Source organism: Triticum aestivum, chromosome 3A, assembly GCF_018294505.1.
Source record: "Triticum aestivum cultivar Chinese Spring chromosome 3A, IWGSC CS RefSeq v2.1, whole genome shotgun sequence".
NCBI lineage: Eukaryota > Viridiplantae > Streptophyta > Magnoliopsida > Poales > Poaceae > Triticum > Triticum aestivum.
Window position 1 is genome coordinate 624,091,260 of NC_057800.1, and position 71,775 is coordinate 624,163,034.

The following is a 71,775-nucleotide window of genomic DNA, read 5'->3' on the forward strand; positions in this document are numbered from 1 at the left end:
TTTGTACCGTCGGTAATTCAAATTGCAAATAAACATCTATTAAACCAGAGTGGGAGAAAAAAAACATCGAGAACCATGCATACACAACTATGAAAAACTTTGCGAGAAAAAAACAACATACATTTTATCTTATTCCAAGCGAGTGTGCGCACGTGCGCGCGCGCAAAAGAGAGAGACATTAAGACTAACTACATTCAAACGTGTTTTCATTGTGTGAGCATAGAGGTCACTGTCGGCAACACAAATGTGATGCCATGTAAAACTAAAAGACGTGGGCCTATTAATGTTTTGAGTCATGGTTATTGGGTTAAGAGTGTGTGTTATTTTCTTTCCCGTTGCAATGCACGGGCTATTTTTTTCAAGCGAGTGTGTGAGTATAGAGGAAATATAAATGTGATGCCATGTGAAACTAAAAGACGCGGACCTATTAAGGTCTTGAGTCATGGTTATTAGGTTAAGAACGTGTATTATTTTCTTTCCCGTTGCAACGCACGGTTTTTTTGCTAGTACTTAAATCAATTTTCAACACATAGTTATCCATAGGGGTGAAACCGGATCGGATTCAGATGAATAATTCTTATACCATATCATATCCCATATTTATTTTCAGATTCGGAAAGTGGAATGGATGTGGATTTGAATATTGGATTGTGTGGATTCGGACATGGTACGGTAACAGAATATGGGATTGTGTGCATTCGGACATGGTACGGTAACATAATACTACCTCCGTCCCGGTGTATAAGTCATTCGCGTAGTTCTAGGTCGATAATTTAACTATCTAAATATGTATTATATGTGACAAAAAATATATATTTACAAACTACATCCGTGTGGAAATCTAGTGGTATACTTTTCATGACATATAACACATATTTAATTCCTCAAATCGATGACCTAGAACTACGCGAATGACTTATACACCCGGACGGAGGGAGTATCAGCTTGTGCGGGTTCAGGCATGGTACGGTGACATAATATCAGATTGTGCGGGTTCAGACATGGTACGGTAACGGAACGACGTCGGGTAAAAAACGGTCATTTACCATATTCATATATGAGGAATATATAAATAATTTAAACACTGAGCAAATGTTAACACTTATGCACTTTAAGAACACACAAAATCGCAAAGCAATAGATGTTATTAAAATTAGAAAATACCCCGCGTGTTGCTAAGGGAATTGATTGCAATATATTTCAATTATTTGATTATATGAAGCATCCATTGTTGAGTTAATAATATACTCCCTTCGTCCAAAATAAGTACCTCAACTTTGTACCAACTTTAGTACAGTACAAAATTGTACTAAGGTTAAGACACTTATTTTATATTCTATTTGATTATTGTGTAGTCGGAAAATATTTTAAATATAAGTGGCATAACATAATGAAATTTTTTTCATGCATGTTGAGTGGATTTTTGATGAGGTGGAAGGTGTGCTTGAGATCAACTAATAATAAAAAACTTTTTAACACGCATATAATGATGGGCCTTTAATGAAATGGCATGTGTGCATGTTGAGATAAATAAAATAAAAAGGATCAACTTCTTATGTGTGTATAGGATAAGGCAAATAAATCATAAGCATATGTCTTGTCTCATAAGCAAAGATAGCATTCACGTGTTGCTAGTTAAATACTTAAAACTTCACCCATAAATCAGTTTCGGAATTGGAAAGGTCGGCCTATCCGGCTAGAGAAAACGGATTATCCAAATGCAACGGTCGTGGTATTAGTTCAAATTAGTAATACCATATACTATACCGCATCGTATCAATCAGTCTCGGATTCGAAACGGATTGTTGTCGGATGTCAAAATTTTCTTATTGTATTCTATTAAAATGGATTTGGAAACGGACAGACCGACTGCACGCCTGCTAGAGCCAGGGCTCCGCCTCCTCATCCTCCTCCAAAAAAGAAAGTTAGGGTTCGTGCCTCTCGCCGGCGCCGGCGCAGGTCCGCCTCGTCTCCGGTGGATCCTGGCAAGGGCCGGCGGGAGTGCTCCATTTTTAGTCTTTTTTTTTTCAATCTTGTTAGGGTTTGTGTCCTTAGCACGACGACTTACCGACTATCTACTACTAGTAGAATGCCCGTGCGTTGCCACGGGCTTCTAAAATAGTTTAATGAAATTATATAAAATGGTTTGATAAAGTTATATAAAGATAATGCATGCTAAATTTCACAGGTAAAGACAATATAACATGGTCATAGTTGCATAATAATTGAAGTTTAATTTGACATCTTTTTTGTTTTTTATGAGATATCACCGCTTTCATATCATTATATTGTAAAAAAAAACGGTGGTCCCTTTCAGCGACGTCGCTTCAGAACCATTGTCAATAGGTTCTTTTTGTGCATCTCCAAAATCCATATCCTTGTCTCATATATTCTGAAAAACAATAATATAAAATAATGCACCTTTTACGTTAACATGTGTAGCACCTCTTCTCGTGGTGTTTCGGTCCGGGCCGTCATCGTTACATCGGTGCATATGTCAGTTGATATATTTAAAACATCATTCGAGTCCATCCCTGTTTATCTCTGATGGACAAAGGTGAAACATACAAAATATAATGATATTTTATACTGTATTATATAAACATCTATAATATATAATAAAAACAAAAGTGAGACTAACACATATATTTTCAATTGCATTTTTTTCACCCTACAATCTTATACTTATGCGGACCTCCCCTGACTCCTGTCCTCCTCATAGCCAGACCTGGCCAAATGGGCCGGCCCGCAACGGCACGGTCCGGCCTGAGTTAAACGGGCCACCTCTCCCCACCCGATGCTCAGAAAAAAAAACCTCTCCCCACCCACTCTCTCCCCCTCCCAGCCACTCACTCTATCCCCCTCCTCTCCCCCGCGATGGCGTTGGCCGATGTCCCTCTCAGTCTCTCCCCCTCCTCTCCCCACCGCGCCGGCCACCACGTGCGTCTCCCAACTACGCCGCCGCCGCCGCTGCCGCCGCCCTCCTGCGCTGTTGCGAAGGAGGCAACCACCGCCGCCCACCTGCGCAGCTCAACAACCGCCGACCCACTTCGCCCACCGCGGTCCACAGCTGGACCACCTCCTCCCCGAGGAGACCAGGAACTCCGCCTCGCCGAGAGCTACGCCATCCTCGAGCCGTGCTTGCTGGGGAGCCGTGGATCGACGGAATCGCTCCCATCTCCTCCCACTCGCGCCTCCCCTATCTTCCCCGATCCATTCAAAAGAATTAGGGTGCCCCGCCGGTGTAGTGGTCCGCCGCTCGTCGCCGCTGGAGGTCCGCTGCTCGCCACCTCCCCCCCTCTCGATCGCTTGCTATGCAGCCTGGGCGTCGTGGTCCACCGCTCGCCGCAGCTGGATGGCTGGAGGTCGTCGGCACCCAAGTACCGCCCATGCTCTGGCGCTTGCACACCGCCGGCCCTGCCCCATCCCACCCTCCGCCACCACCTTCCCCACCCCGAGCTCGGATTTACGACGCCCACTGCCTTCCAGTTTGAGCTCCGCCTCGACCTCATCCCTGCTGCCGTCGTCTTCCCTGAACCAAGGAAGCCCTCATCTGATACGCTCTCGTCCGCGACGTGCTTCTCCAACCATTGGTACGCGACGGTGGTTCGGTCCGGGAGGTGGCTCCTGCAATCCTGGCGTCGCCGCAGCAGTGGTTCCATTCCGGCGGCATCAGGGGAGCACACAACGTCCACGAGCAGCAAGCAGAGCCGGCCAATCGGCCAATGATGCAGCAGCGCTGGCCATGAGGAGACGCCTGCCGTGGCGGACGCGGAGACAACAACCATGGGCGTGGAAGACGGTTTTGGATCCTGTGAGCCGCCGCCGCTGCCTCGTCGTCAAGCAACGTGGGCCTTCTGCTGCTCCATGTCCAACAAGTCGCCCACGAGGCGTCAGTGTGGCATTGCTAGATCCAGCTTCCCCCTGCAATCGTCTCTGCCGCCAGCACTTGCACGAAATCGTGCTGGTGAGGCTCTTCATGTTTACTTTGTTCTGCTTGTAACATGGCCTATACGCACAAATATTTTGCATCATCTGAACAAATGATGGTAAGTTGATTCATATGTAATGTGACATCCTGATTACAAGTTCTGTTAGATTAGTTTTTCTGTTGGAATAATTGTTCTATTGGAATAATTGTTCTGTTGGAGCAGAGCAATGACATCCCTGTGATTCAGTTTTTAGGGGAGGGACAGAATGGGAGTATAAAACATTTGACTACTGTATTTTTAATACTTATAAACAGGGAGGTAGTACAGGGATATCCAACATAATCAGAGACCTTATGGTCGGATCGATCTTCATATATAGTAGAATGTTTTATTTGTTTGCGAGTTAGGTAATTGTTTTTTTTTTTTGAGCCGTGGTGTTTTCCATAGTACTAAATTAGTATTAGTTATTCCTACAAGTGTTAGTTGTTCATAAGCATATAATATAATCTGCTACTGTCAATATTTACCTCTGAAACTCTGGTATTCTACTCCTTTATTTTCCTGATACCTTGTCAGTCAGTATGTACTGAGTATATCCACACTACAGGTTTCTGTAGTTCAAGATCAAAGGCAAGAATCAGCCAAATATGATGATGAGAACAAGGCTAATGATGGAGAACTTTCATCTATCGAAGCTGAGCAGTCTATTGGGATACTAAGTTTCAATGCGCATCCTAAGTTTCAGTTACCTGAAATCAAGGCCAGTTTCAGTCGATGCCGAAGTAAACTACCACATGTAAGTTTAGGGACACACATTAGTTTCCTGCTAGGGATTTAATGGTTGCCGAACTTTATGCACATATGGCGTAGTAGAGATGCATGCTTCGTTATCCTGCAGTTATCTGAATTTTTTCTGACCTGCACTCTTCTTGCCTTTAGTTCTGTTCTTAACAGAATTATTACTTACTGACAGACGAATACTTGTTTTCCTTCATCATCTGCATTTCAAATGACTCATTATGCATCAGGCTAGCTAGGCAATATGAAATTTTACTTCTTGGCTATAGTCACCGAGCACTGCAATTTGAAATTACAGCCACGAATTTTGGATTAGTCGAAAGGGCATTCTTAATCTGATACAGTCAACCGAGCACTGCAATTTTCAAAACAAGAAGCGGCTGCTACCATATTATTTATGTTTACAATCAACAAACTACATCCTGACATTCCTTCTTATTTTTGTTTGCATTCAAACGTGATGAACTTGAGAAAATCCATGCACTTCAATTGGACAGGAGTTTTCTGCCACGTAATCGATGATGCACTTCACATGACAGAATTGTAAGATCAGTACTTCTATCTACTCTATTCATCACATCTACACTTCTGTTTATTCATTCTATGAGCTCTCTATTTAAGAGAAACAACAGAGACTACTATTTAAGAATAGTAGCCTTTTCAATTAAATGCTGAAGTATGTGTTTTCTGCATGCACCCACAAGTTATTCAAGAAAAACTAATTAATGCCTTAAACTTAAAAAGTATCTCGTGGCCAAAACAAACAGTTCACTCAAAATTAAAACAGGAACTACTTTTACTGGTAAGTGGTAACTGTGCATCACCATATTGTGCTGCAAACAAAAGCATAACAGGGTTTAGGAACCACAGTTTTAATTTTGAAAACCTTTACGAGTTTAGCAACAAACCGGCATGGTAGCAAAGTTTTCAGAAATACAGGGTAATAAAAAATGTAGTACTTCAATGTGTGGGCATGCAATAGTACGTTTTTTTATAACAACTATTACGATGTGATTCGAGTCTGACATGACATTTTCAATGGTAGTCACATTAGTAACGGCTGAAATGTATGCAACTTCTTTATGGTGTCGTAGTGTCATTTGAAGAGAGAAGTACTGCTGCTTAAGTTAAACAAATATTGACTGAAAAAATGTACCATGTCAAAACTGCCCAACTGAAATATCATGATCTGCACCTAAAGTGTGTTCCCGGTGATGAAGACAACTATATGTTGTTTCCTTAAGGAAAACATGCACACACATTATTGATAGACAAAAATGCCACAATAATTAAATCTGTCTAGTGTATACTAACCAAACTGAAACATATAGACTTAAAACAGGGGGCGGTCGTCTCATGTTATTATCTAACATGTCATATTGGCTATACCTACATCTTGAGGCGTTCAAATCATAGGTGTACTGGATGCCAAAACTGTATAGATGCATACTCTAAATCCTCAGAGTCTGAGCAAAACGTGATAAAATTGAAGATGACGTGCACTGGCCCGTAGCAACGCTACTGAAGCTGGGCATTCTTAATTTGATAGTGGTCGCACACGTTTAAATAAAGATTGCAGTCAAATAAAAAACAAAGATAAACATTTGTACAAAAGCGCTCCAGAGCAACAAATTATCTGTAGAATAAGAGTAAATGCTATTGTCATATTCAAAACCCGCCGGTTTCGTAAGTGCGGACTTCAGCCTGTCAGGACTTCCTTATAGACGATGTTCTTCATCGAGGTTTGTAAGGACAAGGAAGGTCTTTTTCGCTTCTTTGATTTACCACTTTGCTTCTTGCCATTATCCTTCTCCTTCTCCTTCTCAATGAGGATCTTTATGTTTCTCTTCGCGGTGGCTCGAGACAACGCGACGTAGAGTTGACCATGAGAGAACACCGGATTAGGTAGGTACACGCCAACAATCGGAATCGTCTGTCCTTGAGCCTTGTTAATCGTCATAGCAAAGCTAAGCCTTACAGGAAATTGCTTCCTCTTGAACTTGAATGGAAACATGTCATTGTCAGACGGGCATAGGGGTATTCGAGGAAGGAATACCCTCCTACCTGCGTGTTGTCCGATCACGATTTCTGCGTCGATGGCGTTCCTCTCGAAACCTCGGACCACAAGCCTCGTCCCGTTACACAGACCATTAGCCGGATCAATGTTCCTCAGAAGTATGACAGGGCAGTTGAGCTTCAGTTTGAGTGCATGCGGAGGCAGACCGTTGGGAGTCAACCCATTCAGGAACTCGGGAGCGTAGTAGCCATATGGGTCGTCTTCTGCACTGTCAAAGCTATGGTAGATTACTTCTTCTCCCCGAAAACGCTCTACCATGCGTATGTTTATCTTGTCGACGTTGTCGTTTGTGGTGGAGAGGATTGCGCGTGAAGTCATGTAATTCAGATCGGACATGTTGTCATCTAGTCTCGGAAACACATGGTCAATCAGCTTCTCTAGGTCGTCACCCTCGCCTGTAGATGGCACACAAATATCTTCAGGGAGTCGTATGTTTCCTTGATCGTCAACTTCCTCAGTGCCATTGCCTACCCTTAGCAAGTAATCCGCAAACCAGGTGTCATTATGAGCCCTCATGTTGGTGACGAGCCTTAGCTGGCGCATACCCTTCCATAGATGTGAACTTCGGACGGTTGCATCGATTATCTGACCCCGGGACCCCCTCCTGATGACCGGAAGCACCTGCCTGAAGTCCCCGCCAAACACAACAGTTTTTCCTCCAAAGGGTCGGTCCCGTCTTCCCATGATGTCGCGCATGCTGTTGTCCAGTGCCTCGACCGCCTGTCGCTTAGTCATGGTGGCCTCGTCCCATAGTATCAATGAGGCCATCCTCAGTAGCTTGGCGGTACCACTCTGCTTTGTGAAGGTGCAGGAGGCCCCATCATCGCAACTCAATGGGATCTTGAACCTCGAGTGGGCAGTCCTGCCTCCAGGCATGATAGAAGCCGCGACGCCTGACGTCGCGGTAGCGATAGCGATGTTTCCCTCGCTTCGAACCTTGGCGAGCAGCGCCCTGTACAGGAAGGTCTTCCCTGTACCTCCCGGGCCATCAACAAAGAACACACCCCCATCACCGCCATCAACAACAGCTAGTATCTCGTCGTATGCAACCCTCTGCTCGAAGTTTAGCGACGATGCCAATTTAGTGTCATTGATGTCAAAATCGATGTTGGATTCCTCGATCACTTCTCTGGCCTCGCCCTCGGTTGGGTCGAACGCATCGTCAATGCATGGAAGAGCGAAATCAGCTATGTCTTTGCCCATGGATTGCAACATACCCCTAATGTCAAGCAACACCATCTGTTCCACCTCAATCGGGCACGTGTGTGATCGCCGATAGTCATCAGACATAGGCTCGAGGTGCCTATCCCATAAACCACGCACGTCGCCTGGCTCACAGTGCACCAAAATTGTTGCGAAGAGCCTCCTGAGCGAACATGGCATCGCCCATTGCTCTGCCTCGGTAAGACAGTCGTCGAGCGTGTTATCTGCCTCGATGAGTCCCAACCTTTCGGCAGCCTCTCTAAAGCTCCCGCATAGCCTACTGTCCACGGTAAGCAGGTCCTCATAGGATGTCTTGCCAGCAACATGGTTTAGCATCACACGTAGATAGTATCGCTCCCCCTCGGCAGGATTGGCAGACACAATTCGACCTATCTGATAACGCTCCACCCGCTCTTTCCAATACTTCTTACCCTTTTGCCATGTGAACCTTCCAGGAAAATCCTTGTACAATATATTCCTAGCCCATGGGTGGTTTTGGTTAGCTTTGAAATACTCTGTTAACATGGATTTGGAAGCATTCTCAGAGGCGACTACGTCGGTCAAGTGAGCTTGCTCATTGAAGGCCACCCTGTGCATATTCGGGAGATGAAGAGGCAACTGTAGGACAGGCGGGTCATTGGCACACAAGGGGAAGCCAAATATCCTCCACATCGCCTCTGGAGGAGTAACCCACCTTGCGTCTACGTATCTTTTGATCTCATCAATGTTACCATTGGCGTCGGGCTGGTCGATGCTGAAAGAAGCCCTATCATGGCCCTTGTATATGTACTTGTAAAGGTATTTAACGGCCTTTATGCTAGAGCAAACCTCAACGTTGATGTGGCAATTGAACATCCGCAGAAGGTAAGGGTTATACGGCACAACCCATCTGTTGTCCAGCATTTTACCACGGACCTTAGCCTGCCGACCATCATCTCGACGACGATAAACTGGGTATGAGTCCTTGCCCTGTGCCGTGTTTTCATTGAACGGCCGTGGGTATCTGCACTTGCACTCGTTCTGTTGCATGCACACATTTTTGGGGTTGAGAGCACCGCATGGTCCGTGCATCATATGTTTCACCACCAAGGCGTGGAGTTCAGTATACTTCTGCTTGTCTGGGAGCTCGGCAGAAATGAGTCGGTCGTACTGCTCCGGAACGACAAGCTTATATGCAGAATCCATGATCAACAAAAAGTGTGCGTGGGGGAGGCCCCTCTTCTGGAACTCGACTACGTATACATGTGCGACAACAACACCCAGGATATTCTTCTTGAACAAGAGCTCTTTCATAGCCTCTAGCTTTCCATGGAACACACGAGCCACAAGATCAGGTCGATCTTGTGCTGTCTGACCAGGAAACAACTCATTCGTTATCTCTTCCCAGTTAGGGTTGCAGATCATGGTCAAGAAGATGTCAGGCTTCCCGTACGTATGGACAATTGCCATGGCATCCATATGCCTCCGCTTCATGTCGCGGTCGCCACCTGGGTACGTTCCAGGGAGCACTATCCTTACTCCAATAGCGCTTGCCCGGGTCTCCCCGGATGTAATTGCATCAACAACTCCTTTATACAGGTCGGCACGGATCTTTGTCTGGTTCTTCCTGTACCATTTCAACCTACAACTCTCAATCTTGATGTACATGTCCACCCCCCATTGCTGGAGCAATCGTGCTCCACAGAGTATGGGATTGAATATCCCAGGTCGTGTCTGCAGCATGTAACAGTAGTAGTCTCTCACGGAGACGCATAACCTGCTATTCCCCTCTGCACATGGATGAGTAGCGCGGAAGTTAGAATTCATATGAGAACTACACAATACATCAAAACGACAGAATACGCATAAGGCTTACCTGCATCATCATCATCATCATCATCACGTCCACCTCTTGGTTGTTGCACAACCGGCCAAGGGACATTACGTTTAGGTAGTTTCGGGTGCCAACCGAGCTCCCCCCTTGGGTAGAAGAGTGGGTAAGAGAGCGGGTCATACGAGCCAGCCGTCACATGTATACTGTGCCTCTGGTTGTCGTTCCCACAAAGTGTAATCCTACGATCGAACCTCTTCGCTAGGTCAGTGCCCTCAACCCAAATTGCAGCGACCTCAGATGACAGAGGTCTATTATACTTCCGTTGGTCTAGTCTCTGGTCAGTGTTGAGGTCTATCCTGTAATCGTCGAGGTTGTCCCTGTGCGCACCCAAACTCCTAAACTGCTGAGAGTACGGGTTTTCCCTGAGTATGTGCACCAACTTTTTGACGACATCCTGGTCTAATTGCTCGGTGGCAGCCTTGCGATGGGTTAGGCCTGGGTCGTCGTCGTAGAAGTACAACTGTAGATGATCTGGACGGGATGTTGGCCCGAAGGAATGAACATTGTGGTAGATGGTGCCGTGCGCCCGGAACGTGTACACCCCAGACTTCATGTTTGTGTATGTTTCATCGAGGCTGACGCCGAGGGTTGTGAAGGAGAAGTGTCCGTTGAAAAACCGTATGTTCTCCCGAAAATGCCTAGCATCCGCATCAGTGCTAGACCAAAGCCTCATGAGCTCCGGGATGGGCTCCAGTTGCTTCAGCTCGATCTGCCCACTGCGACAGCAGAATCATGGGGCCTCGCTCACAAACTTCTTGGCCTTGCAGTGGTCGCAGTTCGCGGCGTGCTTCAGGATGTGTGTGTTGGCTGGCAGGTTTGAGTACACATAGTCAAATGGATCATGGTCGACATAGTTTTCGTGACTTGAGTCTTCCAATTCGTCGTGCTCCAAGTCATCAGCATCTGAGCCTGCAAACAATGTTTCCAATTAGTGTGATACCCCAACATGTGGATCACGCTCAAGCGGTTGTACATACCTTCACCAGCAAACAGGTAATATTCATCGTCAAAGAGGTCGTCAGGATTGACATCATCATTCATGAGACCATTGAGGTAAGAGTCCATGTCGTCTGCCCAGGTGCCAAACAACACAAATGAGGGTTCAGTCTCAAGGGACGCAAGGAGAGTAAGGATGGGCGTGTTACCTTCACTTCTGATCGTGTACTCCGGCGTGCTAGATGATGTTGAGGCACTGTGTGCTTCAACTATGGTAGGTTGTCCCGTTGAGCTCATTTTCGGTATGGAGATGGACCTGACGGTTGGGGTATTCACCCTACCTACAAACCTTTTATTACGACGATCTAGCATAGCATTCCTCTCACCACGTGGCACCTGCGTACATGTTTTTCGCTTGCCAATTTTCTCCTGACGCTTCATCGCCGCCATACTTCCCTTGCAAGCTCGCTCTCTTGTCCTACGCCGAGCTCTGGACTCATGACTCTGCTCGTCAAATCCATTATCCGCAATTGTTACTGGATCACTGGTTTGCAGGTCGGCACTTTGTAGGTGCTCATTGATTTCGATGAGGTCGCCATCTACAGCACCATCACCTAAGGTTCTGCTTAGGTATGCACCTACAACATTATCGAATTTGGTATAATTAACCGATGAATGATTACAAAATGGAAGATGATCGTTGATGGGATAACTACCATCGGTTTCGGTGTTGCGAATGTATGTGGGGGCCGACTTGATAGTTGTATCACGATCTATCTGTTCACTGCCGGATTGTTGCGTGATGGTTCGAAGTGTGAGAGTCGGACAATTGACGTGAGTGTTGAAAGAGGGAGAGTTGGACAATGCGCTAGTTAGATCTGGACGTGGCATTGCGATCGATTCAGCACACGGGGTGTTTTTCCTTCTAGCATAGTCTGCCTTTCTCTTCGCACTTGACTCCCCCTGCTCATCAGGGGTCCTGTTGTTTCGTTGTTCCTTTCGTCGCTCACGCTGCACTTGATTATTGTTTTGGAGGTTGATCGTACCCTCTTCCTTTTTCTTTCGATAAGATGCCCGTCTCTGTGCGTTTCTTCGATCCCTTGGTTCGTTTGCCATATTACTACTGCGGTCTCTTGCATGTTGCCTCCTAGCCAACTCTTTTTCATGATTGAATTCAGCAATGGCTGATGCGGACCCATCTTCTGGAGCATCATCATGTGACAAGGATGTATAGTTCAAGCTCGATGGGTACAATAAATGAATCTATATTATCATTGTTATGTTAAAACTTTAAACACCCGTACCTGGCATCGAACCGGAAGGCTGATCAATATTAGTGATATCACCAAGAGGGGGTCGGGATGTATAGTTCCGATTTGATGGGTTGGCTGGTTCAACAATAAAGTTAAAACATAATCATCTCATCAATGCTCAACAATCATGAAGATCCCGAACCAAGCCAACACGTCTATTGTTTTCTTCAGCCATTTTTTGTTTCATATATTTCGTTTGTAAATGCCCTAATATTTCTTGTCTAGCCAGCATGTATTTCGTACTACAGTGAGTTGATGTGAAATCCTGCGGTATTTTGTAATGATCATCTAATTTTGAGTGGCATTTACTTGCAGGTTTGTTAAAGGAACTTTTTGGCAAGAAATACACAACCGTGTCATTCAGTGTTGGACCTATGTTATTGGCAAGAAATACACTAATGTGTAGCTCACTGCTGAGGTAACATCAAATTCGTCTAATACTTGTTCTCGCATGTAGAAGTAAAATGCTCTTTCAGAATTCAGTTATCACTGATCAGTATATTCTTCAGTTTAGCAAACTATGATTAATTGCTCTTTATGCTAATCTGAAGAAGTTTAGAACCATATGTATTCTGACATTGGCAAGTCCGCTTACATAAATCCTTCTATTTTGCCATTGCAACGAGAGAAAAAAATATATACATGCAGGGCCAATGGAGAACTTGGCCCAATTGATAATATACCTCTCTTGGGCACTATACATCTATTTCATATCAACGTTTGCTACTGACGTTGTGATAGTTAATGTTTCATACTCCACATTTGTCTCTTTTTCAGACAAACTGAGAACCATCTATCACATTATTCACCTTCTAGCAAATTTCTGTTATTTTTTTTAGAAAAGCTACTTTCTGTCTTTGAGTGCCGGTAAATCTAATTTAATTTTTTAAATCCATTTACGTCTTTCTAACACCGCAGATGTTTTTTTAAGCGTTCCGATATATGACATTTCTTGACCGTTCATATATCAAACTCCAGTTTTTAACTTCATATTGAATCAACTATTGTAAGTCAAAGCTAAAAGTGCGTATTCTAATATTTGATTCCCAAATTTGGTTTGTCACCGCCGTAAGCTCATAACTTTGAACACCCTTACCTGGCATTGAACCGGAAGGCTGATTAATATTAGTGATATCACCAAGAGGGGGTCGGGAAACAGTCTGCTTTTCATTTTGGAGCTTGACCTGATCATCCTTTTTCTTTCGATAAGTTGCTCGCCGTCGTGCGTTTCTCTGCTCCCTTTTGTCGTCTGTTATGCTATAACTCACTTGGTCATTCACAACAGCACACGTTGTCTGGGAATGAGTTGGGTATACATCACATGTTGGGGTAGACGATGTCACAAGCTCTGAACCACCACAACCAAGGGCATTAAGACACACATCATTGTGGGCAGATTCTCTGGCTGCAGGAACAAAAGAAAATATGTCGGTTAGGCTAATACATGAACATGCATCCCTTTAAGCACAAATCTGGCCATATGAAAGGCATATCGGTTCACACCTCTTGAGCCTTCTGTGTGACCTGTGGCATAAAGTGATGCAAGAGTACTCCTATCCGGGAACGAAGGCACATTATTGTCTGCACGATGTATAAACAACAAATCTAGATGAGAATTAGTCAACATGTGCATTAATAGAGACGTTTGATCACTGTCCATGATGCACGTGTCGGATCATACCAAATGAACTTCCTGCAAGGCCGCAGGCACAAATATCTGTGAGAGTACTCGGACCAGGGAACGAAGCAACATCATGGTTACAGAATGATGGGTTGTCTACATAACAAAACCAGTACAGAATGAGGCAGTTTTCTGCTAACCGAATAGGGTAGATAGTGTTTTTAAATATGGAACCCACGTACGTAAACTCGCATGCCCTGGCTGATGAACAATTGTTATCTCAGAAAGAGGGTGTTTGGTTAGGTTTGTAAGCTCGTCCTGCTCTAACCGTGTCATGCCAGTTCCATCTGTTTCCTTGTGTGCTTCCAAGTCTGTTAGGCACGGTTGATCATGTTAAAACCATATCATACAACAGATAGGGGTATTTACACAGTCCAATACCTGGAGTCATTTGATAATTGTCAACATTGTCAGCTACGGGAATGATTGCTGGGTTGTATTCATCAACATTTCCGTCAACATTATGGCCTGGAACACATTAGCGAGATACAATGATTGTTGGGCACCCTTGACATCTGACTCATTTATGTTACTCTAACGTACCTTGGCTCCCTTGTGAATGTAGGTCAGCAAGAGGGGGTACATGCACATCTGACACCTTTTTCTCTTCCGGCGCCTTGCTATTTGCATTTCCCATTCGTACCTATCATTTTTCAACAGCATTAGTATTGATGTGGTATGTATACTGAACAATTGGCTTGCCATGTATTTTTGGTGTTCCAACTTGGAACATGGGGAAGAAATGACTACATTGTATACATCTGATAAACATTTATTGTCTTGGGATGTATTTTTGGTGTTCGAACTGGGAACATGGGGCACATTTATTCGTATGGATCCATCTGGTGGCTCCATCGTATATGGCTCTGTTGCATATGGCTCCATCTGGTGACAATTGTCTTCTGTACCATCGCGTGATCTTTAAGAGAGCATGAGCGTACATACCTTTAAGAAAGCAAGGTTTATAACTGATCAGTGAAGACGCCCTGCACTGCTTGCCGCTGTAGGCGTCGTCGTCGGAGATTGGCGTGTGGCTGCCCGAGGCGGCGGCGGCGGTGTCTTGCTGATCCGCGACGAGATCGTGGTGTGTGGGTACCTGAGGCGCCGGCGGCGGGCTGCTGATCCGCGGCGGTTTTGTTCGTGATCCGTCACGGGCGACGTATGTGAGGCGGCAGCCGCGGCGGCGTTCTCCTGATCCAGATCCAGGACGGACGTGGGAAACAAGGAGCGGATCGGGTCCTCGTTCCGTATAGGAGCGTCGATCTAGTTTTTTGTCGATACGTAGATTAAAATCAGTTGTATGGGGTGGTGGGAGGTGGGAGGAGATAAAACCGGAGTACCAGGCTACCAACTGCTCCATTAGGAGTAGAGATAATAAATTGTGCCCTGCTCTGGCAATGGATGGGTGATGACGGCGGCGCGTCTTCGGCTCGCTTCGGTGCTTGTAGTTGTTGTACTGCTATGATTAAAGATGAATATATTGGAAGTTTTCTTAAAAAAAATTAGATTTGGAAACGGTCTAGCCGGAAAATTCCTAAATACTTTCACCCTCGGTTGTCCGGCCTGAAGCGAAGATATCGTCAAATGGTACCCTTCCTGTCTCGTTGCTCTTTTGTGTGCGTGGGTGTGAAAGGCCGGTCTAAAGCCGGTGTAAGCACTCTGGGGCCAAAGCCCATATGTTCTGGGCTCGCATAACCCAGCTGGCGACAAGAAAGCTCATAGTGTGTACTTTATGTGTTGCTAAAAAAAAGTGTGCACTTTATGTTCCTGCTTTATGTTTAAAATCTGCAGTAGCATTAGCTGTTCTTCAGGTTCCCCTCAAAAGCCTCCTCAAAAACACATAAAAAGGATTCCGGGAAAAACTTTTGTTTGCCAGTACGACTACACGAACGAATCCAACGGCACGAGCTGTTTCGCGGAAGGGTCTCGTCGGTCAAATCAACAGTATTCGGAGTGAAAGGAGCCAGCTGCCTGTAGTGGTAAACGATCTGTTCCAAGGCTGTGGGAAGCAGAGTTCGCTTCCCTCTCTGGCCCTGACGGCCCGCTGGCTGAAGGTGGAAGCCTCTTTCATGTCCGAACTGCAGGGGCTCCGGCCAAGGCACCAAACCAATCGATCAGGCACGCCAAATGTTCAGTGGTCCATACCAATCTTGGGCACCGTCTGCTTCAAAAAAAAATCTACCGTAGCAGTAGCAGCCAGGCGTGAGAAGTGAGAACTGAGAAGCCACCATCCTCAAAGGCGACGCCGCGACGGCGACCCGGCCGCGTCCTGCTCGGCGCCAGCCGCTAGCGGACGGTACAGGTTGGACGCAGACGTCAACGGCGGGGGAAGCAGCGGCGGCAGATACTGCGCATCGCTGTGGTGTGGCGTCTGAGGGGCGGACCGGCGGCCGTGACGCTGCTGGGACCGGGCTTCTTTGATTCACAGGATTTTGAAAATGTAGTAATATAAAAAGTATAGCATTAGAGTGGCATATGCACTTTAATTCTATATAGGATTTGCAAAGAGTGTTTGATGGCATATGAAAAGAAATTAATAGAAGAGGTTGAAATAGATGTTAGATTTTCTATGAGCTGCAGTTTGAAAAGTTTCATAAAAAAACGGGATTGCTAATTTTCATCTGGATGAAAATAATTCGTTTTCATCCGTTTTTCTATCCGTCCGATTCTTGTGTCAAGATTCACGTTTTTCCTTTCCTTTTTCCAGCCTCGGGGGTGTTTTATTCGTTACCGGGCCTGCAACCCCCTGGAGACCCGTTAATCATGGCGGGTCCATGTGCTAACCGGTTTTTATTTTATTTTGAATTTCCTTTTATCTCCTCTGCTGACTTTGTCCGTTTCCCTTCCCCATTGACTTTGTCCGTTTCCCTTCCCCATTTCTAGCAGCGAGATCTTGGAGGCAGAGAGGGGAGAGCCATGGCGATTTTGGCTGGTTAGCTTTGTCGTTGATCTCTGGAGAGCGAGCCGGTGGTTAGGCGTCCGGTCCCCCCCCCCCAACCCCCCTGTTGCTTCTCCTTCAAGCGCGTTGAGGCAGAGGAGAAGTTGACGCATGGTGATTCGGCGGCGGTGTCTTATCTGCTTCCATTGATTTCGTGATGCTCCTCCTTTTGCTGTGGTGTTCTTCGAGCCTTGTGCCTCCCTTCTTCCCACAAGGAGGTTTGCTTGCCAGTATCCTTTCACCATGTCTTCATTTCGCTGCATTTTTGTAGGGTCCTGCTAGATCTGGCTTAAAGGTGTGCTTGTTCCCGTGTGTAGTGGTGGATCCTAGCTCTTTTAGGTTGTTTGTGGTGGTTCCTAGATGTCTGATTTTTGTTGCAGATGGAGCAACATCTAGTAGATGTAGATGCAGCAACACCTGATTCAATATAGTTGTAGGGTTTGGTTCCCTTATGCCTATTTTTTATTTATGCTCCCGAATGTTTCTGTAGTTGTTCATGTGCCCCTATATGTGTACAACCCCTAGATGTGTGGATGTAAATGTTGATCTAGCTCGTAGATGTTTCGACTGTATGTGTGTACGATGCCAGTTGTTTTTGTCAGTGAGTTGGGCTGTAACTTTGGGCGAAATCGGAGTGATTGGGACTGAATTTTACCAGTTAAGCGTCAGTGATTCTGGACTGTAGTTTCAGGTTTTATCAGTCCATCTTACTCTGTAATTTTTTAGTGCTTTTGTGTCTGTCTTTGCAACTTCAGTGATGTGTAAGTTTCAGTGATCTACTCTGTAATATTTGAGTGCTTTTGTCTCTGGCTTTGTAACTTCAGTAATGTGTAAGTTTGAGTGATCTACTCTAAATTTTCCACTTGTTTTCCAGCACCTATTACACTCAATATCAGTGTAACTACAGTCTGAATTGTATTGTGAATTAACTCTGGGCTGCAAGTTTGTATGTCCCTTTTTATCCTTTGCTAGCTTTTGTTGTACATCCCTTCGTTGTCGTAGCTAGTGCGTTCTGCTAGCAAATTTCAGCTCTGTTCTTTGTGTTTCTGTGAAACAGAATGTCCTTTTCATTTTCAGCTATGTAAATGTTTGATTGCTCTATCTGAATTCTCTGTTTTCTTAGTGGATTTATAGTGTGTTTTCTGAGTGTTCTACACTGTAATTCTTAGTGGATTTACAGTGTAATTTCTTAGCGGATTTAAACTGTAATTCCTTAGCGAATTTACACTGTAATTTTAGGTGGATTTTTTTTACTAGATTTACACTGTAATTTTCAGTGAATTTACACTGTATTTTTAGTGGATTTATACTGTAATTTGCAATGGATCTACACTGTAATTCTTAGTGGATTTACTCTGTAGTTTTCAGTTGATCTTTCGTTGTAATCCTATAAGAATTACACTGTATCTCTTGATTTTTACAGTGTAATTCTTAGTGGAGTTACACTGTAATCCTTAGTGTTTTTGTAGTGACTATTAGTTATTCTTGGATTACCTTGTATTTACACTGTAGCTCTTGATTTTACGGTGTAATTTTCAGTGTATTTACACTGTAATTCTTAGTGTATTTTTGGCTAGAGTCTGTTAGCGGGTTTTTACCCTTGTAATCTGCATTTGACTAGGGACTATTATGTGGATTATTTTTGTATTATCTTTAGTAGATCTTATAGTGTAATTCTTATTGGATTTACAGTGTAACTCTCAGTGGGCTTACACTGTAATTTTTCAGTTGATTCTCCCCTTAGTGAATTTGACTAGGACTGTTAGTTGGTTTTTACCCTTGTACTCTGCAGTTGAGTAGGGTCTATTATGTGGATTTTTAGGTCTGAACATTTTTCAGGTAGCCAATCTCTATCTTGTTTGTAATTTACTTTCATGCATTTGGTTGTTTCTTTATTTTATTTTTTTACCGTAATGTCATTTTGGTTTTGCTGTGTAGGTTGCAAGTCTCTTGCTCTTGACTCTACAAAGAAAGCATCAAATGATTCGTCAGTTGGTAAATCTGCCGGTAATATTTAGTCAAACGAGGGTACAAAGGCTGGTCCAAATTTGGTTTCTTGTGTGTGCCATGTAGTATCAGTGCTTAACTTTTTTCTTTAGTTTCAGTGCGATCTTCATAGTAATTACATTTAAAAGATCATAGTAATACTAAGTTCAAGTGACAGTAATTTGCCCTTTTATAAAGTTCCAAAGTTTCAAATATTCAATCATAGTGTCATTTTGGTTTCTGAGCAGGAACATATTGGTTTCTCTATATAATACACTGTATTTTACACTGTAGTTCTAGTGGTCTAGCACTGGAATTACAGTTTGCTTACACTGTAATTCCAGTGGTCTAGAGATGTAATTCAAACTGTAATTACAAAGGATTTTTCACCCTGGTCCACTACTGTAATTTCTATTGCTGTCCACTGAAATTTTAGTGGTCTAGTATTGTAACTACAGTTTGTCTGTCACTGTAAATTCCTTATCTGCCAGTGTAATTTAGTTTCACATGTTATTTTTCTGTTCCTCTGTAACCATAGTGTAAAAACACTTGTTAGATTTTGCTTTTGTGTAGGATCTACTCATCTGTATATGTTCTTATTGCTTTTTCTAGTGATCTATTGATTTTGAGTTTATAACAAGAGTGCTCTGTGGATTCTGATCTGCTCTTTCGCTTTGGTAGCAACATGTTGCTGCTCAAGGTAGAACAATATTTTTTGCATTAGCTAATGAAAGTTTTTGCAGGATTTCTTTCCCTGCTGTTTTATATTTAAATTTCACAATGATAGTACCTTGTACATCATTTGCGCCTGAAGTAGTTGAGTAAAAGAGTATGCCCTGCTCCGTTATTTTGTTAAGAATCAAGTTAGAAAAGCATGGTTGAATATGTTTGTTCATTTTTTTAGTTTAAAAAAAAGCAATACAGAAACAATACAAAAAGAGTAGAGCTTTTGTGTTTCATGATCTACTCTTTCATGATTTGTTACTGGTTTTTTTACTCTCTATCTTTTTAATTTCAGTCGTACTTCCCTATTGGTCTCGATGGTCGCTGGTTTTCGTTTGTCGTGTGTATCGAAGATAGAGCTTTTGTGTTTCTTGACTCAGCGTTTGGAGAGAACTCAATGTATCATAGAGATATCTATGATGAGCTGGTGATTTTTCTTGTAAGCTTTTATGTATATTTCTGTTAGATTTTGTAGTTGTGCCACTTTCATGTACTACAAATATCGTTTTTAATGCTCCCTCTCTGTTCTAGTGCATTTTTTCCATGTATTTTTAGTTTATTTCAGTTGTATTCCCCTATTATCTTAGTGGATTTACAGCGTAACTCTCATTGGATTTATATTGTAATTATTTTTAGAGCATTTTTACAGTGTAACTCATTGGATTTGCACTAAAATTATCTTTAATGCATTTTACAGTGTAACTGCCATTGGATTTACACTGTAATTATCCTTAGTGCATCTACAGTGCAACTCTCATTGGACTTGCACTGTAATTTTCTTTAGTGCATTTTATACTGTAGCTCTTATTGGATTAGTGCATTTTACACTGTAACTTTCATTGAATTTATACTGTAATTATCTTTAGTGCATTTTACAGTGAAACTCAAATTGGATTTACACTGTAACTATCTTAGTGAATTTTTATAGTGTAACTCTCATTGGATTTATACTGTAATTTATCTTAGTGGATTTTACAGGGTAATTCTCATTGGATTTACACCGTAATTCTTAGTTGTTGTACTATGTAAGGCTTAGTGCCATTGTACTGTATTCACCACTTTGTGTCTAGTGCATTTAGTGTTAGTTATTTCAGTGTAACATGCACTTTAATTGTACTGATATCTCCTCTTTATCGTCTACAACGCACTTAATTTTATTTTCTACAGTAAATTAGTTTGGTATGATTTCCTAATTTTTTAGTTTCAAAACAGATTCATAATTTCATTGGGCTTTGGGATGGGTATATCACTCCTATGATGCACAAATGAATTAGTATCGAAGAGTTTGATGTCTTGTATACAGTTGTTCCTAAGCAAGAGAATTGGTATTATGTTTTTTTGCCTTACATGATTTTGATTAATTTTATATAGATTGTTTTGTAGGCTTCTTTTCTTATTTTTTGTGTTCTTTGTAACTTTTCAGGCATGATTGTGGTGTCTTCACTCTGAAGTATATGGAGATCTTCACACCAAGAACTTAGATGGCAAATCTTTTCTCCAATGTAGATATTCGAAATCTTAGGATCAAATATGTGAATGACATGTTTTTCAGCCCCTTGAACAGCTGCGACAAATCTTTTGTCACTGCTTTCTTTGGCAATGTATATTCTTATTTTCCTTGTCCTCTATTTCATTTTCTTTTCTCTTTATTAGCTTTTTTTTTTCTTTGCCTATTCTGGTCTCTTTGATTTTTTTGTGTAGGGAGGCAATGCCAAGTGAGGTTCAGCATGTGCACAGTCCTAGCTCAATTGGTGGATGAGTTCCCCTTTTGAGTAGCATGTAACATAGAACCACTAGTGCAAATCATTTAGATTATTGGTGGATTTACAAGGTCTTTTTTAGTGGATTTAAAGTGGCATCTTTAATGCATCTTGCACTATAATTCTTAGTGGTTAATCTTAGCAGTTTTTTCAGTGCAAACCATTTGGATTGTTGGTAGATTTACAGTGTCATTTTAGTGGATTTTACAGTGTAATTTTAATGCATCTTACACTGTAATTCTTAGTGGGCATGATAGAAAGTATTGTCGATTTTAGTGGATTTTACAGCAAATTTCTTGGTGGTAATATTATTGTAATTATACTTCTTTGTCAATGTAATTTTTAGGTGACATCATCTTGGTCCTTTCCTCATCCCTTTGTTTCTTTAGCTTAGTGTACATGGAAAAGCTTTGGCTGTATCGTTGTATCGTTGTGGTTCTTTGATCTCCATTTTTTAGCTGCTCTTCTGTCCGGGTTGTAGAAGTTGGGGTGTAGACCCGTTAGTCTATTTATAAAAGCGGGACAGAAAAGCAAACAAGAGACACGGGACAGGAGACACTTGTCATTCTTTGGTTGGCTAAAAAATATGGATGAAAGCTAATTAGATTTCATCCGGATGTAGAATAGACAATCCCTAAAAAAATTCATATGGGAACCAATCCTATGAATCAAAAGACCAACACAGAAAAATTCCTAAGAATTTCAATCCTTCATATAAATCCTTTAGAATTCCTTTTGAATAGCCCTAAATCACGTCCGAAACTCATAAAACTCCTAAACCATGGCATATGGCGGCCCATGCGGCTCGAGATTCAACAGTCATTTGTCTGTTCCATGACGCATCACATGGACCTTGGCAAGAAGCAAAAGAGAGAAACACCAACGGGACACCTTGTGTGCACGTTCCTGTTATTATTTCAGGGGTGGTGGTGGTGGTATGTACATGTACATTGCCCATGCATGGATACGACGATACGGCTGGAACACGCAACGAAAAACACAACAAGTTGGGTCCGTCGAGCACCACGATCCCAAGAGCAAAATGCCAAACAGCAAAAGACCACCGAAATTCATTCCAAAACCCGCATTTCTAGGCCAGTCACCGGTCACGACCACCCCCTACCCCCCTACCCCCTACCCCATCATGGGCACGGCTCGAGGCGGCTCGAGCTCACCCATGGCGCCGTCACTGACAGCGGGGACCACCATGCGCTTGTATCGCCACCCATCTTCCCGCCTCTGCCACGGCTAACTCACCGGCAGTCGGGCCCAGTGCTCGGCCTCGTGCCTCTCGTGCTTCTTCTCCTCGTCCCCCGCCGGCTCGCCGGAGAAGGCCTCCGCTGCCGCCGCTGCCAGCGCCTCCTCCCCCCACGTGGCGGCTCTCCTCCCGGACTTGAACTTCCGCATTGCCGCCACGCTCGCCTCCTTCTCCTCCTCGTCGTATTCGCTCCCCTCTAGCGCCATCTTCTTGCCCGCCGCGCCGCCGCCGACTCCCCGGGAGGCGCAGCCGCCGCCGCCACACCGGAACACGGCCGCCACCCCGCGCCACCACCTGCGCTGGCGCCGCCGCCCGCACCTCTCCCGGTCGGACAGCACCTTCCCAATGCAGGACACCTTGGGCGACCGCGGCTCCTCGCCGGTGCCGCCAGAGCGCTTGTCGGGCAAGATCCGGCCCTGCGACGGCTGGCGCCGGGTGAAGGCCGGCCGGATCCTGGCCGGGAGGCCGAAGAAGGTGGCGGTGGCCGCGGCCGGGCCGCCCGCGACGCGCGCGGAGTTGGAGCGCGCCTTGAGCGGGACGGGGTTGCAGGCGCCGCCCGCCGCCGCCGACGACTTGGGGTTGGTGCTGCCCTTGGTGGAGTCGTCCCGCTCGTATATCGGGTTCAGCTCCGAGAAGGCCGCGTCGTCGCCGATGCGGATGGTTATCGACTCCGGCGGGAAGTCGTGGTCCGGCGGCGGCGGCGGCACGCGCCGCGGGGGCGAGGCGTCGCCGCTGTCGCCGCCCGCGATGACCGTCTCGCACGACACCTTCCTGTCCCCGGCGCCCGCGCCCGCGCCGCCGCACACCAGGCTCTCCAGGTCGACCTGCGGCATCGCCCGTTGCCAAACCAGCTACGTAGTACGCACCTCCCGGCCCCGTCAACACGGCGTGGCGGCGGCGAGCGCCCGGCAGGGAGAGGGGCAGGAGGCTGGCTGGTATCTAGGAGCAGGGAGAGTGATAAGCGGACGCCACCACACGCTGCTCCCCTTAAAAATTCGGAGGTGGACGGGGCAGGGGGAGGGGCGAGGCCCAGAGCGGATGCACCAGAGGCTGTCGAATAGTGGCGCCACCCCTGAAACGAAACGAACTCCAATAACGGATCTCGACTATTTGTCTCCCCAAAACAGCGTTATTTACCGAGTAACTAAGTAGTGTACTGATGAGATTTTAAAAAATACTCCATGAGAAGCTTATTAACAGTGCAGTAGACGATCGCTGTAAAATCTCCTACGATTTGGCTAACGAATTAAGTATTGCATTTGTGCAGCGAATAGTTTTATCAGGAGTTCAGGACATGGCATGAGTGAGCACAGCGATTTGGCGCCGATCTGGAGGGGAGAAGACCTCCGACAGAGCCCATTTTCTCCCGTGGCCCTCCCAATTAACAAGCTTATAGTCTTTTCGTTTCCGAGTGGAAAGGCCACTGATCCGCCTCAGACCGATCTGTCTTCTAGTTAAGCCGCGCTGCAGCAGTGCCCACCAACACCGGTGCTTCAAATTTCGAAAATTAAACAACGGTTGGGCCTGCAGATTCAGCCTGTGCACAACTGTTTTTCAGTTCAAAAGTTCAAGCAGGCAGTAGCATACAGTACATGGGATCAGTTACAGCATGAAACCATATACATACTCCTGCACTAGACAGATAGGTTGTGAAATTCTCCAAAAAAAACAACCAACCATTATCTTTCCCTTTTTACCGAGATCAAAAGTACGATTTGAGGGGGTAAAACTGCGGGGAATGAGGTCATGAACAGAAATGAGATGGGGCTGGGCAGACGCTCAGTAAATAAACGGAATCAAGGGCAGTTCTGGGCTTGGCGCAAGGTGCTGCTGACCGGCGATCACATGGCCGTGTCGGTGAAGGCATCGGGCAGGCAGGGCACCTACCCGATCTGTACTATTCTGTTGCCATTGCTGCAGATTGAGCACCCAGATTGAGAGCGTGGCTTGGCTCCTAAACATGCTGATTTCGCCCCTTCAGCTAGCGGCCTAGCCCTAGTAGGTTAGCTCGAAAGGGGCTAATCACAGATGTGACACGTCACCTTGTCAATCCTACCAAAGACGAGACAATGATAGGAAAAAGATATCTGAATGGCCCTAGGCAGCTTAGCAATCAGCTGCTGGTTGCTAATCAGACAAAGATTTTTTCGAAAAAGATGCAGAGATAGTGATTTATATCAGTAGTACGAAGAAAAGAAAATGCAGACAGTGATTTTTCGAGAATGATTTATGTAGAAGAAACCGAGCTGCATGCTCAAACCCGTAGTCAAACATTGGTCAACAGCCCCCACAGGCTCACAAGATCCCAAGGGATCCAAATTATTGCACTCTCAGTCCCATCAAGAGGTACACGTCGGCGAACAGCGACGAATGGGACGAGGAACAAAATTAAGATCAAGTACCAGATATGATAAAGTAAGGGAATGGAAAACCACATGACTGGGGAGAGGCGCAAGAGCATATCTTTGCAACTTGTTCTTGAAAAAGATGCATTGATCTTCATTCCAAACAGCCCCGGCCTTGGGAAACACAGCCCCACAGGCTGCCATGGGGCCTGAATTATTGTACTCGCATCCGCTGATTCGCATGATCAAAACAGCGACGAATGGGACGAGGAACAAAATTAGAACCAAGCGATAGATGTTAGATGTAAATGAATTGAAGAAGAATCCAGGCCAAATGGGACCCCGATGCAATCAATTTGTTGTGCCCACAAGCACTTCCTGGATGCTTGCAGGTTAATACTATGTGCACAACAAAGGTAGTATCACATCAAACATTTGTAAGATGGAACATCAAGGTACACCTTTGTACGGCTGAAGAAAAGGTGCTCCCTCCGTTCCAAAATACTTGTCGTGGTTTTGGTTCAAAGTTTAACTAAAACCACCAGAAGTATTTTGGAACGGGGGGAGTGCACCTTTGTAATATAGTACTCCCTCTGTTCGGATACATATGACGTATTTGATTTGTTAAGACAAGGTTTTGACCAACAGTTACTGCATTAGTAATCCCTATTGCCTTACTTTCTAAATTATCAGGCATATTTCCTTTTTACCCCAGTAGATGCCAGTTCTACCCTCCCCGAATTGGAAAGATTTTAAATTACCCATTGGTAATTACTCCTCTGATCAATGTTGTAACCAGGATCACCAGTCCAAAGTTATCCTCAAATCAGTTCTTGGTCACAGTACACCAAAAAATAGACCTAAAAAGGGAACAATATACAACACAAAATCGATGTCTTTAGACTCATATTCAAAACTACCAATGTACGATTGCGGTTTTGTAACACATAGGTTTCATATTAATGGAGCAAATGTTGGTCAAAGTTTGTCTCAACTAACTAAAAAAGAAAATACTCCCTTTAAATCCATACTGCCAGAGTTGATTATAAAGCATGACAAAGCAAATTACAGGAATAGTGAATTGTTCTACTGTACAAACAAATTAAATCTTTGAAGCATCATTGAAATTTGTGACAGCCAACAATGCATGCGTCAAATCTTTAGTACGTGGCATTTTCAACATTGATAGTCTCCAAATGAAGCTTGGATGAGTAAGTTCATTGGTAAAAATAAAACCTGACAGAGCTAAAACATGGTGGAACTGTTGATCGTGACATAAACACATAATATTTTGATGTTTCCGGTCGAAATATTCACAAAAATCTCAACAGCCAAGGTTCAGATTTAGACAGAACTGCATGCATAGCAAAACACCACTCTTTAGTGGCTAAGAGGGACTTTGGGGGAAACTAGCAATTAATTGGTTTCAGCTATCCAACACAAGATAACTGCATAGATAAGTCAAATAGTTCGCTATAACAGATCAGGAATTTGGGGAGGAATAATGCTACGGAAATACGTAAGGGAAGTTTGATAATGGACTGTTTCCCGAATAAAAATGTCGCTGGAGTAAACTCTTTCATGAGCACATTAAAATTCCTACCACCATCATTTAGGATTAAAAGACAATTTTATGAAAGCTACAGATATCAGAAGATAACAATAATGTTAAGGCCACTGCTAGCATGCTGGTTGAGCCTTCTGTTTCAGAGGACCATGCTATGTTCTCTTCCAAATCCAATTCAGCAGCTATACTACCCCAACAGTGCATAATACATCAGCATGTTCGTTCAGACTTCTCTATCAAATGCTCACAACAGTGCATACCATACTACCCAACAGAGGACTGAGATGAAATATTAGTATTATCAAGAACTATACGATGAGTACATGAACCACGACAATGAAACATTGTATCTATTTAGAGAAGCAGCGAGAAACACAACAAATACGATGCGGAATGGCTAGAAAAAAGGGTAAGCATACATGAATCACAACAATTTAAACCTTCTCCAGAATGATCTCCAGTATGGACACAGAATTGACCTTCCAACTTTTTGGGGGGCGAGATCCCACCGTTTCTTTAGGTCCAGGATCATAGAGTAAACAGAGGCAAGGAATGCCTCGATCTCGAACGATGCAGGGATTGTTCTGTAACATTTCATGTCAAGAAGTTGCCTAAGGGGCCTTACTCTTCACGGCGGGGAGGGGGGCTTGCCCGGCCCAGTCGTCGTCGGCGGCGGGGGCTGCTGCAGGGGAGGAGGTGGGGTAGCAGCGGAAGCGCCCTGCGACTCCTCGGCGGCGGCGAGCTGGCGGAGGCGGGCCTGGAGGGCGCGGACGCGGTCCTCGGTGCGGCGGAGCTTGCACCATCGCCAGGTGATGTACGCGCCGAGCCCGCCGTAGACGAGGATGTAGGAGCCCCACACGTACGGGTACGTCTCCGCGTGCTCTTTCGTGCTCCTCCATTGCTCCCGCAGCTTCGCGATCAAGCTGCCTCCAGCCCCCGCCGCGCTCACCGGCGGCGGCGGCGGCGCGTCCTCGCCATCCCCAGGAGTCGCCATTGGTGTGGTGCGCTACTTTTTCGCCTTGTTCTTAGGGCAAGTGGGAATGGCCGAATTGGTCGGGTAATTTGGCCCAGGCTAGAATGGACCCTGTCTTTTTGTCTCGCTTTGCATATACGTGGGCTGGGCTACATCGTGGGCTTAAACTTCTTGCGTAAAATATTGCGTCCATGATATATTCTCAGAATATATATTAAGAAAAAAAAGACAGGTTTGTCTAAAAAAAGATAGGTTCAGTTCTTTTTAAGGAAAAAAGCCAGGTCCATAGCCAAGCCAGTTGTAAATGCAAAAAAAGGGATGTACAATACTTAGGCTATGTGGCTATGTGCCCAAAATGGAGGCACACCCGATAACGCATGAGGTAGATCAGGCTCATGTCGTGGCGGTAGTATGCGCGGTGTGTCCATTTGACAACACCAAAAAAATACTTAGGCTATGTTTTGAATGACAGAATAGTTGAAATTTGAGATGATGGTGCTTAGATGTAAATCAGCCCCTTTAAATTGTTGTATATCATCATCTTTAAATTCTTCCATATAACTATTATATAATTAAAAAAATCTAACCACTGTTGATCCACATATGCTAAATTATCATCTCGCTGGATTACGCTGGGGATTTAGCACAAAAAAATTATACAATAAACAACTCTAGAGATATGATAAGTAACCAACTACTCAAGTGCCGGCTACAAAGATAATACTTGAACCATTCTGTATACAACACAAAATGGCAAATCATTTCTTACTTATTACATTTTTTCTAAAATGTAAGTCAAACCTTTTAAGTCTGACTAAGACTTTTTTTTTCTAGGAACTTGAATATGTTTATAGAGAAAATATTAACGTATGCAATACCAAAAATTTAGACTACGACAACATGTTTTGCAATTCATGTACTAATAATTCACCCAAAAAAGTATTTTGTGCAAACATCTAGTAGATATGAATACATGTAAAAGATATCCATTTTCTTTTATGAAATACTACTCTATATAGAACCAAGTATTTGACCGATCCATTGGATCGTTCAGGTGCGCATGACGCGCTGTGCTAAGCGCGTGCTAGTTCATAGCTTTTCATCATAAGAATACTACAATTAGCTCTGCATTTTCTCTTCTCGCTAAGTGTAAGCCTCCCCTCTAGCACCTTTCCATCCACTAGGTTTAGACCCTGCTCCGTTGCCGCTACTGAAGGGAGCATGCTCCCATGCTCTAGGAGCTCCTATCGTTGACCCTACTTCTCACATATGAAAGTGCTCACTCGCCATCTCCTCCAGTTGTAACAAAAAAAGGAAGTCCTCCGACGCCAGTGAACTTAGGGAAAGATGGAAATATAGGAGAACGGGTTACGACAGGGATCTGGCAACGCGATATTTGTCGCTAATGGGCACGGGGCGGTGAGGTCGATACTCCAATATGAAGCTTGGTGATTTGCGGTTTTTTTTATGTTGCATATGTTAATTTGACACGCTGCAAGCTCATGAGTGTTCTGCTATAAACACTAGGGCGACATGTTGTGATGACTCTCGGGAGTCTACTGAAAACAAATGGGTGAGATGATGTGATTATCTTGGTTGTCTGCTGCAAATGTTCTTTTCATATTGCAAGTGTTTTTTTGCAGTGTCCCAAGAAATGGTTTCCTTGCTGCATACATGGATTTTTCTCGATGATTTGCTTTAAAAAATAGTTATTTGTTGCATACACACAATAAATTGTGCATGTGTGCATTTCAAATAATGGGATTTTGTTTGCATGTTTTGTCGTACTGCAACGAAGATATTGCGATGATGCTCGAAACGTAAAAATGGAAATATCACAAGCGAGGGTTATCTGTTGCAAGGATTGGACGGCCTGGATCCTGATATTAAGTCAAAACATATAGCGGAAGAGGATTTGTGGCTCTTGGGTGCCACACATCCCTATATGAATATCACATTAAAAACATTAGGAAATCACCAAAAAATCCGAAATTTAGGGGCATGAAACTTGGCTGCCCGTTGTACACCCGTGTCCAGTTTCGTAGGGAATGAGTGCCCGTGGTAATGTCACTAAAAAGATTAAAAAAATAGTATGTATAGAATTTTTTTTTGGATATATCGTATGTCGGAGCGTAATTCCTGAGACGCGGATACCACAGGAACCCATTCACCGCAGATATGAACACAGGTGTACAACGAGCACCCATGTTTCAAATCCCATAATTTTAGACTTTCTTAAAAATTTCTGATATTTTACTAATGCTATTTTCATATAGGGGTGCGTAGCACCTGGGTGTTCCAATCCATTTCCGAACAGATGGCACGCAGCATAGATCAATCCGAAGTTGTTCCGTATATCAAAGCAACTCATGTATGCGAATCAACCTGTGGTTGAGTTGGTTAGGTGGACAGTGGTATCCTTAACCCACCAGGGTTCAAATCCTGGTGCTCGCATTATTCCTGGATTTATTTCAGGATTTCCGGCGATGCGCTTTCAGTGGGAGGAGACGTTCCCGTCGACGACGAGGCGCCTACGGTGACTTCGTAAATCTCAAGATGATATGCCGGCTCAGTCTTTCAGAGGTGCTCATAGGGGTAGGGTGTGCATGTGTGCGTTCATAGAGGTGAGTGTATGCGCGTGTATATGAGCGCTTGTGTCTGTACTGATGCTCAAAAAAAAAGCAACCCATGTATGCACTCGTACCATACATGTAATATATCGTTCTGATAAGGAAACTACATGGCAAGAATTCTCTTCAACGAGCTTAACCTGCCATATCCATGTACACATTCCAAATACCCACACCGTGGAGTCTTGGTCAGACAAACCCCGTTTTCACAAGTAATTACATGTTGATTTGCTCATTCCATAAAACTATCCGCAATGCATGCATATATAAATCAAGCTAGCCACGCCGTGGTCGATCGTGCTCGTATACGCGCTTCCCCTCTCCCCCCGAACTCTTGATCCGCCGGCGCGCTAGCTAGCACGATGACGACCGCTCGCTCCGTGGCGGTGCTCATGGACCGCCGGCCTTCGCCGCCGCCGACGCCCACTGCGACCTCCAGAAGGACCTCGTCATAACGCAGAGCCTCGGCGAGCCTCAAAGCGACGGCTCATCGATGTACTGGGTGACCGTGACGAACCAGTGCGCCGGCGACGAACGCAGGGGCAGGCCCTGCGTCATCTCCAGGATCCGGCTGCAGTGCGGCAACTTCCGCTCCGTTGCCCCCGTCGATCCCAAGGTGCTCCGCGTCGTCGTCCCCGGCGTCTGCCTGACTGCCTCCTCAACTCCGGCCACTCCATCCCGCAGGACCGCAACGTCTCCTTCGTCCACACCAGCTACGTGCGCGAAAACCTCTACGTCCTCTCCGCCACGTGCGACTCGGACGTTGATGCCGCTTTTGTTTTCCTCAACCGGCGCGCGTGTGTCATTTTTAGAGTTTAGACAGCGGTGTGAAATTTTGGTAGGATCTATCAGAGCATGTACAATACATAGTCTTAAGGTCATGCCTCATATGTCATATAGGATTGGATATGACGTAAAGTAGGTTCAGATAGGGAAGCGAGATTCTCTCCAGAAGGCGGGTGCTTGAAGAGAAAAAGTGTGGTCCGGTGACAAAAGCTGAAAAGGTTGAAGTGAAAAATAAAGATGCATGTATACTAGAGTCTTTATTTTCTATTTTTTTAATGAGGCCCACTAGTGGTAGCTTGCATTGGAAAGAAAAAATAAATATAAGTGCCTTAAATTACTTTTTATCATGAGGCATATGAATCCATATGCCACCATTGTACATGCCCTCAGATGATGTTTAGATGTGCCCGAAGAGACGTCGTTCATGTGGACTTAGCACAGGCGTGGTTTACTTTAGTCGTTTCACTTTTTTAGTATATAGTACATACACTCATGCGTATTCAGAAAGAAAAACTTTAGTTGTTTCATCACCGTGTTTACTTTGCAATGGTTTTTGCGTGTTATTTTGAGCAAGAAATTGATATTGTGAGATTTGCATAGTCTTGATCGTTGCGCTTCCTTTTATGCTTGGATATACTTCTTGGTGGAAAAAAGTAGCATGATCTACTCTTGATGTAAACATAAGACACCAAAAGGAAGGCACAAAGTTTCTATAATTTGAATCCATTTATGTTCAAATACAATTCCTGAGAAGGTTTTCATAGGAACTCGACATACGCTAGCTACAACTTTATATAGGAAAGACATTAGGTGGATAATAATACAACTATTTGATATGTGAATTTCACATGAAACAAGATTGAATTTTGGAACCTTTGAATTGAGAAAAGGCAGTTCTATTATGACTATATATGCCTTTGGAATCAAATTTCTCGTAAAGTTAGATTATACTAGTAGAAACAAAATAGTACTATATGTCTCTAGAAACAAAAGGTACAAGTGTACAACGCACAAAGATTCACTCTATTCTTTCGCAAAAGATCACACAATATATGCTGAAGATTCGAGTCGTGAATTTGGACTAGACAAGACAAGAGGACATAGCCTATAGAGGAAATCACATTGTCCTTTTCTCATATTTATCTTGCCTTAATAAAAATTCCACTGATAAGAAAACACTGTTCAACATTGACTGAACTAATTGGTTTGCATCTTAGGATCTGCTTCCGAAAATTTATATCAAGATACTAAGCTCCCTAATTTTGGAGGCTCCTGGTGCGTCTGTGTCGTTGATTGAGGGTTCCTACTTTTACCTTTCTGTTATTTTCAATGTTTTTTATTTGTATATTCTAAATTTATTTATTTATTCACTTTTTATTTATGAACATTTATTTAAATCTGTGAACAATTTTAGAAGTGCCTGTTTTTTTTCTAAAATTCAAGATTTCTTCAAAAAACATTACTGAATATTTTAAAGTTTGCGAACATGTTTTTAGTTTGCAAAGCTAATTTCAGATCTGTGATTAATTTGGAAATCCATGATTTTTTTAATTTGTGAACTTTTTTAAAATTCATGCTTTTAAATTCCAATATTTTTGAATAACCAATATTACATCTTCTCATTTAGCAAACTTCTTCCAAATAATGATAGCTGGATTTTTTATAAGATAGCAATGGAGTGAGCGAAAACATGCTAATCGAGTGAGTTGAAAAGGGAGCCGAACTGAGCGAACAGGAGCTTCGTGGGCCTGACCACGTAAAAATTGTAGTAGCAATTTCACAGTTTCAGTATGCAATAGGAGGGAGCAACTAGTTAACAAGCGCTTCTTCGGGAGCCTCGCAACAATCAGTGCTACTTGGCGCGCTCTCAGTCATTCGCCACGTGTCGTGCTTTGGACGCTCCCACCGAATTATATATTTTTTTATTTTTCCGCACGTGTTTTCGGTTTTTAAATGTTTTTTTTCGGGTTTTTCGACGTTTTAGTTTTCCCCCGGTCTTTCTTAACTTTTTGATCAAAAAAATTTGAAAAAAAACTTTTGCGCAAAAAAAGTGTTTTCTTTGTTTTTCCTTTCGCGAAAGTCACAGTTTTTTTTTCCACGAGAGGCATGGTTGTGCTTTTGCGCGAGTCACGACCGTGCCTTTCGGAAACGGGAAAAAAACGTGTTTTCTATTTATTTTTCTTTTGCGAGAGTTATGGTTTTGCTTCCGCGAGAGTCACGGCCGTGCCTCTCGGAAAGGGAAAACCAAAACGCGTTTTTTGTTTTTTTTTCTTTCGCGAGAGTCATGGTTTTGCTTCCGCGAGAGGCAGGTGGTGCTTTCGCGAGAGTCACGGCCGTGCCTCTCAGAAAGGGAAAAAATGCGTTTTCGGTTTTTTTTTTCTTTCGCGAGAGTCACGGTTTTGCTTCTGTGAGAGGTACGGCTGTGCTTTCGCGAGAGTCACGGCTATGCCTCTCGAAAATGAAAAAAAAGTGTTTTCTGTTTTTCCTTCCACGAGAGTCACGGTTTTGCTTTCACGAGAGGCACGGGTGTGATTTTGCAAGAGGCACTGGCATTCCTCTTTCGGAAAAGGAAAAAAAAAACATGCTCCCGGTTCAGTTTTTTTGTCCGGTTTTTTGGCCGGTTTTTTATTAAAAAAAAGTTCGTCAAAATCTATCAACATGGGATCTAGTTTTAAAGATCTCGACGCGAGGAATCCAATCATGAAAACAGTTCGAGATTTGGACGCACAGTTTAAAAGATAAAATATTTTGAATAAACGGATCTACGAAAAAAGGAAAACTCACAGATTACGACAAGTGATGTACTGCATGTGCGCCACTTGTCGCGACCTAGGAAAGTGAAGTGTTCTTTGCAACGAGTATTTTTTAATTAGTGATTTCGGCAATAGGAGCTCACAAGCCGAGAGCTATATGTCGCCCATACTGATTTCTATTACGTCTCACCTGTAGCGCTGGCTTTTAGGCCAGCCCAATAATATAGTTTCGTGCAAGTGTTTTTTTTGTGTGTGCTTTTGCATTGGTTTCTTCTGTTGTCTTTTGTTTTCTTTAATTTTTATTTTCCAATTTGTTTTTTATTCTTTCTTTATTTCATTTTCACCTGGCTTTTTATATTTATTTTTAATTTTTTTCAACCGATGTCTAATTTGTTCATAAACATTGTACCCTTTTCCTGTACACCATAAATATTTTTATAGTACGTTTAACATTTTCAAAGACATGATTAACATGTTTTAAATATATCTTTTAATGTCTACCTTTATTCATACTCATTGCAAATTTCTCATATAATCCTAAGGAATAAACATTTAACATATCTAAATACATAATTAATGTTTTTAATAATGTTCTGAATATTTTTTCCAATATATATTGAAAAGAATTCAAATATACATGGAAACAATATTTTAATGATACGAACCATTTGTTTAAATTATGTGAAAAAATTACATTGTATAATTTTAAAAAAATCACAAATATTTCTTTAAAATGCAAGAACATATTTTGAAATGTATCGTAAAGCTTTTTGAATGGTATGATATTTTTAGGTTACCAGAACAATTGTTTAAATTGTACAGTATAATATTTTTAGAAATGTGACATTCATTTTTGCATATTCATGAACGTTTTTGAAATGTCACGTTAATTTTTTTGAATGGCACACATTTTTTTAAGTTGAGCTGACTTTTTTTTGCACTGCATAAACATTTTTTAATGTGTGACGGACATTTTAAATTAATTAACTAAATTAATTTTCATAGTATTTCTATTTAGTTTTTTCAAAATTTAAACAAAATTTTAAAACAAAAAATTCATTTGTGACGTGAGCATGCTATTTCGGCCCATTACCGACTTTGTAGGCGACACAATCTTTTGTCTTGTATAAAGCGAGACATAGTCTTGCCCGCCCTTGAGATGCTCACACAACGACCATCGACTTACACCGACGTTGACATGTGTAAGGACACTACAATGACGCATGAAACAACTCAATTCTCCTTCTAGAACAAATATGTCAGACACACGCATCAGGAAATGCCCCCGCGTCGTCCCGCAGGCAACAAGGGCAGTAGTACCACCGCCGTTGTTTCTAGGCCTTACTTCTCCTTCTTTCCTCATCATCGATGCCGGCCATAGCCTCCAGGGCAAAGCCTTCGCGGTGGTCAGCAGCGGTGAGAGCTCTCCCGCACGCGCGTCCGATCTACCTTCTCCTCCTCTTGATTGGATCTTGCACAGTCGTCGCCCTAGTTGTGCCTCCTTCCCATGGCTCTTCCCTGGGCTGGGCGGAATCCGGCCTTAGTGTCCAGCGGCCGGCGGTGGCGTGATTGGGTGTTGCCTCATCGGATCTGGGCGAGCACGGATCTAGACGGTAGTGGTGGCTAGGGATTTATTGGAAAGAATTAAACGCAACTCTGAAGATTGTGAACTCGAGAAGGTAATTAGTTAGGTATAAACCTTAAGTTTGATTGTGTTAAATCTTTCATGGATACTAATGCTTTTCGTGAATTTGGCACTAGTTATGAACTTGACTCTGAGATAGTAGCTTCTTTATGTGAATCATTTGTTACTCATGTTGATTTCCCTAAGGAAAAGTGGTTTAAATATCCTCCTCCCATAAAAGTGAAAGTAGTAGAACCTATTAGAGTTGAAGAAGAAACTGTTACTTATAATGTTGATCATGTTATTCCTACTGCTTACATTGAGAAACTAGACCTGACGTGTGTCTCGCCATAGTCTGGCAGGGGGGTACCAAAGTAATCCAGGAGTGGATCACTAGACAGCGGTCAAGAACATCCTGAAGTACCTGAAAAGGACTAAGGATATGTTTCTCTTTTATGGATGTGACGAAGAGCTCGTTGTAAATGGTTACGTCGATGCTAGCTTCGACATTGATCCGGATGACTCTACGTCACAAACCAGATACATGTTTATATTGAATGGTGGAGCCGTCAGTTGGTGCAGTTCCAAGCAGAGCGTCGTGGCGGGATCTACGTGTGAAGCAGAGTACATAGCTGCTTCCGAAGCAGCTCATGAAGGAGTCTGGATGAAGGAGTTCATATCCGATCTGGATGTAATACCGAGCGCATCGGGTCCAATGTAAATCTTTTATGAAAACATGGAGCAATTGCCTTGGCGAAGGAATCCAGATTTCACAAGAAAACCAAACACATCAAGAGACGCTTCAACTTCATTCATGAAAAAGTCAAGGATGGAGACATAGAAGTTCTGCAAAATACATACGGATCTAAATGTAACAGACCAGTTGACTAAGCCTCTTCAACGAGCAAAACATGATCAACACCAACACTCCATGTGTGTTAAATTCGTTACAATGTAATCTAGACTATTGACTCTAGTGCAAGTGGGAGACTGAAGAAAATATGCCCTAGAGGCAATAGTAAAGTTTTTATTTTATATTTCCTTATTCATGATAAATGTTTATTATTCATACTAGAATTTTATTGATCGAAAACTTAAATACATGTGTGAATACATAAACAAATAACGTGTCCCTAGTAAGCCTCTACTAGACTAGCTTGTTGATCAAAGATGGTTAAGGTTTCCTAACCATGGACATGTGTTGTCATTTGATAACGGGATCACATCATTAGGAGAATGATGTGATGGACAAGACCCATCCGTTAGCTTAGCATATTGATCGTTCAGTTTATTGCTATTGCTTTCTTCATGTCAAATACATATTCCTTCGACTATGAGATTATGAAACTCCCGGATACCGGAGGAATGCCTTGTGTGCTATCAAAAGTCACAACGTAACATGTGATCATAAAGGTGCTCTACAGGTATCTCCGAAGGTGTTTGTTGAGTTGGCATAGATCGAGATTAGGATTTGTCACTCCGAGTATCGGAGAGGTATCTCTAGGCCCTCTCGGTAATACACATCATAAGCTTGCAAGCAAATGACTAAGGAGTTAGTCACGAGGTGATGTATTACTGAATGAGTAAAGAGACTTACCGGTAACGAGATTGAACTAGGTGTGAAGATATCGACGATCAAATCTCGGGCAAGTAACATGCCGATGGACAAAGGGAATTACGTGTGTTATCATAACAGTTTGACCGATAAAGATCTTTGTAGAATATGTAGGAGCCAATATGGGCATCCACGTTCCCCTATTGGTTATTGACCGGAGAGGTGTCTCGGTCATGTCTACATAGTTGTCGAACCTGTAGGGTCCGCACGCTTAACGTTCATTGACGATATACTGTTATATGTGTTATATGATTTGGTGACCGAATGTTGTCGGAGTTCCAAATGTGATCACGGACATGATGAGGAGTCTCAAAATAGTTGAGAAGTAAATATTGATATATAGGACGATGGTATTCGTACACCGAAAGTGTTTGGGGTGTACCGGGTGATCATCGGAGTACCGGAAGGGGTAACGGACACCCCTGGGAGGTTAGTGGGCCTTGATACGTCTCCAATGTATCTATAATTTTTGATTGCTCCATGCTATATTATCTACTGTTTTGTACATTATTGCACTTTATTATCCACTTTTATATTATTTTTGGGACTAACCTATTAACCGGAGGCCCAGCCTAGAATTGCTGTTTTTTGCCTGTTTTAGGGTTTCGAAGAAAAGGAATATCAAACGGAGTCCAAACGGAATGAAACCTTCGGGAACGTGATTTTCTCAACAAACAAGACCCGGGAGACTTGGACCCTATTGATAACCCATAAGTATAGGGGATCGCAACAGCTTTCGAGGGTAGAGTATTCAACCCAAATTTATTGATTCGACACAAGGGGAGCCAAATAATATTCTCAAGTATTAGCAGCTGAGTTGTCAATTCAACCACACCTAGAAACTTAGTATCTGCAGCAAAGTGTTTAGTAGCAAAGTAATATGATAGTGATGGTAACGGTAACAAAGAGTAATGAAAGCAAAGTAATGTTTTTGGTATTTTGTAGTGATTGTAACAATAGCAACGGGGAAGTAAATAAGCGTAAACCAGTATATGGAAAGCTCGTAGGCATTGGATCAATGATGGATAATTATGCCGGATGCGGTTCATCATGTAACAGTCATAACATAGGGTGACATAGAACTAGCTCCAATTCGTCAATGTAATGTAGGCATGTATTCTGAATATAGTCATACGGGGGAAGACTACAATAGAAACTGGCCATAGGATAGAAGAATAGAAAAATGAAGTTGGAGCCGTTGGATCCTTAATGGATGCTTCAAATTTGAAATGTTAGGGCTGGTGAATTCTTTGTACTTTTGCAGAAAGCTCCCTGAGTAATTGCTATATACAATAAAGACCCTCCCACCAGCTCCCACATGCCTGATCTGAAGCGCCCATTGGACATCCGATGCTCCAGATTCGTTTTTCTATTCTTCTATCCTATGGCCAGCTTCTATTGTAGTCTTCCCCAGTCATACGTGCTTATGGAAAAGAACTTGTATGACATCTTTTGTCCTACCCTCCCGTGGTAGCGGGGTCCTAATGGAAACTAAGGGATATTAAGGCCTCCTTTTAATAGAGAACCGGAACAAAGCATTAGCACATAGTGAATACATGAACTCCTCAAACTACGGTCATCACCGGTAAGTATCCCGATTATTGTCACTTCGGGGTTAACGGATCATAACACATAATAGGTGACTATAGACTTGCAAGATAGGATCAAGAACACTCATATATTGATGAAAACATAATAGGTTCAGATATGAAAGCATGGCACTCGGGCCCTAGTGACAAGCATTAAGCATAGCAAAGTCATAGCAACATCAATCTCAGAACATAGTGGATACTAGGGATCAATCCCTAACAAAACTAACTCGATTACATGGTGAATCTCATCCAAACCATCACCGTCCAGCAAGCCTATGATGGAATTACTCACGCACGGCGGTGAGCATCATGAAATTGGTGATGGAGGATGGTTGATGATGACGATGGCGATGAATCCCCCTCTCCGGAGCCCCGAATGGACTCCAGATCAGCCCTCCTAAGAGGTTTTAGGGCTTGGCAGTGGCTCCGTATCGTAAAACGCGATGATTTCTTCTCTCCTATTTTTTTCTCCCCGAAAGCAGTTATATAGAGTTGGAGTTGGAGTCAGGGGATCTCCAGGGGGCCACAAGGTAGGGGGGCGCGCCCTAGGGGGGGGGGCGCCCCTCACCCTCGTGAGAAGGGTGTGGGCCCCCTGGTCTTCATCTTTGGCGAGGATTTATTATTATTTATTTTAAGATATCCCGTGGAGTTTCAGGTCATTCCGAGAACTTTTGCTTTCTGCACATAAAACAACATCATGGCAATTCTGCTGAAAACAGCGTCAGTCCGGGTTAGTTCCATTCAAATCATACAAGTTAGAGTCCAAAACAAGGGCAAAAGTGTTTGGAAAAGTAGATACGTTGGAGATGTATCAACTCCCTCAAGCTTAAACCCTTACTTGTCCTCAAGCAATTCAGTTGAGAAACTGAAAGAAATAAAGAAAAACTTTTACAAACTCTGTTTGCTCTTGTTGTTGTTGGAAATATGTCAAGCTAGCATTCAAGTTTTCAGCAAAGATGATAACTAACCACATTTGCAATAATTCTCAGGTCTCATGATTACTCATATCAATAACATAATCAACTAGCAAGCCATAATAATAAATCTCGGATGACAACACTTTCTCAAAACAATCATAATATGATATAACAAGATGGTATCTCGCTAGCCCTTTTTGAGACCGCAAAACATAAATGCAGAGCACCTTTAAAGATCAAGGACTGACTAGACATTGTAATTCATGGTAAAAGAGATCCAATCATAGTCACACCCGATATAAATTAACAGTAATGAATGCAAATGATAGCTGCGCTCTCCAGCTAGTGCTTTTTAATAAGAGGGTGATGACTCAACATAAAAGTAAATAGATAGGCCCTTCGCAGAGGGAAGCAGGGATTTGTAGAGGTGCCAGAGCTCGGTTTTAAAATAGAGGTGAATAATATTTTGAGTGGTATACTTTCATTGTCAACATAACAACCAAGAGATGGCGATATCTTCCATGCTACACACATTATAGGCGGTTCCCAAACAGAATGATAAAGTTTATACTCCCCCTCCACCAACAAACATCAATCCATGGCTTGCTCGAAACAACGAGTGCCTCCAACATACATCAGGTCCCAGGGGGAGTTTTGTTTGCAATTATTTTGATTTAGTTTGCATAAAGCATGGGACTGGGCATCCCGGTGACCAGCCCTTTATCTCGTGAATGAGGAGCGGAGTCCACTCCTTTTGAGAATAACCTGTCTAACATGGAAGATACAGACAGCCCTAGTTGATACATGAGCTATTCAAGCATACAAAACAGGATGATTATTTGAAAGTTTAGAGTTTGTCACATACAAATTTACTTGGAACGACAGGTAGATACCGCATATAGGAAGGTATAGTGGACTCATGTGGAATAACTTTGGGGTTTTAAGGAGTTTGGATGCACAAGCAGTATTCCCGCTTAGTACAGGTGAAGGCTAGCAAAAGACTGGGAAGCGACCAACTAGAGAGCGACAACAGCCATGTACATGCATTAAAATTAATAAACATTGGATGCAAGCGTGAGTAGGATATAATCCACCATGAACATAAATATCGTGAAGGCTATGTTGATTTGTTTCAACTACATGCGTGAACATGTGCCAAGTCAAGTCACTTAAATCATTCAGAGGTGGATACCACCCTATCATACCACATCATAACCATTTTAATAGCATGTTGGCACGCAAGGTAAACCATTATAACTCATAGCTAATCAAGCATGGCATAAGCAACTATGATCTCTACTTGTCATTGCAAACATGTTTATTCATAACAAGCTGAATCAAGAACGATGAACTCATCATATTTACAAAAACAAAAGAGGTCAAGTTCATACCAGCTTTTCTCATCTCAGTCAGTCCATCATATATCATCATAATTGCCTTTCACTTGCACGACCAAACGATGTGGATAATAATAAGAGTGCACATGCATTGGACTAAGCTGGAATCTGCGAGTATTCAATAAACAGGAGAAGACAAGGCAATATGGGCTCTTTTGTCAGATAAATAATAGTGCATATAAGAGCCACTTCAACAATTTAATCAAGGTCTTCTCCTACTGACCCCCAAAGAAAAGAAAAGAAATAAAACTATTTACACGGGAAAGCTACCAACAAGCAAAAGAAGAACAGAAAATATTTTTGGATTTTCTTTTTAATTACTACTACATGCATGGAAAGTAAATTAATTAAAAGCTGCAACTAATTTTTTTTGGTTTTCTTAAGGTTTATTAAACACACAAGAAGAAAGCATAAAAGGAAATAAACTAGCATGGATGATACAATGAAAAAGTATGAGCACCGACATCTGGCAATGAGTGTGTGTGAACATAAATGTAATGTTGGTGAGAAATATGTGCTCCCCCAAGCTTAGGCTTTTGGCCTAAGTTGGTCTATGGCCATGGCTGGCCTGGCTGATATGCATAATAATAGTTGTTGGGGTCATACTGTGATGAGGAAGAAGAAGGCTTCGATTGCCACCGGTTGGCAATCATCTCCGGATCCCACTGATAGTTAGACTGTCGTGAAGGATCAAATTGTGGTTCCGGTTCTGGCTCCTCGGCTGGTGCAGGGTTCCGGTAGGCGTGGATAGCCGTCAATGGAACAAGGTACTTGCCTACAGTCAAATCAAACAAGGCAGGAGTAGGCAAGGTAATAGTCTCAAGATGATGTTTATTAAAGAACAATTGATATTTAAGCTCTCCTGCCCTATTCTTAACAATAAAATCATGTGCCACCATACTTTTATAATCTAAATAAACACGAGGCAACACTTTTTCCTCCTTCTCAACATGCCTAATAGGTATGTTAAAATGTGTAGCTAGGCGTGTGGCGTAGACGCCTCCAAAGATGGGATCCTTAGTACGATTCATACTTAACCGTCTAGCAATAATGCCGCCCATACTAAAAGTGTTATCACTGTATAAACCTTGGAGCAAAATAATAATATCAGGGATACTAAGGTTTCCAGAGTTTCCGCGACCAATTAAGCAACGACCAGCAAATAATGCAAAGTAACGTAAGACAGGAAAATGTATGCTAATGATTCGTGCATCGGAAACCTTCCTAGTTTCCCCTATAGTGATAGTATTAATAAATACCTCCACATCATCATGATGTGGTTCTTCTATCTTGCCCCCAAAAGGGACTAAACAAATCCGACAAAAATCATAAAGTGACATCTCCTTATGCTCATCATATAAATGAAACTCCACCGTAGGTGGCGAATTCCTAGAATGGAAATGAAAGTTTTGCACAAAGGTATTTGTGAGTAAGAGATACTGATCGCATTGGTCGTGGAGGAAAGCGGTGAGGCCTGCATTATGAGCCAACTCATGAAAATCTTCATAAATCCCGGCTGCTCTCAAGAAATCCTCAGAAGGCCATTCACACGCCCGAACCTCCGTGGTGCGCGGCAAATTATACTTAGGCTTCGGTGCCTTTTCCTTCGGGCTTTGGCTCAATGAGCCCCTCAATAATCTCCTCATCATTTTCTGAAAAATTCTGAATTTTTTAGTAACTTCAAAATAAAAATAAACCAAATTCAATAATATTGATAGCAACTACTCCTACAAGTGCCTAGGGCCTATATCATGCATCAAAACTACTTTTGACCATATAAATTTGACATGCAAGCTCAAGAACAGGGTCACCTAAACAACACAAATTTGCAATGAATAAAGCACTAGAACAAAAACTAATTGGACTAATGTAGGAGTCACATACCAAGGAACAATCTCCCCAAGCAGTTTTGTGAGAGGTGCTTTGAGCAAGGAGATCGAAAATGGCAGCAAAACAAGCTTGGACTCGGGTTTGAGTTGGTTTTTCGTATTTGGGGGAGGAAGATGAAGTGTGTGGCTGGAAGAATAAGTGGAGGAGGGCCACCGTGGGCCCATGAGGCAGGGGGCGCGCCCTAGGGGGGTGGGCGCGCCCTCTACCCTCGTGGCAAGGTGGTTGGCCCCCTGGTGTGTTCTTTGTTCCATAAATCCTCAAATATTCTATAAAAATCATATTTAATTTTCAGGGCATTTGGAGAACTTTTATTTTCAAGGTATTTTTATATTGCACGGATAATCAGATAACAGACAGAAAATTATTTGTTTTTACTTTATTTCAACTAAATAACAGAAGGTATAGAAAGGGTACAGAGAGTTGTGCTTCTAGTTTCATCCATCTCATGCTCGTCAAAAGGAATCCACTAACAAGGTTGATCAAGTCTTGTTAACAAACCCATTCCGATTAACATGAAACCGGAGAAATTTCGAATAACACTAGGTTACCTCAACAGGGATATGCACATCCCCAATAATAAGTATATCATATTTCTTCTTGACAGTAGGAAGAGGAAATTCAAAACCTCCAAATATAATCGATGGAATTTTTCCGATAGAATTGAGACTATGAACTTGAGGTTGTTTCCTTGGAAAGTGTACCGTATGCTCATTACCATTAACATGAAAAGTGACATTGCCTTTGTTGCAACCAATAAAAGCCCCTGCAGTATTAAGAAAAGGTCTTCCAAGAATAATAGACATACTATCGTCCTCAGGAATATCAAGAATAATAAAGTCCGTTAAAATAGTAACGTTTGCAACTACAACAGGCACATCCTCACAAATACCGACAGGTATAGCAGTTGATTTATCAGCCATTTGCAAAGATATTTCAGTAGGTGTCAACTTATTCAAATCAAGTCTACGATATAAAGAGAGAGGCATAACACTAACACCAGCTCCAAGATCACATAAAGCAGTTTTAACACAATTTCTTTTAATGGAGCATGGTATAGTAGGTACTCCTGGATCCCCAATTTTCTTTGGTATTCCACCCTTAAAAGTATAATTAGCAAGCATGGTGGAAATTTCAGCTTCAGGTATCTTTCTTTTATTTGTAATAATATCTTTCATGTACTTAGCATAAGGATTTGTTTTGAGTATATCAGTCAATCGCATACGCAAAAATATAGGTCTAATCATTTCAGCAAAGCGCTCAAAATCCTCATCATCCTTTTTCTTGGATGGTTTGGGAGGAAAAGGCATGGGTTTCTGAACCCAAGGTTCTCTTTCTTTACCATGTTTCCTAGCAACAAAGTCTTTCTTATCATAACGTTGATTCTTTGATTGTGGGTTATCAAGATCAACAGCAGGTTCAATTTCTATATCATTATCATTACTAGGTTAAGCATTATTATGAACATCATCATTAACATTTCCATTAGGTTCATGTTCATTACCAGATTGTGTTTCAGCATCAGACATAGAGATATCATTTGGATTATTAGGTGGTTCAGCAATAGGTTCACTAGAAGTTTGCACAGTTCTATCATTTTTCTTTTTCTTCTTTTTAGAAGAACTAGGTGCATCAATTTTATTTCTCTGAGAATCTTGCTCAATTCTCTTAGGGTGGCCTTCAGGATACAAAGGTTCTGAGTCATTCTACCAGTTTTAGTAGCCACTTTAACAGCATAATTATTTTTCTTACTATTCATCTCATTGAGCAATTCTTTTTGAGCTTTAAGTACTTGTTCTACTTGAGTGGTAACCATAGAAGCATGTTTGCTAACAAGTTTAAGTTCACCTCTAATATTAGCCATATAATCACCCAAGTATTTAATCATATCAGCATCTTGTTTTAATTGTCTACCAAAATAAGCATTGAAGTTTTCTTGCTTAAACATAAAATTATCAAACTCATCCAAGCATTGACTAGCAATTTTAGTAGGAGGGATTTCAGCTTTATCATAACTATAGAGAGAATTTACCTTTACTACCTGTGTCGGGTTATCGAGGTCTGGAGGTTCTTCAATAAATAAAGGATTAAGATCATATATTTCTTCATCAGGAGGTAAATTGAGACCATGTATTTCTTCAATAGGAGGTAAATTCTTAACATCTTCAGCTTTAATACCTTTTTCTTTCATAGATTTCTTTGCCTCTTGCATATCTTCAGGACTGAGAAATAGAACACCTCTCTTCTTCGGAGTTGGTTTAGGAATAGGATCATTAATTGGAGAAGGAGCTGGCTCAAGAGGTGGCTCAAGAGGTGCCCAATTATTTTCATTTGTCAACATATTATTCAATAAGATTTCAGCTTCATCCAGTGTTCTTTCCCTGAAAAGAGAACCAGCACAACTATCCAGGTAATCTCTGGAAGCATCGGTTAGTCCATTATAAAAGATATCAAGTATTTCATTTTTCTTAAGAGGATGATCAGGCAAAGCATTAAGTAACTTGAGAAGCCTCCCCCAAGCTTGTGGGAGACTCTCTTCTTTAATTTGCACAAAGTTGTATATTTCCTTTAAAGCAGCTTGTTTCTTATGAGCAGGGAAATATTTAGCAGAGAAGTAGTAAGTCATATCCTGGGGACTACACACACAACCAGGATCAAGAGAATTAAACCATATCTTAGCATCACCCTTTAATGAGAACGGAAATATTTTAAGGATATAAAAGTAGCGAGATCTCTCATCATTAGTGAACAGGGTGGCTATATCATTTAATTTAGTAAGATGTGCTACAACAGTTTCAGATTCATAACCATGAAAAGGATCAGATTCAACCAAAGTAATTATATCAGGATCAACGGAGAATTCATAATCCTTATCAGCAACACATATAGGTGAAGTAGCAAAAGCAGGGTCAGGTCTCATCCTAGCATTTGGAGATTGCTTATTCCATTTAGCTAATAACCTTTTGAGTTCATATATATCTTTGCAGGCTAAAATAGCTAAAGAAGCATCTTGATCAAATAAATAACCCTCAGGAATAACAAGTGATTCTTCATCATCACTTTCATCTTCATAATCAGATTCATTATTTTCAATCTCTCTAGCCCTAGCAAGTCGTTCCTCTAGAAAATCACTAAGTGGCATAGTAATATCAGGCATAGAGGTAGTTTCATCATAAGTATCATGCATAGTAGAAGTAGCATCATCAATAACATGCGACATATCAGAACGAATAGCAGAAGCAGGTGTAGGTGTCGCAACCTTACTCATAACAGAAGGTGAATCAAGTGTAGAGCTAGATGGGAGTTCCTTACCTCCCCTCGTAGTTGAGGGATAGATCTTAGTTTTTGGATCTCTCAAGTTCTTCATAGTGTCCAGCAGATATAAATCCCAAGTGACTCAAAGAATAGAGCTATGCTCCCCGGCAACGGTGCCAGAAATTAGTCTTGATAACCCACAAGTATAGGGGATCGCAACAACTTTCGAGGGTAGAGTATTCAACCCAAATTTATTGATTCGACACAAGGGGAGCCAAAGAATATTCTCAAGTATTAGCAGCTGAGTTGTCAATTCAACCACACCTGGAAACTTAGTATCTGCAGCAAAGTGTTTAGTAGCAAAGTAATATGATAGTGATGGTAACGCTAACAAAGAGTAATGAAAGCAAAGTAATGTTTTTGGTATTTTGTAGTGATTGTAACAATAGCAACGGGAAAGTAAATAAGCGTAAACCAGTATATGGAAAGCTCGTAGGCATTGGATCAATGATGGATAATTATACCGGATGCGGTTCATCATGTAAAAGTCATAACATAGGGTGACATAGAACTAGCTCCAATTTGTCAATGTAATGTAGGCATGTATTCCGAATATAGTCATACGTGCTTATGGAAAAGAACTTGCATAACATCTTTTGTCCTACCCTCCCGTGGTAGCGCGGTCCTAATGGAAAATAAGGGATATTAAGGCCTCCTTTTAATAGAGAACCGGAACAAAGCATTAGCACATAGTGAATACATGAACTCCTCAAACTACGGTCATCACCGGTAAGTATCCCGATTATTGTCACTTCGGAGTTAACGGATCATAACACATAATAGGTGACTATAGACTTGCAAGATAGGATCAAGAACACTAATATATTGATGAAAACATAATAGGTTCAGATATGAAATCATGGCACTCAGGCCCTAGTGACAAGCATTAAGCATAGCAAAGTCATAGCAACATCAATCTCACAACATAGTGGATACTAGGGATCAAACCCTAAGAAAACTAACTCAATTACATGGTGAATCTCATCCAACCCATCACCGTCCAGCAAGCCTACGATGGCGGTGAGCATCATGAAATTAGTGATGGTGCATGGTTGATGATGACGACGACGACGAATCCCCCTCTCCGGAGCCCCGAACGGACTCAAGATCAGCCCTCCCGAGAGGTTTTAGGGCTTGGCGGTGGCTCCGTATCGTAAAACGCGATGATTTCTTCTCTCCTATTTTTTTCTCCCCAAAAGCAGTTATATAGAGTTGGAGTTGGAGTCGGGGAATCTCCAGGGGGCCCACGAGGTAGGGGGGCACCCTAGGGGGGGACCCCCACCCTCGTGAGAAGGGTGTGGGCCTGATACGTCTCCAACGTATCTATAATTTTTGATTGCTCCATGCTATATTATCTACTGTTTTGGACTATATTGGGCTTTATTTTCCACTTTTATATTATTTTTGGGACTAACCTATTAACCGGAGGCCCAGCCCAGAATTGTTGTTGTTTGCCTATTTCAGTGTTTCGGATAAACGGAATATCAAATGTAGTCCAAACGGAATAAAATCTTCGGGAACGTGATTTTCTCACCGAACGTGATCCAGGAGACTTGGACCCTACTGCAAGGGACCAAAGAGGAGGTCACGAGGGTGGGGGGCGCGCCCCCTGCCTCGTGGGCCCCTTAGTGCTCCACCGACGTACTCCTTCCTCCTATATATACACACGTACCCCCAAACGATCAGAACAGGAGCCAAAAACCTAATTCCACCGCCGCAACTTTCTGTATCCACGAGATCCCATCTTGGGGCCTGTTCCGGAGCTCCGCCGGAAGAGGGCCGTCATCACGGAGGGCTTCTACATCATCATAGCCCCTCCGATGAAGTGTGAGTAGTTTACCTCAGACCTTCGGGTCCATAGTTAGTAGCTAGATGGCTTCTTCTCTCTCTTTGAACCTCAATACAAAGTTCTCCCCCTCTCTCGTGGATATCTATTCGATGTAATCTTCTTTTTGCGGTGTGTTTGTTGAGCCCGATGAATTGTGGGTTTATGATCAAGTCTATCTATGAATAATATTTGAATCTTTTCTGAATTCTTTTATGTATGATTGGTTATCTTTGCAAGTCTCTTCGAATTATCTGTTTGGTTTGGCCAACTAGATTGGTAGTTCTTGCCATGGGAGAAGTGCTTAGCTTTGGGTTCGATCTTGCGGTGTCCTTACCCAGTGACAGAAGGGGCAGCAAGACACATATTGTATCATTGCCATCGAGGATAATAAGATGGGGTTTATTTCATATTGCATGAATTTATCTCTCTACATCATGTCATCTTGCTTAAGGCGTTACTCTTTTTTTAACTTAATACTCTAGATGCATGCTAGAAAGCGGTCGATGAGTGGAGTAATAGTAGTAGATGCAGAATCGTTTCGATCTACTTGTCACGGACGTGATGCCTATATACATGATCATGCCTAGATATTCTCATAACTATGCTCAATTCTGTCAATTGCTCAACAATAATTTGTTCACCTACCGTAGAATACTTATGCTCTTGAGAGGAGCCACTAGTGAAACCTATGGCCCCCGGGTCTATTCTCATCATATCAATCTCCATCACTTTAATATTGCTTTGCTTTTTTACTTTGCCCTTACTTTTTACTTTGCATCTTTATACCAAAAATACCAAAAATATTATATCTATCAGATCTCACTCTCGTAATTGACCGTGAAGGGCTTGACAACCCCTAATCGCGTTGGTTGCGAGTAGCTATCGCTTTGTGCAGGTACGAGGGACTTGAGCGTGGGCTCCTACTGGATTGATACCTTGGTTCTCAAAAACTGAGGGAAATACTTACGCTACTCTGCCGCATCATCCCTTCCTCTTCGGCGAAAACCAACGCAAGCTCAAGACGTAGCAAGAAGAATTTCTGGCGCCGTTTGCCGGGGAGTCTACGCAAAAAGTCAATATACCAAGTACCCATCACAATCCCTATCTCTTGCATTACATTATTTGCCATTTGCCTCTCGTTTTCCTCTCCCCCCAATTCACCCTTGCCGTTTTATTCGCCCTCTCTCTATTCTCCCTCTCTATTTGCCTCTTTTTTCCCGTTTGCTTTTTGTTTGCTCGTGTGTTAGTTTGCTTGTTTGTCGCGATGGCTCAAGATACTACTAAATTGTGTGACTTCACCAATACCAATAATAATGATTTCCTTAGCACTCCGATTGCTCGTCTTACCGATGCTGAATCTTGTGAAATTAATACTGCTTTGTTGAATCTTGTTATGAAAGATCAATTCGCCGGCCTTCCTAGCGAAGGTACCGCTACTCATCTGAATAGATTCGTTGATTTATGTGATATACAAAAGAAAAAAGATGTCAATAATGATGTCGTTAAATTGAAACTATTTCCTTTTTCGCTTAGAGATCATGCTAAAACTTGGTTTTCGTCTTTGCCTATGAATAGTATTGATTCATGGAACAAGTGCAAAGATGCTTTTATCTCTAAGTATTTTCCTCCCGCTAAGATCATCTCTCTTAGAAATGATATTATGAACTTTAAACAACTTGATCATGAACATGTTGCACAAGCTTGGGAGGGAATGAAATTAATGATACGTAATTGCCCTACTCATGGTTTGAATTTGTGGATGATTATACAAAAAAATTATGCTGGGTTGAATTTTGCTTCTAGAAATCTTTTAGATTCGGCCGCGGGAGGCACTTTTATGGAAATCACTTTAGGAGATGCTACTAAACTCCTAGATAATATTATGGTTAATTATTCTCAATGGCATACTGAAAGAACTTCTAATAAAAAAGTGCATGCGATAGAAGAAATTAATGTGTTGAGTGGAAAGATGGATGAACTTATGAAATTATTTGCTACTAAGAGTGTTTCTTCTGATCCTAATGATATTCCTTTGTCTACTTTGATTGATAATAACAATGAATCTATGGATGTGAATTTTGTTGGTAGGAATAATTTTGGTAACAACGCTTATAGAGGGAATTTTAATCCTAGGCCATATCCTAGTAATCCTTCTAATAATTATGGGAGTTCCTACAAAAACTCTTATGGAAATTATAATAAGATGCCCTCTGATTTTGAATCTAATATTAAAGAATTTATTTCTTCGCAAAAGAATTTTAATGCTATGACTGAAGAAAAATTGCTTAAGATTGATGATTTGGCTAGGAACGTTGATAGAATTGCTCTTGATGTTGTTGCTTTGAAACTTAGATCTATTCCACCTAAGCATGATATTAATGAGTCTCTAAAAGCCATGAGAATTTCAATTGATGAGTGTAAAGAAAGAACTGCTAGGATGCGTGCTTCCAAAGATGCCTTTATTAAAGCGTGTTCTTCCAATTCCTATGAAAATCAAGATGAAGATCTAAAAGTTATTGATGTGTCTCCAATTAAATCTTTATTTGGCAATATGAATCTTGATGAAACTGAATATGATTTTCCTTTACCTAGAAGTTTTCTAAAAATTCGGAGTGTTTAGATCTTAATGGTGAAATTGATGAAAGTGGGATTGAAAGAAATAAAAATCTAGATGTTGCTAAACCCACTATATTGGATTTCAAGGAATTTAATTATGAAAGTTGCTCTTTAATTGATTGTATTTCCTTGTTGCAATCCGTGCTAAATTCTCCACATGCTTATAGTCAAAATAAAGCCTTCACCGAACATATTGTTGATGCCTTGATGCAATCTTATGAAGAAAAACTTGAGTTGAAAGTTTCTATCCCTAGAAAACTCTATGATGAGTGGGAACCAACTATCAAAATTAAAATTAAAGATCATGAGTTTTATGCTTGTGTGATTTTGGTGCTAGTGTCTCTACTATTCCCAAGACTTTGTGTGATTTACTAGATTTCCGTAATTTTGATGATTGCTCTCTAAACTTGCATCTTGCGGATTCCACTATTAAGAAACCTATGGGAAGAATTAATGATGTTCTTATTGTTGCAAATAGGAATTATGTGCCTGTAGATTTGATTGTTCTTGATATAGATTGCAATCCTTCTTGCCCTATTATTGTTGGTAGACCTTTCCTTAGAACGGTTGGTGCGATAATTGATATGAAGGAAGGGAATATTAGATTTCAATTTCCATTAAAAAAGGGCATGGAACACTTTCCAAGAAATAAAGTAAAATTACCATATGAAACTATCATGAGAGCCACTTATGGATTGCCTACCAAAGATGGCAATACCTAGATCTATCCTTGCTTGTTATGCCTAGCTAGGGGCGTTAAACGATAGCGCTTGTTGGGAGGCAACCCAATTTTATTTTTATTCCTTGCTTTTTGATCCTGCTTAGTAATAAATAAATTATTTAGCCTCTGTTTTGGTTGTGTTTTTTTGTGTTTAATTAGTGTTTGTGACAAGTAGAACCGTTGGGAAGACTTGGGGAAAGTCTTGTTGAACTTGCTGTAAAAAACAGAAACTTTAGCGCTCACGAGAACTGCTTTCATTTTTATTTGAAGAGTGCTATTTAGTTAATTATAGATGATTAATAGATAAATTCCTCACATCCAGCAATTTATTTTAGAATTTTTTGGGTTCCAGATCTTGCGCTAGCTACAGATTACTACAGACTGTTCTGTTTTTGACAGATTCTGTTTTTCGTGTGTTGTTTGCTTATTTGATGAATCTATGGCTAGTAAAATAGTTTATAATCCATAGAGAAGTTGGAATACAGTAGGTTTAACACCAATATAAATAAAGAATGAGTTCATTACAGTACCTTGAAGTGGTCTTTTGTTTTCTTTCGCTAACGGAGCTCACGAGTTTTCTATTTTGAGTTTTCTGTTGTGAAGTTTTCAGGTTTTGGGTGAATTCTTTTGATGGATCATGGAACAAGGAGTGGCAAGAGCCTAAGATTGGGGATGCCCATGGCACCCCCAAGATAATCCAACGACACCAAAAAGTCAAAGCTTGGGGATGCCCCGGAAGGCATCCCCTCTTTCGTCCACTTCCATCGGTAATTTACTTGGAGCTATATTTTTATTCACTAACATGATATGTGTTTTTCTTGGGGCGTCTTGTATTATTTGTGTATTTGTTTGTTAGTATGCCACAATCATCCTTGCTGTACACACCTTTTGAGAGAGCCATACATGAATTAAAATTTGATAGAATACTCTATGTGCTTCACTTATATCTTTTGAGCTAGATAGTTTTGCTCTATGTGCTTCACTTATATCTTTTGAGCGTTATAGTTTTGCTCTATGTGCTTCACTTATATCTTTCGAGCTAGATAATATTGCTCTATGTGCTTCACTTAGATCTTTTAGAGCACGGTGGTGGATTCGTTTTAAAGAAACTATTGATCTCCCATGCTTCACTTAAATTAATTTGAGAGTCTCTTAATAGCATGGTAATTTGCTTAATAATAATATGCTTGGTATTCAAGATTCGTGAAACTTTCTTTTGAGTGTGTTGAATACTAAGAAAAGATTGAAGCATGATAATTGTTTTGAGATATGGAGGTGATAATATTAAAGTCATGCTAGTTGAGTAGTTGTGAATTTAAAGAATACTTGTGTTGAAGTTTGTGATTCCCGTAGCATGCACGTATGGTGAACCGTTATGTGATGAAGTCGGAGCATGATTTATTTATTCTTGTCTTCCTTATGAGTGGCGGTCGGGGACGAGCGATGGTCTTTTCCTACCAATCTATCCCCCTAGGAGCATGCGTGTAATACTTTGCTTTGATAACTTCTAGATTTTTGCAATAAGTATATGAGTTCTTTATGACTAATGTTGAGTCCATGGATCATACGCACTCTCACCCTTCCACCCTTGCTAGCCTCTCTAATACCACGCAAGTTTCGCCGGTATCATACACCTACCATATACCTTCCTCAAAACAGCCACCATACCTACCTATTATGGCATTTCCATAGCCATTCCGAGATATATTGCCATGCAACTTTCCACCATCTAGTTCATCATGACACATCCATCATTGTCATATTGCTTAGCATGATCATGTAGTTGACATAGTATTTGTGGCAAAGCCACCGTTCATAATTCTTTCATACTTGTCATTCTTGATTCATTGCATATCCCGGTACACCGTCGGAGGCATTCATATAGAGTCATACTTTGTTTTAGTATCGAGTTGTAATCATTGAGTTGTAAATAAATAGAAGTGTGATGATCATCATTCAATAGAGCATTGTCCCAAAAAAAGGCCAAAGAAAAAAAAGAAGGCCCAAAAAAAGGGGCAATGCTACTATCCTTTTTTCCACACTTGTGCTTCAAAGTAGCACCATGATATAGCGAGTCTCATATATTGTGCTTCAAAGTAGCACCATGTTCTTCATATAGAGAGTCTCATATGTTATCACTTTCATATACTAGTGGGAATTTTACGTTATAGAACTTGGCTTGTATATTCCAATGATGGGCTTCCTCAAATTGCCCTAGGTCTTCGTGAGCAAGAAAGTTGGATGCACACCCACTAGTTTCTTTTGTTGAGCTTTCATACATTTATAGCTCTAGTGCATCCGTTGCATGGCAGTCCCTACTCACTCACATTGATATCTATTGATGGGCATCTCCATAGCCCGTTGATACGCTAGTTGATGTGAGACTATCTTCTCCTTTTTGTCTTCTCCAGAACCACCATTCTATTCCACCTATAGTGCTATATCCATGGCTCACGCTCATGTATTGCGTGAAGATTGAAAAAGTTTTGAAAAAAGTTAGAGTATGAAACAATTGCTTGGCTTGTCATCGGGGTTGTGCATGATTTAAATACTTTGTGTGGGGAAGATGGAGCATAGCCAGACTATATGATTTTGTAGGGATAACTTTCTTTGGCCATGTTATTTTGAGAAGACATAATTGATTTGTTAGTATGCTTGAAGTATTATTATTTTCTATGTCAATATAAACTTTTGTCTTGAATCTTTCTAATCTGAATATTCATACCACAATTAAGAAGATTTACATTGAAATTATGCCAAGTAGCACTCCGCATCAAAAATTCTCTTTTTATCGTTTACCTACTCGAGGACGAGCAGGAATTAAGCTTGGGGATGCCTGATACGTCTCCAACGTATCTATAATTTTTGATGGCTCCATGCTATATTATCTACTGTTTTGGACTATATTGGGCTTTATTTTCCACTTTTATATTATTTTTGGGACTAACCTATTAACCGGAGGCCCAACCCAGAATTGCTGTTTTTTTTGCCTATTTCAGTGTTTTGGATAAACGAAATATCAAACGGAGTCCAAACGGAATAAAATCTTCGGGAACATGATTTTCTCACCGAACGTGATCCAGGAGACTTGGACCCTACTGCAAGGGACCAAAGAGGAGGTCACGAGGGTGGGGGCACCCCCCTAGGGCGCGCGCCCTGCCTCGTGGGCCCCTCGGTGCTCCACCGACGTACTCCTTCCTCCTATATATACACACATACCCCCAAACGACCAGAATAGGAGCCAAAAACCTAATTCCACCATCGCAACTTTCTGTATCCATGAGATCCCATCTTGGGGCCTGTTCCGGAGCTCCGCCGGAAGAGGGCCATCATCGCGGAGGGCTTCTACATCATCATAGCCCCTCCGATGAAGTGTGAGTAGTTTACCTCAGACCTTCGGGTCCATAGTAGCTAGATGGCTTCTTCTCTCTCTTTGAATCTCAATACAAAGTTCCCCCCTCTCTCATGGAGATCTATTCGATGTAATCTTCTTTTTGCGGTGTGTTTGTTGAGACCGATGAATTGTGGGTTTATGATCAAGTCTATCTATGAATAATATTTGAATCTTTTTTGAATTCTTTTATGTATGATTGGTTATCTTTGCAAGTCTCTTCAAATTATTCGTTTGGTTTGGCCAACTAGATTGGTAGTTCTTGCCATGGGAGAAGTGCTTAGCTTTGGGTTCGATCTTGCGGTGTCCTTACCAAGTGACAGAAGGGGCAGCAAGGCACGTATTGTATCGTTGCCATCGAGGATAACAAGATGGGGTTTATTTCATATTGCATGAATTTATCTCTCTACATCATGTCATCTTGCTTAAGGCGTTACTCTGTTTTTAACTTAATACTCTAGATGCATGCTGGATAGCGGTCGATGAGTGGAGTAATAGTAGTAGATGCAGAATTGTTTCGATCTACTTATCACGGACGTGATGCCTATATACATGATCATGCCTAGATATTCTCATAACTATGCTCAATTCTGTCAATTGCTCAACAGTAATTTGTTCACCCACCATAGAATACTTATGCTCTTGAGAGAAGCCACTAGTGAAACCTATGGCCCCCGGGTCTATTCTCATCATATCAATCTCCATCACTTTAATATTGCTTTGCTTTTTACTTTGCCTTTACTTTTTACTTTGCATCTTTATACCAAAAATACCAAAAATATTATATCTATCAAATCTCACTCTCGTAAATGACCGTGAAGGGCTTGACAACCCCTAATTGCGTTGGTTGCGAGTAGCTATCGCTTTGTGCAGGTACGAGGGACTTGAGCGTGGGCTCCTACTGGATTGATACCTTGGTTCTCAAAAACTGAGGGAAATACTTACGCTACTCTGTTGCATCATCCCTTCCTCTTCGGGGAAAACCAACGCAAGCTCAAGACGTAGCAGGGCCCCCTGGTCTTCATCTTTGGCGAGGATTTTTTATTATTTATTGTAAGATATCCCATGGAGTTTCAGGTCATTCTGAGAAATTTTGTTTTCTGCACATAAAACAACATCATGGCAATTCTGCTGAAAACAGCGTCAGTCTGGGTTAGTTCCATTCAAATCATACAAGTTAGAGTCCAAAACAAGGGCAAAAGTGTTTGGAAAAGTAGATACGTTGGAGACGTATCACCTATGTCAAGACACAAAAGAGGAGGCCACGAAGTAGGGGGGACGCCCACCCCCACCAGGCGCGCTCTCCACCCTCGTGCCCCCCCCCCCTTTGCTCCACCGACGTACTCCTTCCTCCTATATATACCTACGTACCCCCAAACGATCATATACGGAGCCAAAAACCTAATTCCACCGCCGCAACTTTCTGTATCCACGAGATCCCATCTTGGGGCCTATTTCGGAGCTCCGCCGGAGGGGGCATCAATCACGGAGGGCTTCTACATCAACACCATAACCCTTCCGATGAAATGTAGTAGTTTACCTCAGACCTACGGGTCCATAGTTAGTAGCTAGATGGCTTCTTCTCTCTTTTTGGATCTCAATACAATGTTCTCCCCCTCTCTTGTGGAGATCTATTCGATGTAATCTTCTTTTTGCGGTGTGTTTGTTGAGACCGATGAATTGTGGGTTTATGATCAAGTCTATCTATGAATAATATTTGAATCTTTTTTGAATTCTTTTATGTATGATTGGTTATCTTTGCAAGTCTCTTCGAACTATCAGTTTGGTTTGGCCTACTAGATTGATCTTTCTTGCAATGGGAGAAGTGCTTAGCTTTGGGTTCAATCTTGCGGTGTCCTTTCCCAGTGACAGTAGGGACAGCAATGCATGTATTGTATTGTTGCCATCAAGGATAACAAGATGTGGTTTTCTTCTTATTGCATGAGTCTATCCCTCTATATCATGTCATCTTGCTTAAGGCGTTACTCTGTTTTTAACTTAATACTCTAGATGCATGCTGGATAGCAGTCGATGAGTGGAGTAATAGTAGTAGATGCAGGCAGGAGTCAGTCTACTTGTCTCGGACGTGATGCCTATATACATGATCATACCTAGATATTCTCATAACTATGCTCAATTCTTTCAGTTGCTCAACAGTAATTTGTTCACCCACCGTAGAATAATTATGCTTTCGAGAGAAGCCACTAGTGAAACCTATGGCCCCCGAGTCTATCTTTGTCGTATTGATCTCCTACTACTTAGTTATTTCCTTGCTTTTTTACTTTACCTTTATTTTACTTTGCATCTTTATCACAAAAATACCAAAAATATTATCTTATCACATCTATCAGATCTCACTCTCGTAAGTGGCCGTGTAGGGATTGACAACCCCTATTCGTGTTGGTTGCGAGGATTTATTTGTATTGTGCAGGTACAAGGGACTCGCGCATAGCCTCCTACTGGATTGATACCTTGGTTCTCAAAAACTGAGGGAAATACTTACCTACTTTGTTGCATCATCCCTTCCTCTTTGGGGAAAACCTAGGCAGTGCTCAAGAGGTAGCAAGAAGGATTTCTGGCGCCATTGCCGGGGAGGTCTACGCAAAAGTCAACATACCAAGTACCCATCACATACCCTTATCTACTGCATTACATTATTTTCCATTTGCCTCTCGTTTTCCTCTCCCCCACTTCACCCTTGCCGTTTTATTCGCCCTCTCTCTCTCTATCCTCCCTCTCTTTCTCTATTTGCCTCTTTTTGCCCGCTTGTTTTTTGTTTGCTTGTGTGTTAGTTTGCTTGCTTGTCGCGATGGCTCAAGATAATACTAAATTGTGTGACTTCACCAATACCAACAACAATGATTTTATTAGCACTCTGATTGCTCCTCTTACCGATGCTGAATCTTGTGAAATTAATACTACTTTGCTGAATCTTGTCATGAAAGATCCGTTTTCCGGCCTTCCTAGTGAAGATGTCGCTACCCATCTAAATAGCTTCGTTGATTTGTGTGACATGCAAAAGAAGAAAGATGTGGATAATGATATTGTTAAATTGAAGCTATTTCCTTTTTCGCTTAGAGATCGTGCTAAAGCTTGGTTTTTGTCTTTGCCTAAAAATAGTATTGATTCATGGAACAAGTGCAAAGATGCTTTTATCTCTAAGTATTTTCCTCCTGCTAAGATCATCTCTCTTAGAAACGATATTATGAATTTTAAGCAACTTGATCATGAACATGTTGCACAAGCTTGGGAGAGAATGAAACTAATGATACGTAATTGCCCTACTCATGGTTTAAATTTGTGGATGCTTATACAAAAAATTTATGCCGGATTGAATTTTGCTTCTAGAAATCTTTTAGATTCGGCCGTGGGAGGCACTTTTATGGAAATCACTTTAGAGCTACTAAACTTCTAGATAATATTATGGTTAATTATTCTCAATGGCATACTGAAAGATCTACTAATAAAAAGGTGCATGCGATAGAAGAAATTAATGTTTTGAGTGGAAAGATGGATGAACTTATGAAATTATTTGCTAATAAGAGTGTTTCTTCTGATCCTAACGATATGCCCTTGTCTACTTTGATTGAGAATAATAATGAATCTATGGATGTGAATTTTGTTGGTAGGAACAATTTTGGTAACAACGCGTATACAGGAAATTTTAATCCTAGGCCTTATCCTAGTAATCCCTCTAATAATTATGGTAATTCCTACAACAATTCTTATGGAAATTATAATAAGATGCCCTCTGATTTTGAATCTAATATTAAAGAATTTATTACTTCACAAAAGAATTTTAATGCTTTGATTGAAGAAAAATTGCTTAAGATTGATGAGTTGGCTAGGAACGTTGATAGAATTTTTCTTGATGTTGATTCTTTGAAACTTAGATCTATTCCACCTAAGCATGATATCAATGAGTCTCTCAAAGCCATGAGAATTTCCATTGATGAGTGCAAAGAAAGAACCGCTAGGATGCGTGCTAAGAAAGATGCCTTTATAAGAGCGTGTTTGTAAGGGCATATTTATCCCTAAGGTGTTTTGGTGATTGATGACAACGCGTTTGCGGACTAATCATGTGCCTTGAGTATCCCAGACATTTCATAGCTAGGCACAAGACGGTTGGGTGCCCCTCGAAGACTGTTAAAGACGGCGTCTTTTCTACGTTTCTTTTTGGTGGATTTGAGTCGTAGGAAAGCCGTACTATTAAGAGGGGGTCCGTGTCGGAAAGGTTTGGGTGGAATCATCACGTACACGTATCTTTCTAGTCCCCTCCTTTCCCTTGGAGCATCCTCCGCTTTCTCGCCTCCTTGTTTTTGGCTGCTGTGTTGGCTCGCGGTAGTACTGCTCCCAGGTGAGCGGTAGTACCGTAGGCACCAGCGGTAGTACCGTGCTGCGGTGCGGTAGTACCGCAGGTGCCGACGGTAGTACCGCTCCCCTGAAGCTGCACTACCGTTGCCCACCAGGCTAGTACCGCTCCCTTGCGGTAGTAGGGGCGGATGTAATTTTTTACATCCGCGCCTACCACGGTAGTACCGTGCTATGTTGTCAGGCAGTAGTACCGCCCCTCGGCAGTAGTACTGTGTCGGGTTTTTTCTTCTTCCGTTTCTTTGCGGAAGTAGGCACATATATTTCCTTCCCCCTGGCTAGGGGATTCCTGCTTGCGGTAGTACCGCAAGGCAGCACGGTAGTATCGCACTCGCGGAAGTACCGCCCTCAGCTCGGGTGCTTTAGGTCTGACCTTGCTGTTGCTGGTGTTGCGGCAGTACCGCGGGCATGTACGGTTGTATCGCATGACCGTGCGGTAGTACCGCTTGGCAGCAAGCGGTAGTACCGCGCGGCCCTGCGGTAGTACTACTAGCCTGGAGCGGTGGTACCGCTGGCCGCGGGCTGGTTGGTGGATAACGGTTGGATCTTTGTCCCCCACTATATAAGGGGTCCCCTTCTTCCCCGTTGACTTATCTCTTCCAACCCTAAGCTCCATTGTTGCTCTAAGCTCCATTTTCGCCCGATCTCACTCCCTAGCCAATCAAACTTGTTGATTTGCTCGGGAGTGGTTGAGAAGGCCTCAATCCACACTTCCACCAAGAGAAATTTGATTCCCCCCACTAATCCCTTGCGGATCTTGTTACTCTTGGGTGTTTGAGCATCCTAGACGGTTGAGGTCACCGCGGAGCCATAGTCCATTGTGGTGAAGCCTTGTGGTGTCGTTGGGAGCCTCCAATTGAGTTGTGGAGATTGCCCCAACCTTGTTTGTAAAGGTTCGGTCGCCGCCTCCAAGGGCACCAATAGTGGAATCACGGCATCTCACATTGTGTGAGGGCGTGAGGAGAATACGGTGGCCCTAGTGGCTTCTTGGGGAGCATTGTGCCTCCACACCGCTCCAACGGAGACGTACTTCCCCTCAAAGGGAAGGAACTTCGGTAACACATCCTCGTCTCCACCGTCTCCACTCTTGGTCATCTCGTGCCTTTACTTGTGCAAGCTTATTTGTGTCATATCTCTTACTTGCTTGTGTTCCTATGCTTGTTGCATCATATAGGTTGCTCACCTAGTTGCATATCTAGACAACCTACTTTGATGCAAAGTTTAAATTGTTAAAGAAAAGCTAAAAATTGTTAGTTGCCTATTCACCCCCCTCTAGTCAACCATATCGATCCTTTCAATTGGTATCAGAGCCTCATCTCTTTATTAAGGACTTTACCGTCCGAATAGTATGGTTGATACCATAGACGGTGTGGAGGAACACTCCGGTGTGAATCCGATCTCGTCTACGGGCGATGGGGAAACCTCGGTCTCTCGTGAGGAGTTCAATATGGACTTGGAGACATTGAAGACCTCCATGATGACCGAGGTTGAAAGCATGTTTACTAAATTCCTTGAAGGGCTTAAACTATCCATCGCACCGATGAAAGTGGGTAATCCCATCGACAAGGTGACGGATGCTACCTCCGATAAGGGGGAAGCTAGTAGTGAAAAGGCTCCTTCTTCTAGTGGTAAGAATGGCACTAGTATCTTTGCTCATGTGGAACCACCACTTGTTTATGGTGGACCGGTTCCTTCCACTCATTTGAATCATGCCGGTCCTCCCCCTAAGATTGTGAAAAATGAGGACTTTGATTCTTGGGTTTACCGCTTTAAACGATATTTAAATCATGTGAACACTAATCTTTGGAGAATCATTGAAGAAGGTTTCTATCCGCATGATCCAAGCAACTTCACTCCTCGAGAAGCCGCGGATAATCAATTCAATGAGAATGCTCTCTTCATCATTCAAGATGCAATCCCACCCGAAGATCTACCTCATCTTCGGCCCTTCGCCTTGGCCAAAGACGCATGGAGTTGTGTTGTCTCTCTCTACCGGGGAAGCGCAAGCATTCAACGCTCCAACTATGAAGTGGTGCAAGATGAGGCCGATGAGTTTGCAATGAAACAAGATGAAGAACCTCGTGAGCTTTATCGGAGAGTAATCAAACTCGCGGTCTCACTCCGAGATCACGGGAGCAAGGACATGGATGACAATTGGATCAAGCGCAAATTCCTCAAGGCAATGATGCCCTACCACAAGGCCATGTCCTCCGTCATTCGTCAAAGACCGGACTTCCACACTTTGACCTCAAGCGAAGTGTTGGATGAGTTTGTGGCCACGAACGTTTTGGACAAGACCGCCGACAATGCGGTGCTTCATTCTCAATGGGCAAAGAAGCCCAACCTTGCATTGAAGGCCAAGCTCTCCATTGAAGAAGAAGAAGAGGAAGAAGAGGAGAGCAACCCTGAAGATACAAAGTATGCATATCATGAACACATGGCACTCGCTTCAAGGCAATTTTGGAGCAAGAAAAACTCAAGGCCAAACTTTAACAAAAACAACTCAAGTGGCACGAAGAGCAAGCAACGTGTGAGGACTTGCTACAATTGTGGCAATGTGAGTCATTTTGTTGCGGAGTGCCTGTATGAGAAGAGGGAAGACAATGGTGGCAAGCTCATACGAAAGGACAAGGCCAAGTCGTTTCCCAACAAGAGCAACTTCACCAAGAAGACTCCTCCCAAGGCATTGGTGGTACAAGAAGAGTACAATGAGGATGATGACGATGATGAAGATGGTGAGTTGGCTGCCATGGCCTTAGTTACCATTGCGATGACTCCACAGGTGTCTCTCTTCGACTCACCCAATGAGAGCATCACCGCCAAGTGCCTCATGGCTAAAGCCACCAACAAGGTAACCCCCAACATCAAAACTACCATCATTAATCATCCTTCTTCGACGGATAGCATTGATGAACATGAGGGAGCTAATGTGGAGGCAAATGAGTTTGAGGCCTTTATGGGCAAACTTAAGGGTAAATCCAAGAAGCACTTTGTTGCTCTCTTTGAGCAACTTGGTGAAGCCAATGACATGATCCAGGCTCACAAAGATACCATCACTAAGATGGAAGGGCATAGTCGTGACTATGCCGATGAGATTTCAGATCTTTCCAATGCTCTTGAGGAAGAGCGTGGTCTTCGTTTGGCTCTTGAGGAGTCACACAATGTTGATCATGCTAAGTTAAAGAAAGATTATGATCATGTTCTCATTGTTTCTCATGTGCTAAACTCTGAGAAGGCCGAACTTGAGGTTGATCTTGCTAGACTCAAAGAGGAGTTTGATCTACTTGACAAGGCTCACAAGGTCTTGAAGGGTGCTCATGCTAGCCTCAAAGAGTCTCATGATCAACTTCAAGTAAAGCTAACCAAGGAAAAAGCCACTTTTCCTCGTATGATGTTAATTGATAATGCAAATGCTACTAACCCGTGTTGTGAGCATGTGCATCTTTTTGAGGAGAATGCTAAGCTAAAGGGGCAACTTGAGAGAGGTCTTGCGACTTGCATACAAGGCAAGAAGAACCTCAATGACCTCTTGATCAACCAAAAGGGAGTTGTGGCCAAGGAAGGGGTTGGGTACGTGCTCGAGTCCAAGAAGAAGAAGAAGAATGACAAGACCAAACGACCTCCTCCTCTCATGCAAACCTTTGTGAAGGAGGGATAGAGTGCTTCCAAGGAGAAGAAGAACAATGCGAAGGGTGGCGCTGTCAAAAAGGGCAATGCCACTCCTCTCGTCAAAGCCGGCGACTTTAATCCTTCTTATATGTTATGCCGTGCTAGTGATGGGCATGTCTTTGCCAAATTCGTTGGTTCTCCTCATGAATACATTGAATGGTCTATTTGGGTTCCAAAGACCCTTGTTACTAACATCAAAGGACCCATTACTAAATGGGTACCTAAAACCAAGCATTGATCTCTTGTAGGTGTTTTCTTCCGGTGGGGGATCATGGTTGCTCGATAGCGGAGCTACAAATCATATGACCGGAAGCAAGGACTTGGTGGTGGACCTGCACAAGATTCCATCTATGCCCACCAATGTCGAGTGGGGTGACGCCTCATCTTCTAAGGTATTGGGACTTGGCAAGGTGGTCATCTCTCATGATCTCACGATCGAGAAGGTCATGCTTGTTGAGTCCCTTGCATACAATTTACTTTCCGTTTGTCAACTTGCAATCATGGGCTTTGCCACTTTCTTTGATATCGATACCATGGCCCTCTTGTGGAGCAAGACTCTTAAATTAGCCTTTGTTGGGCATGTCGAGAATGGTCTATATGTGATTAACTTTTCAGAGCGACCCACTAAGACCGTGACATGCCTAATGGCTAAAGTTAATGTGGGATGGCTTTGGCATCACCGTCTAGCCCATGTCAATATGAGATCTTTGCAAAGTCTTCTCAAGGGGGACCATGTCCGTGGACTAACGAATGTTAGTTTTGCCGAAGATCGTGCTTGCAGTGCTTGTATCGAAGGAAAGCTACATGAGAAGGCTCACCCTCCCACGACTATCATTTACTCAAAGAGGCCTTTGGAGCTCCTTCACTTGGATCTCTTTGGGCCTCCATCCTTCGATAGTCTTGGGGGTAGGAAGTATTGCTTGGTGATTGTGGATGATTACTCAAGATATACTTGGGTGTATTTCTTCAAGAGGAAGAGCGAGACCCAAAAAACCGTCATTGACTTTGCAAATGAAGCACAACATCAACACAATGCAAAGATCTTGACAATAAGAAGTGACAACAGCACCGAGTTCAAGAACTACACCTTGGATGAGTTTCTTAGTGATGAGGGGATCAAGCATCAATATTCCGCACCTTACACCCCTCAACAAAACAATGTTGCGGAGAGGAAGAACCAGACATTGATGGATGCGGCAAGGACCATGATGGCGGAGTTCAAGTCTCCGTACAACTTTTGGGCCGAAGCCATCAACACCGCGTGTCATGCATCCAATCGGCTCTACCTCCGCAAGGGCTTGAACAAGACTCCATATGAGATACTCACCGGTAACAAGCCCAACCTCAAGTACTTTCGGGTGTTCGGGTGTAAGTGTTTCATTCTCAAGAAAGGTGTTCGGTTGTCTAAATTTGAGGCTAGAGCTTATGAGGGCATATTTGTTGGTTATGCTACAAAATCTCATGCTTACCGTGTCCTCAATAAATCCACGGGCCTTATTGAGGAGATGTGTAACATGGAGTTTGATGAGAATAACGGCTCCCAAGTGGAGCAAAGTGACACTTGTGATGTAGGTGATGAAATTCCTCCTCAAGCCATAAGAAGAATGGGTGTTGGCTTTATACTACCCATTGAGGAACCCCTTGTGGCCGAAGGAGAAGGACAATGCTCCACTCAAGTGGAGCCATCACCAACCCAAGGCCCACACGCTTCCAAAGAACAACATGAAGGCCCTCATCCTCAAGAACATGACCATGGGAAAGATCATGCTCAAGACGGTGTTGACACATCAAGTGACACCCAAGGTCAAGTTCTCTCCTCCGAGCAAGTTCAAGAACAAGAACAAGCTCAAGACGAAGCTCAAGATGATCAAGTGACCACTCCTCGTCACACCCCCGAGGAGGAATTGGAGCATCGTGCCGCCAAGGTTGCTTCCAAGCTCTCCACCAAGGATCATCTCATGATGAATGTGCTTGGAAGCTTAAGAAAGGGGGTAAGCACTCGTAGACAATTAGCAAACTATTGTGAGCATCACGCGTTTGTCTCTTGTGCCGAACCCCACAAGGTCTATGAGGCGCTCGAAGATCCGGATTGGCTCATCCTCAAGAACATGACCAAGGGCAAGATCATGCTCAAGATGGTGTTGACACATCAAGTGACGCCCAAGGTCAAGTTCTCTCCTCCGAGCAAGTTCAAGAACAAGAACAAGCTCAAGACGAAGCTCAAGATGATCAAGTGACCACTCCTCGTCACACCCCCGAGGAGGAATTGGAGCGTCGTGCCGCCAAGGTTGCTTCCAAGCTCTCCACCAAGGATCATCTCATGACGAATGTGCTTGGAAGCTTAAGAAAGGGGGTAATCACTCGTAGACAATTAGCAAACTATTGTGAGCATCACGCGTTTGTCCCTTGTGCCGAACCCCACAAGGTCTATGAGGCGCTCGAAGATCCGGATTGGCTCATCCTCAAGAACATGACCAAGGGCAAGATCATGCTCAAGAGGGTGTTGACACATCAAGTGACGCCCAAGGTCAAGTTCTCTCCTCTGAGCAAGTTCAAGAACAAGAACAAGCTCAAGACGAAGCTCAAGATGATCAAGTGACCACTCCTCGTCACACCCCCGAGGAGGAATTGGAGCGTCGTGCCGCCAAGGTTGCTTCCAAGCTCTCCACCAAGGATCATCTCATGACGAATGTGCTTGGAAGCTTAAGAAAGGGGGTAAGCACTCGTAGACAATTAGCAAACTATTGTGAGCATCACGCGTTTGTCTCTGGTGCCGAACCCCATAAGGTCTATGAGGCGCTCGAAGATCCGGATTGGCTCAATGCCATGCATGAAGAACTCAACAACTTCGAGCGCAACAAAGTGTGGATATTGGTGCCAAGACCGACGGGGAACCACAATGTCATTGGAACCAAGTGGATATTTAAGAACAAGCAAGATGCCCATGGGATTATCATTCGCAACAAGGCTCGTTTGGTAGCACAAGGCTACTCCCAAGTCGAGGGTATCGACTATGGTGAAACCTTTGCTCCCGTTGCTCATCTTGAATCCATTCGCATGTTGATTGCATATGCTTCTCATCATAACTTTAAGTTACAACAAATGGATGTGAAGAGTGCTTTTCTTAATGGTCCAATTAATGAATTGGTTTATGTCAAGCAACCCCCTGGGTTAGAGGATCCCTACTTTCCCGATCATGTGTATCAACTCGATAAGGCACTCTATGGCCTTAAACAAGCCCCACGTGCGTGGTATGACCACCTTACCTAGTTGCTACAAGATCGTGGTTTTGAAGTTGGGCTAATCGACCCCACTCTTTTTATTAAGAAGGTCAAAGGGGAGTTGTTTGTGTGCCAATTATATGTTGATGATATTATCTTTGGTTCCCCTAACAAAGCTTACAATGAGGAATTTGCCGCTCTCATGACCTCAAAGTTCGAGATGTCTTCCATGGGAGAGTTGAAGTTCTTTCTAGGGTTCGAAGTGAAGCAAAGAAGAGAAGGAACCTTCATAAATCAAGCCAAATACACTCAAGACATGCTCAAGAGATTCAAGCTAAGTGATGTCAAGCCGGCTTCCACTCCAATGCCCACCAAGTGCCAACTTGACATAGATCCCAATGGTAAAGCGGTGGATCAAAAGGTATATCATTCCATGATAGGCTCCTTGCTCTACCTTTGTGCATCTAGACCGGATATCATGTTGAGTGTGGGAATTTGTGCAAGGTTTCAAGACGCACCTAAGGAAAGTCACTATGTGGCGGTCAAACGAATCTTTCGATATTTGGCTCATACCCAAACTTTGGCTTATGGTACCCAAGAGGAGCAAACTTCAAGCTTGTAGGGTATTCGGATTCCGATTGGGCGGGAGACAAAGTGGATAGGAAGTCCACTTCCGGAGGGTGCCAATTCCTTGGTTGCTCTTTGGTAAGTTGGTCTTCCAAAAAGCAAAGTTATGTGTCTCTCTCGTCCACCGAAGCAGAGTATGTGGCGGCCGGTAGTTGTTGTGCACAACTCTTATGGATGAGGCAAACTTTAAAGGATTACTGTGTCATTTGTGACAAAGTGCCTCTTTGGTGTGACAATGAAAGTGCCATCAAGATCTCTCTCAACCCGGTGCAACACTTCAAGACGAAGCATATTGAGATCCGGTATCACTTCATCTGGGATCACATTAGGCGAGGAGAGATCGAGCTCAACTATGTCAACACTCATGATAACCTTGCAGATATTTTCACGAAGCCCTTGGATGAAGCAAGATTTCGCGAGTTAAGGCATGAGCTAAATATCATTGATTCGAGCAATATTGCTTGAACCCTTGCACACCCCACCATACTCAACTTGTTGTCTTGTTTAGATGTAGGCATGGACATAGGGGGAGTGTTGTTCTCTCAATGAACTCTCCCTCCCCCCATTATGCATAAATTGATCAAGTCTTTCACATTAGCCATGTTTGATGGTACTTGTGCTTCAAAGATGAGTTTTAATCATGAGCCCAAAGATAATTCTTCGCGGTGCCATACCAATTGACTCAAACATAGGTGGCTACGGCCACCGCCCTCTCTTTGGAGAGGTGGTGTCTCGTGGTTGTTTCGTTTTGTCGTTTGCCTTTCTGCCTTTGTGTGTAGCGTGGTCTTGTGGTGTCGTGTTGCCTCGGAGTGTTCGTGCAAAGACCTCTTTTTCGTGTGCTTGAAACGTGCATCTTCTTGAGCCCACGGTACTACCGCGGCTTGCCGCAGTACTACCGCTTTGAGAGGCACGGTACTACCGTGCCAGAGCGCGGTACTACCGCTCGGGTGCGGTACTTCTGCCGAGCGATACTACCGCAATGAGGCACGGTACTACCGCACCATTGAGTGAGCGTGGGGGTTATGACTCGGGCAGGGGAGTTCCAACTCCCCATACCCATTCACTCGTCTCTTCCCCACGTCTCTCTCTCTCTTGCTCAAGAACGTCGCTGGAGGTCCTCGCCGGATCTCCGTCTTCGGCCACTCTCCTTGGATTCCGACCGGTGGGATCGTTCCCCACCACTTCCTCTTGCCATGGACCAAGGTTTTTCCCCAAATCCCTCTTTTTCTTGGTTGTTCTCTTGCTTCTAGGTTTTTGGGGAGATGCTTGTTGTTCTTGAGATTTTAGGCCAAATCTGTGCGAGAGTAGGATGTAGGAGAGTCGTGTTGCATAGGAATCATACTTGATATGTTGTCTTGTGGTAGATTTGTCCAACCGTAGTACCGCCGCAGTTTCACAGGCTTTTCTCAGATTTGAACTTGTTCGGATCTGACGCGGTGCGGTACTACCGTGTCTCATGTGCGGTACTACCGCCCATCAGGTGCGGTACTACCGTGCTAGCTCGTGCGGTACTACCGCCCATCAGACGCGGTACTACCGCGCTAGCTGTGGCACTAAGATCCTACTACCGCTCCTAGACCCGGTACTACCGTGACCTTACACGGTACTACCGCGACTAAGAGCGGTACTACAATCTTAGTACCGCAGCACTTGGCAGTACTACCGTAGGGGTCAAATCTCTCTCATGGCAATTATCTTGTGTGCTCTCTGCATGTTTTTTTGCTTTGTTGTGGTCTTTGCATTGATCCTTCTTGCTTGTCGTGTGTGTTTTGCGCTTTGTGTCTCAAGTGGTGGCTCTCGCCGTTCCAATCCCAGTCATGACACTGGCTCCAAGCGTCTGCGCAGTCCCCAAGATGAAGCACCAGAGGGCTCTAATGCCCCCAAGCGCAATGTCAAGACCACTGCCAGCAAGCAAAAGGAACCTGCTAAGGGCATGGACGAGATTTCAGTCAATGAGTATGTCGAACGCCGGAAGATCAATCCCTATGTGAATCCTCGGGCTGTCCTCAGAGGCACCGAGTTGTTCTGGACCAAGCAACAGGCTCTCATCTATCTGGATGTGATCAAGAACAAGCAGAATACCTTCGTGGATGTCAAGTGGATAGACATGAATCACATGCGGAAGGACAAGTTTCGTGACTATTTTGGAGAGGCTCTGGACTTGGTGGAGCAGTTTGCTATTGATCCTGTGATCTCCTTTCACCTCGACTATGATCCTGAGCTTATCTGTCAGTTCTTTGCCTCTGTTTACTTTCATCCCGGGGATGAGCGGAGGATGACCTGGATGACCAATGGCCGTCAGCTGTCTGCTACATGGAAGGAGTTCATGGATCTGCTTCACATTCCCGATGACGGGCTTCACACACCCGTTGGTGTTCGCCCCCACGCCAACTCTGAGTCTGCTAACAAGAACCTGCTTCAGCCATTCCTTGTTGGGAAGGTGCTCCCCAATGGCAAGTCGACCTGGGTGCTAAACTCCTTTCTGGATATCATGCATCGCATCTTCCGCAACACTCTGTTCCCACGCATTGGCGACAAGGACAAGGTTCATTCTTATCTAGTGGACATGTTGCTCCTGTGTGCAGAGGCACGTTCATCTCAGACTCAGCCACTTGGTGTCTCACACATCATGTGGTGTGAGCTTCGGTTTGCGGTGTTCACTCGCAAGGTACCTATCTATGGACCGTACCTGTTTCTGTTGCTCTCCACAGCTTGGGAGAAGATGTACCCTGGTGATGAGTTCCTTGCTCCAGACTGGATTCGGCATGAGTCCATCAGTCTCCGCGTCAAGCCCAACTGGGCCAACACCACTACCCGTGCTGAGGCCTCTTCTGCTAGAAGGGCTGTTGGTGAGGAGGAGGCTGCTGCTGAGAATGTTGCTGAGGACCGTGCTGCTAGGTCTACCACACCTTCCTCTGAGCCGTCGTGGGCCAAGAAGTTAAAGGACAAGATGAAGACTCTCTTCTGCATGCAGGCAAAGGGACAGTACAGGACTCACGTGGCAGACAAGGAGAGTCGCCGCCATGACAAGAAGGTTATGAGGCTCTTTGGAGAGGATGTCTCTGGCGGTTCTCAGGACGTCATCACGCTAGAGGCTGCCTGGATGGCGAAGCAGGGGTACAAGTGGACCAGTTCAGAGGAGGACATCGAGGAGTCCGTCCCCGCCGCTGAGTTTGACGAGGAGCACGAGGAGCAATGGGATGACTTCTCTGCCTGAGCCACCCCGTGTGTGTAGGTGTCCTCTCTGCCTTTTTGGCGTCTCGATGCCAAAGGGGGAGAGAGTGTAATGATTTGTGTTGTGTCATGCTTGGTGTGTTTGCTTTGTCGTTTGAACCTCGTTTGCCTTGTTTGCTTTTGTTTGGTTTGTGCCTTCGAGTCTTATCCTTCATATGGTGTAAAACATATGCACTCTATCTATCTTAGTTAACTTATGTTTGTGCTATATTGTCTAGTGTTAGCCTTCCTATTACTAGATATGCCTTGTCTCTATAATATAGGGGGAGCTTTGATCCTAGTATGTGTGTCGTGCAGTCCAAAGCACCCATCTAGTTGGCACACATCTAGGGGGAGCCCGTCTATATTCTAGAGAGGAGGGGTTTGCGGTTGCTAAATATTATTTCCCTTGTGCAAATCCCGCATTGTCATCAATCCACCAAAAAGGGGGAGATTGTAAGGGCATATTTATCCCTAAGGTGTTTTGGTGATTGATGACAACGCGTTTGCGGACTAATCGTGTGCCTTGAGTATCCCAGACATTTCATCGCTAGGCACAAGACGGTTAGGTGCCCCTCAAAGACTGTTGAAGACGGTGTCTTTTCTACGTTTCTTTTTGGTGGATTTGAGTCATAGGAAAGCTGTACTATTAAGAGGGGGTCCGCGTCGGAAAGGTTTGGGTGGAATCATCACGTACATGTCTCTTTCTAGTCCTCTCCTTTCCCTTGGAGCATCCTCCGCTTTCTCGCCTCCTTGTTTTTTGCTGCTGTGTTGGCTCGCGGTAGTACTGCTCCTAGGTGAGCGGTAGTACCGTAGGCACCAGCGGTAGTACCGTGCAGCGGCTCGGTAGTACCGCAGGTGCCCACGGTAGTACCGCTCCCCTGAAGCTGCACTACCGTTTCCCACCGGCTAGTACCGCCCCCTTGCGGTAGTAGGGGCGGATGTAATTTTTTACATTCGCGCCTACCACGGTAGTACCGCTTTCGCTCCGCAGTAGTACCGTGCTATGTTGTCAGGCAGTAGTATCGCCCCTCGGCAGTAGTACCGTGTCGGGTTTTTGCTTCTTCTATTTCTTTGCGGAAGTAGGCACGGATGTTTCCTTCCCCCTGGATAGGGGATTCCTGCTTGCGGTAGTACCGCAAGGCAGCGCGGTAGTACCGCTCTCGTGGAAGTACCGCCCTCAGTTCGGGTGCTTCAGGTCTAACCTTACTGTTGCTGGTGTTGCGGCAGTACCGCGGGCCTGTACGGTTGTACCGCATGACCGAGCGGTAGTACTGCTTGGCAGCAAGCGGTAGTACCGCGCGGCCCTGCATAGTACCGCTGGCCTAAAGCTGTAGTACCGCTGGCCGCGGGCTGGTTGGTGGATAACAGTTGGATCTTTGTCCCCCACTATATAAGGGGTTCCCTTCTTCCCCGTTGACTTATCTCTTCCAACCCTAAGCTCCATTGTTGCTCTAAGCTCCATTTTTGCCCGATCTCACTCCCTAGCCAATCAAACTTGTTGATTTGCTCGGGAGTGGTTGAGAAGGCCTCGATCCACACTTCCACCAAGAGAAATTTGATTCCCCCCACTAATCCCTTGCGGATCTTGTTACTCTTGGGTGTTTGAGCATCCTAAACGGTTGAGGTCACCGCGGAGCCATAGTCCATTGTGGTGAAGCCTCGTGGTGTCGTTGGGAGCCTCCAATTGAGTTGTGGAGATTGCCCCAACCTTGTTTGTAAAGGTTCAGTCGCCGCCTCCAAGGGCACCAATAGTGGAATCACGACATCTCACATTGTGTGAGGGCATGAGGAGAATACGGTGGCCCTAGTGGCTTCTTGGGGACCATTGTGCCTCCACACCGCTCCAACGGAGACATACTTCCCCTCAAAAGGAAGGAACTTTGGTAACACATCCTCGTCTCCACCGTCTCCACTCTTGGTCATCTCGTGCCTTTACTTGTGCAAGCATATTTGTGTCATATCTCTTGCTTGCTTGTGTTCCTATCCTTGTTGCATCATATAGGTTGCTCACCTAGTTGCATATCTAGACAACCTACTTTGATGCAAAGTTTAAATTGTTAAAGAAAAGCTAAAAACTTTTAGTTGCCTATTCACCCCCCCCCCCTCTAGTCAACCATATCGATCCTTTCAGTGTTCTTCTAGTTCCTATGAAAATAAAGATGAAGATCTAAAAGTTATTGGTGTGTCCCCTATTAAATCTTTGTTTTGCAATATGAATCTTGATAATGATGGGACT

The 71,775-nt window shown here is 43.1% G+C and overlaps 3 protein-coding genes and 1 long non-coding RNA gene across 10 annotated transcripts; 2 read left to right on the forward strand and 2 right to left on the reverse strand.

Annotated features, from left to right (window-relative positions):
* The first annotated feature begins 2,830 nt into the window (after window positions 1–2,830).
* LOC123062683 (serine/arginine repetitive matrix protein 1) lies at window positions 2,831–14,603 on the forward strand. Of its 3 annotated transcripts, none has more exons than XM_044486321.1 (5): window positions 2,831–4,049; window positions 4,540–4,728; window positions 5,202–5,273; window positions 12,448–12,550; window positions 14,379–14,603. In XM_044486321.1, exon 1 carries the CDS (start codon window positions 2,891–2,893, stop codon window positions 4,001–4,003), a length of 1,113 nt encoding a protein of 370 aa, XP_044342256.1. In that variant the 5' UTR covers window positions 2,831–2,890; the 3' UTR covers window positions 4,004–4,049; window positions 4,540–4,728; window positions 5,202–5,273; window positions 12,448–12,550; window positions 14,379–14,603. The 3 variants fall into 3 exon arrangements, with proteins under 3 accessions (XP_044342256.1, XP_044342254.1, XP_044342255.1); XM_044486319.1 differs by having other exon boundaries at window positions 2,831–3,967; XM_044486320.1 differs by having other exon boundaries at window positions 4,540–5,273.
* Window positions 10,614–14,471, reverse strand: LOC123057043 (uncharacterized). The gene is made up of 10 exons (XM_044480214.1): window positions 14,357–14,471; window positions 14,195–14,281; window positions 13,996–14,124; window positions 13,814–13,909; window positions 13,636–13,713; window positions 13,229–13,537; window positions 12,124–12,207; window positions 11,536–12,021; window positions 10,861–11,457; window positions 10,614–10,792 (listed from the first exon to the last, which is right to left on the reverse strand). Exons 1-10 carry the CDS (start codon window positions 14,448–14,450, stop codon window positions 10,614–10,616), a joined length of 2,139 nt encoding a protein of 712 aa, XP_044336149.1. The 5' UTR covers window positions 14,451–14,471.
* A 2,044-nt stretch (window positions 14,604–16,647) lies between the features above and the next one.
* Window positions 16,648–21,592, forward strand: LOC123062686 (uncharacterized). Of its 5 annotated transcripts, none has more exons than XR_006429827.1 (5): window positions 16,648–16,969; window positions 18,690–18,779; window positions 19,756–19,899; window positions 20,673–20,785; window positions 20,884–21,592. It is a non-coding gene; the product is annotated as an uncharacterized lncRNA (long non-coding RNA). The 5 variants fall into 5 exon arrangements; XR_006429824.1 differs by having other exon boundaries at window positions 16,650–16,969; window positions 18,690–18,758; XR_006429825.1 differs by having other exon boundaries at window positions 16,649–18,779.
* Window positions 21,593–21,916: 324 nt separating this feature from the next.
* Window positions 21,917–23,570, reverse strand: LOC123062685 (uncharacterized). Its single transcript, XM_044486322.1, has one exon. The coding sequence runs from the start codon at window positions 23,309–23,311 to the stop codon at window positions 22,469–22,471; it is 843 nt and encodes a 280-aa protein (XP_044342257.1). The 5' UTR covers window positions 23,312–23,570; the 3' UTR covers window positions 21,917–22,468.
* Between the last annotated feature and the right edge of the window lie 48,205 nt (window positions 23,571–71,775).

Excerpts from the sequence above, each read along its gene's own strand:
- LOC123057043 (XM_044480214.1), bottom strand. The coding sequence starts at position 14,450 with ATGGGAAATGCAAATAGCAAGGCGCCGGAAGAGAAAAAGGTGTCAGAT. Across the intron at positions 13,910-13,995 it reads GCCAGGGCATGCGAGTTTAC|ACAACCCATCATTCTGTAAC; the intron begins GTACGTGGGTTC and ends TTTGTTATGTAG. Across the intron at positions 13,538-13,635 it reads TCACACAGAAGGCTCAAGAG|CCAGAGAATCTGCCCACAAT; the intron begins GTGTGAACCGAT and ends TTGTTCCTGCAG.
- LOC123062683 (XM_044486319.1), top strand. The coding sequence starts at position 2,891 with ATGTCCCTCTCAGTCTCTCCCCCTCCTCTCCCCACCGCGCCGGCCACC. Across the intron at positions 3,968-4,539 it reads ACTTGCACGAAATCGTGCTG|GTTTCTGTAGTTCAAGATCA; the intron begins GTGAGGCTCTTC and ends TCCACACTACAG. Across the intron at positions 4,729-5,201 it reads GCCGAAGTAAACTACCACAT|AAAATCCATGCACTTCAATT; the intron begins GTAAGTTTAGGG and ends GATGAACTTGAG.
- LOC123062685 (XM_044486322.1), bottom strand. The coding sequence starts at position 23,311 with ATGCCGCAGGTCGACCTGGAGAGCCTGGTGTGCGGCGGCGCGGGCGCG.